Source organism: Manihot esculenta, chromosome 14 (genome assembly GCF_001659605.2).
Source record: "Manihot esculenta cultivar AM560-2 chromosome 14, M.esculenta_v8, whole genome shotgun sequence".
NCBI classification, from domain to species: domain Eukaryota; kingdom Viridiplantae; phylum Streptophyta; class Magnoliopsida; order Malpighiales; family Euphorbiaceae; genus Manihot; species Manihot esculenta.
In genome coordinates, this window is record NC_035174.2 from 9,025,277 (window position 1) to 9,095,757 (window position 70,481).

At 33.0% G+C, this 70,481-nt stretch overlaps 6 protein-coding genes and 1 long non-coding RNA gene across 17 annotated transcripts; all 7 read left to right on the plus strand.

Moving 5' to 3' along the window:
• The first annotated feature begins 3,065 nt into the window (after positions 1-3,065).
• LOC110630685 (lipid phosphate phosphatase 2) lies at positions 3,066-6,744 on the plus strand. Of its 4 annotated transcripts, none has more exons than XM_043950760.1 (9): positions 3,066-3,473; positions 3,973-4,059; positions 4,222-5,167; positions 5,265-5,352; positions 5,465-5,574; positions 5,660-5,750; positions 5,841-6,029; positions 6,115-6,174; positions 6,296-6,744. In XM_043950760.1, exons 3-9 carry the CDS (start codon positions 4,952-4,954, stop codon positions 6,472-6,474), a joined length of 933 nt encoding a protein of 310 aa, XP_043806695.1. In that variant the 5' UTR covers positions 3,066-3,473; positions 3,973-4,059; positions 4,222-4,951; the 3' UTR covers positions 6,475-6,744. The 4 variants fall into 4 exon arrangements, with proteins under 4 accessions (XP_043806695.1, XP_021633920.1, XP_021633919.1 ...); XM_021778228.2 differs by having other exon boundaries at positions 3,067-3,473; positions 4,940-5,167; XM_021778227.2 differs by lacking the exon at positions 3,066-3,473 and adding an exon at positions 3,507-3,796 and having other exon boundaries at positions 4,940-5,167.
• Positions 6,745-7,892: 1,148 nt separating this feature from the next.
• On the plus strand, positions 7,893-12,733 carry LOC110600109 (lipid phosphate phosphatase 2). Of its 5 annotated transcripts, none has more exons than XM_021736846.2 (8): positions 7,893-8,019; positions 9,567-9,794; positions 9,910-9,997; positions 10,084-10,193; positions 10,301-10,394; positions 11,294-11,482; positions 11,569-11,628; positions 12,343-12,733. In XM_021736846.2, the coding sequence occupies exons 2-8, from the start codon at positions 9,579-9,581 to the stop codon at positions 12,534-12,536; spliced, it is 951 nt and encodes a 316-aa protein (XP_021592538.1). In that variant the 5' UTR covers positions 7,893-8,019; positions 9,567-9,578; the 3' UTR covers positions 12,537-12,733. The 5 variants fall into 5 exon arrangements, 4 of the variants coding, with proteins under 4 accessions (XP_021592538.1, XP_021592537.1, XP_021592536.1 ...); XM_021736845.2 differs by having other exon boundaries at positions 7,906-9,403; XM_021736844.2 differs by having other exon boundaries at positions 7,906-9,132.
• Positions 12,734-14,202: 1,469 nt separating this feature from the next.
• LOC110630948 (sucrose synthase 7) lies at positions 14,203-18,852 on the plus strand. The gene is made up of 15 exons (XM_021778608.2): positions 14,203-14,610; positions 14,698-14,830; positions 14,917-15,071; positions 15,168-15,360; positions 15,449-15,567; positions 15,631-15,847; positions 15,926-16,021; positions 16,115-16,288; positions 16,394-16,510; positions 16,596-16,762; positions 16,852-17,076; positions 17,156-17,722; positions 17,810-17,948; positions 18,168-18,358; positions 18,500-18,852. Exons 1-15 carry the CDS (start codon positions 14,510-14,512, stop codon positions 18,642-18,644), a joined length of 2,739 nt encoding a protein of 912 aa, XP_021634300.1. The 5' UTR covers positions 14,203-14,509; the 3' UTR covers positions 18,645-18,852.
• Positions 18,853-22,230: 3,378 nt separating this feature from the next.
• Positions 22,231-34,444, plus strand: LOC110600199 (amino-acid permease BAT1). 2 transcript variants are annotated; one of them, XM_021736993.2, is made up of 9 exons: positions 22,696-22,877; positions 28,811-28,895; positions 29,028-29,288; positions 30,265-30,283; positions 30,381-30,600; positions 30,690-30,871; positions 32,761-33,050; positions 33,153-33,282; positions 33,891-34,444. In XM_021736993.2, exons 1-9 carry the CDS (start codon positions 22,841-22,843, stop codon positions 34,236-34,238), a joined length of 1,572 nt encoding a protein of 523 aa, XP_021592685.1. In that variant the 5' UTR covers positions 22,696-22,840; the 3' UTR covers positions 34,239-34,444. The 2 variants fall into 2 exon arrangements, with proteins under 2 accessions (XP_021592684.1, XP_021592685.1); XM_021736992.2 differs by lacking the exons at positions 28,811-28,895; positions 29,028-29,288 and adding an exon at positions 22,231-22,405 and having other exon boundaries at positions 22,617-22,877.
• A 10,544-nt stretch (positions 34,445-44,988) lies between these two features.
• LOC110630905 (putative zinc finger protein At1g68190) lies at positions 44,989-52,185 on the plus strand. 3 transcript variants are annotated; one of them, XR_002490439.2, is made up of 7 exons: positions 44,990-45,236; positions 46,074-46,682; positions 47,076-47,432; positions 48,463-48,693; positions 49,765-50,081; positions 51,790-51,967; positions 52,102-52,185. XR_002490439.2 is itself a non-coding variant. In XM_021778547.2 (6 exons), the coding sequence occupies exons 2-6, from the start codon at positions 46,221-46,223 to the stop codon at positions 51,914-51,916; spliced, it is 1,494 nt and encodes a 497-aa protein (XP_021634239.1). In that variant the 5' UTR covers positions 44,989-45,236; positions 46,056-46,220; the 3' UTR covers positions 51,917-52,185. The 3 variants fall into 3 exon arrangements, 2 of the variants coding, with proteins under 2 accessions (XP_021634239.1, XP_021634238.1); XM_021778547.2 differs by having other exon boundaries at positions 44,989-45,236; positions 46,056-46,682; positions 51,790-52,185; XM_021778546.2 differs by having other exon boundaries at positions 51,790-52,185.
• Positions 52,186-54,118: 1,933 nt separating this feature from the next.
• On the plus strand, positions 54,119-57,170 carry LOC110631331 (zinc finger CCCH domain-containing protein 15). The gene is made up of 3 exons (XM_021779112.2): positions 54,119-54,286; positions 54,463-55,088; positions 56,317-57,170. The coding sequence occupies exons 2-3, from the start codon at positions 54,495-54,497 to the stop codon at positions 56,641-56,643; spliced, it is 921 nt and encodes a 306-aa protein (XP_021634804.1). The 5' UTR covers positions 54,119-54,286; positions 54,463-54,494; the 3' UTR covers positions 56,644-57,170.
• A 2,141-nt stretch (positions 57,171-59,311) lies between these two features.
• On the plus strand, positions 59,312-59,980 carry LOC110600294. The gene is made up of 2 exons (XR_002485678.2): positions 59,312-59,617; positions 59,766-59,980. It is a non-coding gene; the product is annotated as an uncharacterized LOC110600294 (long non-coding RNA).
• The last annotated feature ends 10,501 nt before the right edge of the window (positions 59,981-70,481 follow it).

Sequence of the window (70,481 nt, forward strand, 5' to 3'; positions counted from 1 at the left end):
CACAAACTTTCTTTGTTTCTTTCATTTTCATCCATTTTGGTCTCTAAATTTCTATTTTCAGATCAATACTGGTCCCTGCTAGTACAATCAATTATGTACACAGTGCTCTTCAATTATTATCTCCACGTCTCTGTGCCCATGGAATCTTTTATTATTATTATTATTAATACTAGATAAAATTACGTCTTTTAAATCTAATATAAAATTAATAATTCAACTAATTCCTAGCCAAGTTCACCTGAGAATGAGCCTTTAAATATTGGGCTTGGACCACCACCCCTAAATATTGAACTGGAGAAGGCACCTCTTCTCAGCAAAATTCTATGGTGGCCTTTAGTTTGGATTCCTAATAATAGGTACGGGCCTCAATGGGTCTCTTGGCCCTTGTCTAATATATCATTTAAAAAAAAAATTACTATTTAATTTTTATAGTATAAAAAATTTATAAATTAATTTTTTAATTTTAAAAAAATATTAGATATTTTTAAAATATTAAAAAATATACTAATTAGTCTTACTATTTAATTTTTATAATATAAGAAAACTCATTAATTAATTTTTCAATTTTATAAAAATATATATTAATTAATTCTTAAAATTTTTTCACAATACTTAATAATTAAAATTAATAAAATAATTAATTATTAAATTTTTAAAAATTTTATAAAAAATTTTAATTTATTTTTTAAAATTAAGAAATTAGTTAATGAATTTTTTATATTATAAAAACTAATTTTTTTATTTAATATATTTTATTTTATAAGAAAAATAATTTAAATAAATTATTATAATATTATTCAAATACGTGGATTCATTTTGTTATTTTATCTTTTCATTAGACACATTTTTACATTTCTTTATTGATGTTTGATGATCTGAAATTCAGAAATAATAGAATTTTACAGAGATTTTTGAAATATTGAAAAACTTGAGGCTTAGGGGAGGGTTATTATCCTTTTATCTGTTTTTATCGTCTGCCAGTAACGTGTAACGGCCTGATTATTATTGGACCATCTGTCTCTGCCATATTGATACGATTGTACGAGAATATCCGGTACCTGTCTCATGCGTAACGGCCTCTGATTCCCTTCATGCGTGTGTGGATGGGTCTACAAGGCTGAAGGTGGGGCCTTCTTCCCAATTCCGGGTTGGGCCGGGAGATAGAAATAATACTGAGTCCAAGGAGGATCAGCCTGAGAAGCAGTGAGGGCTGGACCGGCCTGGTTATATGGACCTTGTATCAAGGTTCGAACGGGTTGAACTTGTTTGTACTGGGTCGTGTGGGCCTCCGAACGATAGGTCGTGATCGAGGGCTTGACCTCTGACCGGGGTAGAGAAATCCAGCGGTCATCAATGTTATTTTAAAAATTTAAATTAAAAAAGAATATATGATGTGCTATCACTAATGTTAAAATTATCACTAATGTTAAAATTAGAAGATAGAGGTAGTGGAAATAATAAGCCAACTAATCATAGAAATGAAGAAGAGAAAAAAGTGGATAATTATGAGATGATGAATTCACATCTTACCTAATATTTCAATAATTTGTCATTATTGGTAGATATTAGCTTTAATTCCAACTCAATATACATTTGTCAACAGTCTGTACATGGCTAAAATCCACATGCTCATGCCTAACAATTTCCATTTTCATACTCCTCTTTGTTCAAGTTTTATTCTTTTTTTATAATTTATATTTTTATTTGAATATTTTTAAATTATTTTAATTCTTAAATCGTGAACAGTGCATGAATTTTCTTTATATGCAATGCATTTCATTTTCTTTGTTTTAAAAATGGCAAATAATTATGTGTATGGACTTGGTTTACTCACAGATCAAGTATGAGATAAGAGAGTAGATATTGAACAATTCCCAAAATATGCATTTTGCCTTATTGGACTCTTATAATACAATTATGTTTAATTAAAAAGAAATAAATTGTTATAAATTATTAAAACTAAACGATTAAAATGAAATTTGAAAATTTACATTATTATAATTTAATAATAAATTTTAACAAAAAGAATAATGAAATCTCATAAATTAAATTATTTATTATTAAAATGGCAGAAATTAAGTTGTGTGTTTCATTAAATCTTAACAATTATATTATAAATTATTTAAAATTAAACAATACTCAATTTTTTTTATCTTATAATTATTGAAGATTATTATTATTCATTAAATATATAAATAAATTAAATTATTCAGAGTCTTGATTTAATAAAAATTTAATTTCACTCAATCCAATTTAAATAAGCATTAGATCTTGATTCGTTTGTTAAATGAATCAAATCTAAATTTATCAATATTTGATTTAAATTTGTAATAAGTAAAATTTAAATTAAAAAAAAATTAATGAACTAAATTTATAACGGCCTAATTTCGTATGAATCTCTTTTTAAATTCATTTGTTCTGTATAATTTTTTGATAATTCTTTATTTATAGGTCCATTAGATTTGTATAATTTTTTTAACTCAATCTCTAACTCTGCAGAGTGACTATCTCAAATTATTTAATAATATTAAGTTAAGAGTTATATATTATAAATTTAATTGATGATTTATAAATTTGCACATAAATAACAGCTGAATATCATAAAATTTAACTTTTTTAAAAATTAATTTGATTTAGTCATTTAACACCCTAATCTAAATAACCTTAACCTATAATCCCTAAGTGAGTTTATCCTCTCCCACATACCTTGAAGAAATATAATCATGAATTTTGCAATTAGCGATATTTTTTGTGTGAAAAGATAAACTCACACAAATCATAATCATTGAATCTAACCTAAAGACATAATAATTTTTAAAAAATTCCTTAATAATATATAAATCTACATATATTTATATATAATCGATATAAAATTATGAAAGAGCAGTTTATATCCCAAAAATATCAAGTCTAAGAGAAGTCTTATCAAAACAACTCACATTGAAACTCCTACCACACAATCGTTGGCCCCACCTTTTAGAGCAACCGAAAATGGGATGAAGCTCAGAAGTTAAAATGCTAAATTATTAAAATTCGTATTGTATTTTTGAGGATATTGCCTGGAACATGTGAAAGACTAGGACTTGTAATTCTTCATAGAGGCTTCTGGAAACGAACGCGAAAAGGCTGACCAGCGAAAATCCTATAAATCAGAAAACGTAGCGGACAAATTGATCCTGCTGCCGCTGCATCATCTCTCACATAGGTTCCACCTACACTATTAACGAACGTTCGTTTATAATCGTCTGGCTTTTAGACTTTTCACACGCTGCAAACGTCGCGCTTATTGATTCTCTTCTCTATCCTCCGAAACTACGTCGTTCATACTATATTTTTATCTAGAAGTTGCCGTTTTTTCTTTAGTCGTCCTAGATTTCCTCGCGCTGGCTCCTAATCAATCAGAAATGGTCAAGCAATCCGAGGGCTGAGATCGATGTTCCCCCAGACCGGTCCTCGCTATTGGCCGTTAAAAGGTACGTCAAGTACAGCGTGAGACTTCAAGTCTTCAACAGAGCCGTTGTAAAGTAGTCCAAATATTTTACGATTCATGTTTTTCTATAAAATCTAAGTGTCCGGCGCCAAAAATCATCTCATTTCGTTTCAGTCCAAAAACTGCTTTTCTTTGTCTCCCTCTCTCTCTCTCTCTCTCTCTCTCTCTAATTCAAATCCTGCACAGCCGCCGGAAGCCTATGCTCTGTGGAAAACTCAGATAATTAACTTGTTATTGGGTCATTTTTCCTTCTTAATTTCAAATTTCAAATCCAGATTTCTCCTTGAAGAAAATCTTAATTTTGAGGTACCTGATAAATAAGCATCTCTTGCTTTTATACTTTGGTAATTCATATAATTGTCTTGTTTATCACTCTTTTACTTTTCCTTTCTTCGCTGTTGCAGATAAAGATTCTGCTTCTTTTCTTGTGAGTAAGAGTGATACACATGAAGAACTATAACATTTTTTTTTTTCTGTTGTAGAGAATATATCGCTGTGTTTGTTCATCAATGGCGTGGAGGAATTTGGTATCATGGTTTTCTCTTCAGAATCTCCGTGGCTGGTTTCAGGTTAGTAGGGTATTTTTTTAAATATAATATACTGTAATAAATGATTTGTCATGTCATCCACTGAATTGTAAAAGCCAGTTTTTGTCAATTTCAAATTATTAAGTTTCTGGGTCTGCCTAATTCATTCATTATCCCTTATAATGGCATCTCTGAGACGTGCAGTGAGAAGGAAAAAAAACAGTGTCAGGTATTTGTATGATATGAGCAAGAGGATCGGAGTGAAGTTTGAAGTTTGATTTGGTGGGATTTTTTTGGCTTTGTACATCACCAATAACTATCAGTGTCGGCAAATATTGAAAAAGTGGTTTTAATGCTTCAAACAGGAAACTAATTGATGGCTCACCTAAGCCTAATAATTTGGGCTCAACAGTTAGTGAAGATATAAATATCTAATATCTCCATCAGCTTTTGCTCATCAGTTGGTTGATTTGTTCAGCATAATGGACAAAATTAAAGGTGGAAGAACGCGATTGAGAATTTGACTTGGAGTTTCTCATTACTTATTATATCGTACCGATGTGGGGCTTAATCAACCAACTTAGAGATAATTCTAATTAAATGTAGATTTTTTATAGAATCCGCGTATTTGTATCTTGGGTCTATGGTGTTCCTTATATACGAATTGCAAAGTGACCCTTGACATGTCCTCGTGTGGTTGCAAACTCAAGAGTTTATTGGGAAAATTATCCTAATACTTTCTTAGTACAACATAGGTAGTGCTTTTTCCATGAGAAAATGTTCATATTGCGGTAAGTGGAAGAGAGAGCAATGTGTACAGATAAAAACAGCTGTTTGTTGGATGTTTAAATATTATAAATAAAGGCTAATTAGGTGTCTTTGCAACTTCACTGGCCTGAGTTGGTTGATCGTTTGAATTCAGCAAGAGGGCAGAATGAGGGAGGTGGATCTCGGAGCACACACCATTAGATCTCATGGAGCAAGAGTTGCAAGGAACCACAAGCACGACTGGCTTATATTAGTTCTCCTTGGAGTGATAGTGATAGTTCTAAACATTATCCACCCATTTTACCGTTTCGTAGGAAAGGATATGATGGACGACCTTAAATATCCTTTCAAAGACAACACGGTGCCTACCTGGTCTGTGCCGGTAAGTTCAAGATTTCTTCATAGTTCAGATAGCTTTCCCTTTTTTTCTTCACTGCTGTGATTAGTATTAATGTTATTGTTTTATCTTTGATGATCAGTTGTACGCAGTTTTGTTGCCCATTGCTATTTTTGTTTTTGTTTACATTCGAAGGAGAGATGTTTATGATTTACACCACAGCATTTTAGGTGAATTCTATATACATTGATTCTTGTATCTGAATTCTGAAAGCAAATGTTATATTATGATGAAGATTTTAATTGATGATTTTGTATCTATTTTGCTAATTTTGAAGAGCAGGCCTGTTGTTTTCTGTTTTGATTACTGCTGTCATCACGGATGCAATAAAAAATGCAGTTGGTCGCCCCCGGCCTGATTTCTTCTGGCGTTGCTTTCCTGATGGAAAGGACGTAAGTTCCCTTCCTTTTCAATTTTTTCAAGTGTGTACAATTTTTATTATTTATTTATTTATTTTCTATATTTTCGCTTGTTTAGTTCTATAATCAGTGGGGAGATGTAATATGTCATGGTAAGGATAGTGATATAAAGGAAGGACACAAAAGTTTCCCAAGTGGTCACACTTCATGTAAGCAACTCAAAACGAAAATCTGTGAAATTAGAAGCTTGAAAATTTCCCTTATCAAATGATCTGATTCAATTGAGAAATGCTCAACAGGGTCCTTCGCTGGATTAGGATTTCTATCACTGTACTTATCAGGCAAAATCAAAGTATTTGATCGGAGAGGGCATGTGGCAAAATTATGCATCATTATTTTGCCGCTACTTGCTGCAGCACTTGTTGGCATATCTCGGGTAGATGACTACTGGCATCATTGGCAGGATGTGTTTGCTGGAGCTCTTATAGGTCAGTGTTTGTGTGTGATCACTTGCTAGCTTGATGCATCTCAAAATCTCACATCAGTAGGATATACATAAATTTTTGGTCGCAGGGCTAGTTGTTTCAGCCTTTTGCTATTTGCAGTTTTTCCCAGCTCCATATTGTGATGAAGGTACTTTAATTTGTTACTTTTCGAGAGTTGGATCTTTATATATAGAGTAAATAATTGTTGGAGTAGACTTATCCGTTGTGAATAAGATTCCTAAGATGTGGTTATTTTGTGTATACTTCAGGATGGGGGCCTTACGCATATTTTCAGGCGCTGGAGGAGTCACGATCTAATGCAACTGCAGGGCAGACTACAAATGTACTTAATATGCAGGCCATGGATGTAGAAGCAGTGAGTTTACAACTCCGAGAAAACGGCAATGCATTTACGTCGTTGGATGAGTTGGAATCTGGTAGAAGGTAAACTTGTGTGTATCTTGTGCGTTGCACATAGGTGATGTACATTTGCGTTAGGAAGTTCCTCTGCAAATATTAATTTTAATTAATATTTAGCTAAAATTATACGAAAGCGGTGTTCATATTTGGAAGCTTGTCATCATAGTTGATGATATAAGCCCAACAATAAAAATTGCATTATGTTATTAGGAGTCTTGACCAATCTTATATACGAAGCAAATTAATGAGTATTAGTCAAGCAACATAATTTATTAATATATTTTTTTTTCAATCACTACTTCCACTTCTCCATCATAATCCATAGCAAAATAATTGTAATTGATATTCATTAACGCTTCTCTTGAGAGTCATAGCGATCGATTGTACTCATACTCTTTGACTCCTTTAGCTCTTGAAATAGTGGGCAACTATCAAGAATATCAATAACGTCTCGAAAAGCTTCGCGCTATAGAAAATGTAAATCCATTGTTTCTATACATGACAGCTCTCGGCCACAACAAAAAAAAAAATATAAAAAAAAAGCCGAGAGGCCCAATTGAACCTCGAACGGGCGCCGACGATGACCATTTGGTGGTTTGGTTTACCAACTTCTTTAATTTATAATCCGGAGAGCAATTGCTGCCGCCACACCCTTTTTCTTAAAGTCTTTGAAAGAGGAAAAGAACACCTGTCTTTTATATCCTGACAAGCAAGGAATAACGCGGGACCAGAAACCCAGCCCAGTGTTGACTTTTTTATTTTATTTTTTCATAAGGTATTATCTCCCTTATTTGTTTTATGTAGCTGTACTCGCAATAGCTTTTTTTTTTTCCTCTTAAAATTATAATAAATTTTTTTATTATATTAAATACTTCTTGATCCATGAATTATTTAGATATATATGTATAAATTTAATAGTATAAAAATTTGAAATTACAAATTATAAATTTTAATTTTAATTAAAAATATATTAAATTATAAAATTAAAGTTATTTACTCTATTCCATTCTTAATGTATATGTTCCGTCAGTTTTAAGAATAATAAAAAGAAATTTAATTAAATGGATAAAAAAATTTCAACTTTTTTATATACTACTTTTTTTTTCAACCGATGTTTTCTATGAATTTAAATAACGTATTAATAAATAAATAAATTATTATTTAAAATAATATATAATTTAAAATATTTTTTTTTGCGCGAGAAATGGAGTGATGTAAAACGGGTCCCGAACTTAGAAGTAAAAAGTCTAGACTCGATCAGCGTAGCCTAATGGATAATAATAACAAATTAATAAAATTAACTTTATAATTACATACAATTGTTTTTATTTTCATGTGTTTTGTATTGTTTTTTTTTTTTTTTTAAAAGTTGGCTGAAGTTAATTATTGATGTAAAACAAAAAGAGTAATAGGACGAGGAATTGTTTGTATACGGTCACGACCACGTGAAACAATAAGCTGGATTCTTGGAAAGCGACAGCAAAGATAAAACGCGCATTGTTCATTTGCTTTAAAAATAAAAACTCTCCACTTTTCCTTCTCCCAAATTCCAAGTTACTCCTCTTCAGCTCAGGTCAGTTCATCTTCCATGTCTTCAGTCCTCTGCTTGCTTCTTTCTAGATTTTTTTTTATTGGAATACTGTTTGTTTACTGAGAAATCGGAGGATGTGAATGAGAAAGAAATGAATAATTGATTGGCTTTTGTTGCCTTTGTTGTAAAATGTTGAAAGATGCTAAACTTTAGTAGCCTTCGATTTTAAGGTCTGTCATAGAAGACGAGTCTTACCTCCCAATATTTTTCTTTGCTGCTTTAATATTCTGGAAAATTTCTCAACAACGAAACGGATCGTTCATATGAGAAAACCTGCTTGAAGAAGCTTAAGGTCGCTAGATATCGGTAAACTGAAGATAAATGTTTACATCTGCTTCAGATTCATTTTTTTTATTTTATTTTATATCGGTAAACTGGAGCTTGAATTACTGTTTGATGCATGGGCTGATCACACTTGTTGAGGAATTTTGCTTCAGTCTTTCACTAATACATATTCAACCAAAAAATAATTGTCTCTGTCTCTATCTTTTTTAGTGTCAAATAAACGTTTCACTTAGTATGGTGCACTTTATGTTTGATGCCTTCTTCCTATTCTTCTTCTCCTTCTTGGAAATGAACTGATATGTCTAAAATACGTGTTTGTTTTACACATTGCCAATATATTAAAGGGAATAATATGTGGAACCTTTCTTCCCTCTTTCTTGTATTGCCCCAACCCAACAATTAACCCAAATGGAATTCAGCATATAATAAAAGGTTTCGTATCAAACTCCCTTGTTGAAGATCCTCATCCTTTGGTTTTGAGGCTTTTCTTTTCATTTGGTTAAGCCAAGCATGACCATGATTTGGACTGCAAATTAAGCCCTGATTGCTTGTGAATGTGCTATGCCTATTCTGTTTAAAAACCTGTGCTTTATAAATGCTTTACTGTGTTTGGTACAATTACTTGGCCAACATAGTTGGGCTACATTTTTGTTCATTACTGAAGAAGGTCAATTCATTGTTTCTCTGTGTCTTTTTCATGACCCCTAAGGGATGCCTTTTCATGGAGACTACACTGCCTAGTAGTCAAGGGAAAATTATGCTTGTGTTGGAACTTTTAATGGGATGAAGAGTGAACACTTGATCTATCTGGTATACCACAGGGGATGATGAGTAAACACTTGATCTATCAGTTACATGCATGCTTACTTAAACATTTCCTCACTAAACATTTCACATTCTCATTTGGTAAATGATTTATTCTAATTTTTCTTAACAAATTCGGATTTCAGAATTCAATGGATTGTGTTCTGGCATTTGGAAGTCACTTTATTTTGTTATGTCAATGTTGCTGACTATCATGTTCTGACCAGTAATCTTTGCCACTACTAGTTTTCGTCATCTTTTTATCAACTAATGAATGGTACATATTTTTTGTTTGCTTTCTTTCTTCAGAGTTACAAAAATTTAGTGCGTTTTGCATGCCTAAATGGACTGTTTACCTTTTACTCAGTATGATTTTTGAGTGCCACAGGCCTTCCAAATTTGGCATTATTTTCATCAGCTGTTTTCCAATTTGAATTCAGGTCAGTGACACAATGCCTGAGATTCAGTTGGGCGCTCACACCGTAAGATCCCATGGAGTCAAAGTTGCCAGGACACATATGCATGACTGGCTAATTCTTTTGCTTCTTGTGGTGATGGATGTCGTTTTGAATGTTATTGAACCATTTCACCGATTTGTTGGGAGAGATATGATGACAGACTTGTCATACCCAATGAAAGATAATACCATTCCCTTTTGGGCTGTTCCAGTATGTTTCAACTTTAAGAAATAATATGTTATGTTGGAAATTTTCTTTTGATAAAAAAGAAAGTTGCCAGATTTGTTGTTTTTGTTTCTAAAGAAGTCCCTGTCTCTCCCAATAGATTATTGCAATATTGCTGCCTTTTGTCATCATTATTGTCTATTACTTCATCAGAAGGGATGTCTATGATCTGCACCATGCTATTCTGGGTAGTTCTCTGTCTTTTTTCTAATTCCTGCCAATTGCATGTGTTGTTTGTATCAATGTGGTCACGTACAAAATATGATGGATACAGGCCTTCTGTTTTCTGTGCTTATCACTGGAGTTATAACTGATGCAATTAAAGATGCAGTTGGTCGTCCTAGACCTGACTTCTTTTGGCGTTGTTTCCCAGATGGCAAGGGGGTAAGTTCCCTAATTAATTAACTGCCCATTTGAAACATTGTTTGGATCAGAGTTTTTGTGATCAAAGTATCTTGTGCTCATACTTTTACTTGGGTTAACACATATAGGCGTATAATAATGTCACAACTGATGTTATGTGCACCGGAATAAAGAGTGTCATCAAGGAAGGACACAAAAGTTTTCCTAGTGGACACACTTCTTGTAAGTGGCCCAATTAATAATTAGTACCTTATGCTTGTATGAGATATATGAGATTTCTACTTTATTTGTTGTAGTTTGCCGTTTTACTTCGTGGTATATTTTCTGAGAAGTTGCTCTCTGCATATATTTTCTTAGCCTCTGCCTATAATTATATATAGTTAAGCACCAGTCTTGGTTGTTATGAAATATCATAGTGCTGCCTAGCATTTTTGGTCTTCTGTTACACCAGCATTGCTTTTTTTTTTCCTTGATTAAAGTTCCAGGCTTTCCCGCAGATAAAAGGAAAATTGAATAGTCTTCTTGATGTGTAATGGAGTGTGCTTAAATCTAGTTGGTGATAATATTTTTCTGTAAACAAATCTATTGAGTCTTTTGTGATATTTCCTTAATTTATTGCTTCTTCTCCCAATAATTAAAAATAATGAAGATTGACTTCGGGAAATTCTGTTAATGGAACCCTTTTTGTTTGTTGTCAGATTGCGATGACTCAATAGTGCATGCTTGTTCTCATACGGTTTAGCCTAGTCCAACAGATGTACCCCCACCTAGCAAAAGAAAAAAAAAAAAGGAAAGGTCCAGAGCTGTCGTTTGGCACCTTTAAATTAAGTGCAATAGAATTTTATTAACCAATATAGATCTCGTTTTGATAGACATAGTCTCTTAATTAGATAAAGTAGGAAGCTATTGCAAATTTTCTATATATTATATTTTATTTTAGGAAGTGTTTCTCATTTCAACAAGTTCTATCTTTCTTGAGAAAAAAAAAAAAATCAATTTTGTCTTCACTGCTTTGGCCATTCAGGACATGTGTGCTAAATATTCCTTGTCTGCAGGAACTACTCTTGATTCTGTTGCATCCGTAGTGAGATGTTAGCTAAGAACTGCTTGTTGATATGCAGGGTCCTTTGCAGGTCTTGGTTTTCTATCATGGTACCTATCTGGGAAAATCAGGGCTTTTGACCAAAGGGGCCATGTTGCAAAGCTTTGTATTATTTTCCTACCATTACTTGTTGCTGCTCTTGTAGGAATTTCTCGAGTCGATGACTACTGGCATCACTGGCAGGATGTATTCACTGGGGGTCTTATAGGTCTATTTTTCAGAGATTCACTTTTCTGCATTGACTACTTGTTACAAATGAAACTCTTGTCATTATATTGTTAACTTTGTGTGCAGGGCTCACAGTTGCTTCATTTTGTTACTTGCAATTCTTCCCACCCCCGTATGATATAGACGGTATATTCTTCCTTATTTCCATCTCCATCTTACTTATTGATTTGACTATTTATACATTGATGTCCAAAATTTATAAATGGAGATGCTAAGAACTTTTGGCAAAGTTTATATATGCATTTACTTTCTACTGGGGAAAAATGGAATTACAAGGCTGGTGTAGAATTCTTAGATGTTTGTTTCATTATGTCTGTCAGTTTTGTATTAAAATATTAAGGTTTTTGGTTTTTCTTTTTGGCGATTCCTTTCATATAATGAAGTTATTTAGGTACTTGTTACCTGATATGCAGAAATTGCATGGTGAAGATTTTTCTGTTTGACAAAATGAGGATGTGAACATGTAACCACCTTTCAGACATCACTTCCAATATATAGTTCAGTAGGTCTCTTAAGCTGTCTATCTCCTTTTTTCTTGAATTTTAAGTGTTTGATTCATGGAGTTCAATGAGAAACTCTGATGAAGTTAATTTGTTATGAAAAATATAATGTTAATTTTGTTTCAAAAGTCTATGCACATGTATTAAAAGTGATGATTTTGCTGGTGTCAGGATTGTAGATTTTGCTTTTGTCCAACTAGCTTAGCGAAAGTCTATCATCTCACAATGAAGTTTCATGGCTTAGGCAAAATTAGATTCAATCAAGATTTTTCGCCAAATCATGTGATGGTGCATTAGTTGTGTAATTTGAATTTCTTAATTTGCAAAATGTGATTTGCAGGCTGGGGACCTCATGCATACTTCCAGATGTTGGCAGAATCTCGGAATGGTACTCAGCCTTCTAATAACACAAGTTGTCTTAACGTGCGTCAATCAGAGCTTCAGAATGTATATATTGATTCGCAACATCAGAATGTCACTACACGTGACACAAGCCCCATTCTGGAGGGAACAGAGGGTGAGAGGAGACGCTGACTTCAGGTTTTTGACAACAAAATAAGAAGAACAAATGGAAAGAAAAAATAAGAAGGGATACCTCGTGAAATTACCATACCGTTTAAACTCAACAGCATGTTTTCCTTTACATCAGCAGACATCTATACTTGAAATGTTCGGTTGGTTCACCCCTGAACCTGCTCCTTTTAGTTTAATTCATTGATTCCATTTAAGCATTTGGCTGTTCATAGTTTATGCTTGCTAACAGTTGGCCTTTTTTACCTGACTTGTACTCGTAGCTGTAATTTTTTTTTTCTTTTTTACTTTAATAGCTTGAGTCATGAACAATGAAGGGAAAAAAAAAATCTAAATTTGTACTGTTTTTCTAATAAATTATCATAATACTTCATAGAGGGAGAAGAACCCAAATCATTAGAGCCTGATGTAGAAGCAGACACTCGTGCAAGTGTATGAAGTGAAACACGGGTCTCGAAAATAATATGTGAAAAATGATTATTAAATTAAAATTGCTGTTGAAGTCGTACTAAAAAAAATGCTATTGAAGTTATCGTTAGTTCGTTACAAAATAAAACACTGTTCTTTTAAATATCTTAGTTAAATATTAAAAAATAATTTAAACCTAAATTAATTAATTTTAATTTAGAAAATAAAATAAACAAAATAACATTTTTTAAAATTATTTTTTACAGTGGTTTTTTTCCTTGAAAAACAATTTTACCTCCCCCAAACTATGAATGCTAAACTTACGTACAACTCGATTTGGTGATGGAGAGAAAATCTAAAGATGGGATCAGAAGGGAGGCATTCCCTTACTTAGAGAGGCAGATGAAGGCCGCTCTAAAATATTAAAGGAGTATTTTTTTTAAACACGAGATACTGTATAATCCAATAATAGATTTTCTAAACCACAATTTATGATTTGGTGCTTTGTCAATTAAGAGATAAAAACCAAATTTATCAAGCTAAACTACAAGGTGCATTTATAAGATTATTTCATCTTTTTATGAAGTCTTGATTTGAAATTTAATTAATACTTCATATGGTCTAGCCGGATGATAATAACCATATGGGCAAATTCATATTTATCTGAATTTTATAATTTTTATAATTTTATATGGGCAATTAATTTTATAATTTTTCTCAATTTTCAAATTTTTGAATTTTATATAATATTTTGATGGCAATATCTATTAAATAATAAAAAATTATATTATCAAAATATATAATTATCAAAATTATAAATTCGTAATACTTACTAAAAAATAGTAATATTTATATTTATTATAGTTATTTTATTATAATTTTTAATCAATATAATTTTATAGTATGATATTTTATATTCTTTTCTTCTATTTTATATTTATATGATATATTAATTTTCTAGTTCCACCCTAGTGAAATTCATCTTTATATTTAGAGAATTATTTGTAGATAATGTGATTTTTTTTTTCAATCAAACATGCCATGGAAATACCAATGAAGGTGAAAAGAACAATAGAAGTAGAAGCACTAACCTCTTCTTTCTTTTTTTTTGTTGAGATAAAGAAGAGGTAACTTGATATTTACCCAAAGAATATATGTATATATAAGAGTAGTCAGCAGAAAATCTCAAAATTCTGCAGCAGTAAAAAGTAGAGGCATGACAGCTTCTAATCTGTCATGCTGATATAGCAGAAGAAGGAAAGCATATTTCCATTTCTAAGAACCTTAAAGAATTCTTTTCCCTCGTCTTTTAAGATCTTATACTCAAAAAATAAGACAATCTAAATTTGCTTCTATCAATTTACATATTCTTTTCTTTCTTTCAATTTCTCTTTCCCACAAATAATTCTAAGGAATCTTCTTCTCCTACTCTCCTACACAAAGCCTTGCTATTTCTCCATTATCAACTTCCTATAAATAGATTAATCCACCAATTGAAACCCAGAACTACATTGTTGAATCCGAAATCTTTCTCTTCTTGAAAGCGTCTTGAGTTGTATTTTTTTAAAATGGCTTCCGGACCAGTCCTCAAGCGTTCTGAAACGATTGCAGAAACTATGCCTGATGCATTGAGGCAGAGCCGCTATTACATGAAGATATGTTTTTCCAGGTAGTTTGTTTTCTTACATGCTGTTCTTCTTTGTGTTCTTTCATTCAAATAATCATTGTCATTTTCTTTCTTGGGTTGATTGCAAAGCTTTATTGCAACTGGGAAAAAACTTCTGAAACGCCAACATATAATGGATGAAGTGGAGAAATCTATACAAGACAAGGTTGAAAGAAAAAGGGTCATGGAAGGATTACTGGGTTACATCCTGAGTTCCACTCAGGTATTCGTCCTCAATAGACAAATTCAGACACAAAGTATGTAGATTTAAAGGGCTAAAATGGTTTTTTATTATATTAAAATTTGCAGGAAGCAGCTGTTGTTCCACCTTATGTTTCTTTTGCTGTAAGGCCAAATCCTGGATTCTGGGAATACGTTAAAGTGCATGCTGATGATCTGAGTGTAGATGGCATCTCTGCTTCAGAATACTTGCGGTTCAAAGAAATGATCTTTGATGAAAGCTGGTAACTTTCCTGCAGCCATTGCACCACATAAAGCTTTCTTCCATCTTAATTAGTTCTTAACAAAGGAAAGATGGATATGGGTATTTTTGTGAGCAGGGCCAGGGATGAGAATGCTCTGGAGATAGATTTTGGAGCCATGGATTTTTCAACTCCTCGCTTGACTCTTTCTTCTTCTATTGGAAATGGGATGGACTTTATCTCAAAATGCATGTCATCAAAGCTTAGTGGGAGCTCTGGCAATGCAAAGCCTCTGCTCGACTATTTACTAGCCCTTGATTATCAGGGAGAGGTACCTAATTTTTACAAGAAATTTTCTGAATGACTGATAACACTTTCAAAATGATGGAAACTAAGGTGAATGCTGTTTTGAAAAGCAGAAGCTTATGATCAATGAAAAGCTGGATACAGTTGCCAAGCTTCAGGTAGCTCTCCTTGGTGCCGAAGATGTTCTCTCAGGATTTCCAAAAGAGGCACCGTGTCAGGATTTTCAACAGAGGTAAATTTTTCTGTCTGCTAATTTCAATTTGGTGACTGGGTCCATAATCTGGAAATTCTTCAGGCTGAAAGAGTTAGGATTTGAGAAGGGATGGGGGAATACTGCAGAAAGAGTTAAAGAGACAATGATAATGCTTTCCGAATCACTTCAAGCTCCAGACCCAGCAAGATTAGAATTGTTCTTTGGCAGGCTTCCTAACATGTTCAACATTGTAATTTTCTCTCCACATGGATACTTTGGCCAGGCAGATGTCCTTGGATTGCCGGACACCGGCGGCCAGGTGCGTAAACCATCCCAAAATATATAAAGAAATAATTCCTACAATGCTTCCTGACAAATATAACGTTGCAATGCATAGGTTGTTTACATTCTTGATCAAGTAAGAGCATTTGAGGAAGAGCTTCTGCTCAGAATCAAGCAGCAAGGCCTTAATATAAAGCCTCAGATTCTTGTGGTAAGCAGCATACATACAAACTCAAAGAATGAAAGAAAGATTTCAATCTGGGCTAATTCCTTTCTCCTCTCTACCATCTTCACATGAATCCAGATAACACGACTTATACCAGAAGCTCGAGGAACCAAGTGCAACCAAGAAGTGGAGCCCATCATTGGCACAAAGCATTCCAACATTCTTAGAGTCCCATTCAAGACAGAGAAAGGGATTCTTCCTCAATGGGTCTCTCGTTTCGATGTCTATCCTTATCTTGAGAAATTTGCTCAGGCAAGTCTCTCCTCTTCCTTCAATTATGTTCATTTAATTTCACTTCTTTTATTTTCATCAACGGTGCATTAATCTTTCCTTCTCTCTTTCTCTTTCTCTCAATAGGATGCTGCTGATAAAGTTCTTGATCACATGGAATGTAAACCAGATCTCATTATTGGGAATTACAGTGATGGAAACTTGGTGGCTTCTCTGATGGCCAGCAGACTTGGCATAACTCTGGTTTAAGCCTAGCTCAATTAGTTTTAATAAACTTGTAAGTAATCACTTGGCTTGTTTTCTAAATTTTGGCCTGCTATAAATCCAGGGAACTATAGCTCATGCTCTAGAGAAAACCAAGTATGAAGATTCAGATGCCAAATGGAAGCAATTAGATCCCAAGTACCACTTCTCCTGTCAATTCACAGCTGACATGATTGCAATGAACACAGCTGATTTTATCATAACCAGCACATACCAAGAAATTGCAGGAAGGTAACCCTATTATCTAAAACACATATTACTAAACATTCTAAGCAATTGATTTTAATCCAATGGCTGACTTAAAAAGTCGATTTTCTCAGCAAAGACAGGACTGGACAGTATGAAAGCCATGGGGCATTTACTATGCCAGGGCTTTGCCGAGTCGTCTCAGGCGTCAATGTCTTTGATCCGAAGTTCAACATTGCTGCCCCTGGGGCTGATCAATCTGTCTACTTCCCTTATACAGAGAAACGAAGGCGGTTAACTTCTTTTCATCCTGCCATTGAAGAACTAATCTATAGCAAGCAGGATAATGATGAGCACATGTAAGTTTCTGAAGGCTTTCTCATTATCTAGAAAGAAGCCAATTGTTTTGTCTTAAAAACTGAAATATGCCTGGAACAGTGGATTTCTTGCAGACAGGAAGAAACCAATTATATTCTCCATGGCAAGACTTGATACAGTGAAAAACATTACAGGATTAACTGAGTGGTATGGAAAGAATAAGAGGCTAAGAAACTTGGTAAATCTTGTCGTTGTAGCCGGATTCTTTGATCCATCTAAATCAAAAGATAGAGAAGAAATTGCAGAGATAAACAAGATGCATGCTTTGATAGAGAAATATCAACTTAAGGGTCAGATCAGATGGATAGCAGCTCAAACTGATAGATACCGCAATGGAGAGCTCTACCGGTGCATCGCAGATACTAAGGGAGCTTTTGTGCAGCCTGCATTGTATGAGGCTTTTGGTCTAACAGTCATCGAGGCAATGAACTGTGGATTACCCACATTTGCAACTAATCAAGGAGGTCCAGCAGAAATTATTGTTGATGGTGTCTCTGGATTCCACGTTGATCCCAACAATGGAGATGAATCTAGCAACAAGATTGCTGATTTCTTTGAGAAATGCAAGACAGATCCTCAATATTGGAACAAGATTTCAACAACAGGCCTGCAACGTATATACGAATGGTAATTGCATGACATGAACTAAATCATCACAAATCTCACCATATAAAATTTCCCATTATCACTGGACAATGCTTCATTATCTTGCAGCTATACATGGAAGATTTATGCAAATAAGGTGTTGAACATGGGATCCATTTATGGGTTTTGGAGTAAGCTAAACAAGGAACAGAAGCTTGCCAAGCAAAGATACATTGGAACATTTTACAATCTTCAGTTCAGGAATTTGGTAAGTTTCTTACTTATTGTCAGGATTTTGTTCAAATCAAATGCAACTTGCCCTACTACATTTTAGGGTTTATGCAATAGAAAAATAAGTAAAAGTCTATCCTACGCTGCAATGTATCTACAGTGTCAGTTTAAGCACATAAAGACAACAATTTTGGGCCATTGTCTTACACCCATTCTTGTAGTAGTGTCGATTTGACTAAGCTACTGTATTTTGCAGGTGAAGGACGTTCCTATTGCAAGTGTTGAACCCCGAACACAGCCTTCCTCATCGTCGTCAGCTGCAACTAGAGAACCTCAAGAACGAGCACCTAGTGCTACAATTAAACCTCAAAAATCAAAACCCACTCAGAAAGCTAAAGCCAAAGAAGAAGCTCCGATGGAGATTCCTAAACCTCAGACAACACCTAGGCATGTGACTAACTCTGCCCAAATCAAATTTAATCATGAACACATCATATAAAGAATTTTCTGCGAATTTCAGGGTACTCGGTTGATTCTTGAAAAAGATTATAGCTTCTACGTTAACCCACAAAGAAATTTTCTTTGCAGGCAAGAAGAAACTGAGAAGAAGCAACTTGTTCCGACACAAAGCAATAGAGTATGGATATCTTGGAGTTGGTGGTTCCTGATGAGTACTTCTCTTTTTGCTGTCTGGTACGTGCTAATGAAGTTGTATGGCTTATTCAGACAATGAGAAGGTCTTGTTAGAACAGAATCATCAGCACTGCAATTAAATCAAGCAAAGATGCAATTACAATAATTGGCTCAGACATTTCAAGGCCATGATTGTTTCTTGGGATAGAAATACAATGTAATAAATTATCTTCCTCCGCTAGTCGCTTCTTGTATATTTTCACAACCAACAGGAAAACAGTATGGATAAAATGCATTCTTTTCTACAATTGTACACGGTTCACCTTTTTTTTTGTCAATTATCTTTTTTATTAGGAGATGGGGCGGTGGGACTTGAATTTGAATTGAGTTACACATGCCATTATCCCTGGAGCCAATCCAGGCTTACACGGTCTCTTTTCTGAAAACTTTTATAGAAGAACTTTTGACTGATTCTAGACCCACCCAGTCAAACTAATGCTGAAAAAGTCACCCTAAGTATGATTTTCTATTAAAAAATAAAAAAAAAAAAGAAAGAAAGACAAATGTAAAGTTAAATTATTCCGAAGAATGGTCTGTTCCAGGCGTTGCCCTTTCATTTAAAATCTACTGAATTTGAGAATTAGAAAAAAAAAAAAGAAAAAGAAATTGAGAATAAGACAAGTCCCAGAATTCTGCGCTGGTTTAGCTGCTCAGTTTCCTTTAGCTTTACAAATCATCCAACAATCAGCATTTTTCTTTCTTAATTATGTGGAAGCTTAAACTGATTTAAGATTATTTTTAATCATAAGTATTAATTCTTATTTAAAAAAAAAATTATTTCATTTAAATTAATTTATTTTCAAGAAAATTTAATTTTTGAAAAATACACTTTCAGGGAAATTATTAATAATTATTAAAAAAAAAGGAAAAAGAAAAAAGAGAATTCTAATTAATAAGGTCAAAGTAATTATGTGGGAAAGAAGACTCTAAAAGGAAGAGCATCGATGAAAGCCAATGCAAAAGCATCTGTATATTTAAAAAGGCTAAGTGAGAATGTTACTTTGATCCATCTTTACCAGGTCAGATGTCCTAATCTGAGTATAAAGCAACATATTTACTTGTCTTGCTCATGCCACTAGCTCAGCTCTAGCTATATAAACACACCCATTTCTGACCTTGCATGCATCACAATTCTCTCTCGCTATCACAAACAATCAAACACATGGAGAGCATTTCTAGTGCATGCTACGACAGCATCAAGAGGTACTGGAGGAGGAGGAGATACCAAAGACTTGGAGGAGGAAACAACAACAGAAGGAAGCTGAAGACCATAAGGCTTGGAGGAGCTTCTACTCGGCGGCTATGGAAAATAAAAACAACTCCGAAATTGAAGTGGAAACTTGTCTCGCCCTACAGGCTTTTGATCAATTTTCATGAAGCTTATGCGGAGATGATGATTCGAGTAGCAAACGGCATTGGGAAATTGAACAACAAGGGATGGTTAGGAGGAAACAAGAAGGTTGCGAAAGAGAAAGATTCGATGGTGTGGTGTGGAGAAGAAGTAATAGATACTAGGTTAGTTGTGGGAATCTATAAGAGATTGGAAGCTTCTGGTAAGCTGAGAGGCTACTGATCAGTATAAATATATATCTTTAATTTTATGTTGTACGAATTATCTTATGAAAAGAAAAGGTTATGAGAAAAATCTCTCCCTGCAAAAAATTGGGAGAAAAGAAGACATGTGAACTAAATTAGCTTGAAAATCCCTCTATAGAAAATATGCATCAATGATTTTGTTTCTTATTTATTGCTATAACATTTAAATTTTAATTTTACTAACTTGAAATTTTATTAGTCTACCATCCAATTATACATATAATTACACAAAATAATCACTTAAAATTTCATGAAAAGATTTATAAATTTACAATTTAATTACAAATATAAAATGCCAATAACCAATAAAAAAATTTCAACGTTTTCCATCTATATATACAAATTATCAAAGCTTAATAAAATCTTATGAATGAAATTTTTAATTTTAATTATGCAATAGAATGCAAAAAAAAAAAAAAGAGAATAGTTATAGAGAAGTTAAACGATGATAAAGAAAATCTGAGCAACAACGAAGTTCTGTTTAAATTATTGACTCAATTTATTCAAAAATCTTTATTTAATATTGATATAATATCTATCAGATAGAATCAATCTCTTTAATACTCGATTTTTCATTAAAATTCACTTTATTTTTAAAAAGATAAGACTTTGCGAGAAATTATCATCAAATAACACAATTGAGTAGATTTTCATTACATTTATAATTATAAGATCTTTTATTTACTAACCATTACTAGTCAAATTTCTAAATAACTAACTCAATCTTACAGTATAAAAGCTGATAAATATATAGATTAATATATACAGTTTTACACAATTACTATTGAATTCAAAATATTTTATTGCATTCGCTTTTTTTTAATTTATTGATTTAAACGTAAAAATAACTGCGATAGGCATTAATTATCTCATATTCTCTTATTTGCAAATTGATCGATCACAATACAATTACATTTCAATCGAATCAAATATCATATTTATTGTAAAAAAAAATAAAACTTCTTAAAAGTTAAATATTCATTTTATAAAAATTATTGAATAATCTTAGTTATTTTTATATTACCATTTTAATTATAATAATAAAATATAGTATTAAAACCATTTCAAAAAAAAATTATAGTAATAAAATTAATCTTAAATTACTGATAATTATAAATATAAAATTTGTGTTTATATATATATTTATGCTATTTTATTAATTTAATTGAAATAAAATTATAAATATTTTTGTTTTCACAAATTAAATAAGCTGCTTACATAAATAAATAGAATAAAAAGTATTCGTTTCCCTGTAAATTATATAATTACAATTAACTTTTTCTTTTCAAATAATAATTTATTTATTAATTTTATAATGTGCTCTTATTATTATGTATTGAAAAATAAAATTTATTAATTTTAAAAAATAATTTAATAATTAGGGAATATTCAAGAAAAAAATGTAAAACTAATTGATTTATTATATTATTATATATAAATAACTTCATGTTATTTTTGTAGGATGAAATATTAAAATTGATTTGATTTAGTGTTTTATTTTATTCAAATTTCTTGTTTTATAGGATATTAATTTCAAGAAAATAATTTACTTCCATAAGTAACTTAGTAACTTACGATGAGAAAGGGAAGTGAATAGTTTTTTGAAGTTCAAATAAAATGATTAAATATTTTCTTAATATATTTTGTATTTACCGAAAAATTTAAATTTAAATTTTAAATAAAAATATATAAAAATTTATAAATATTATTATAAAATATATATTTTATATTAAATTAATTATTTATAAGAATAATAAATATTCTATATATAAAATTCTAATATGTTACATGTATTAATTTTTAAATTAAACACGCACGATTATATAATATTTTAATTCGCATTATTAAAATTTGATGGATTTAAATACCCGAAAATACTCTTTTTAGTCGTCGTAGCCACAACATCAAACAAGTGGCTAGATATTGACCTTCTGTTAGAAAAAAAGAGTAGCTGTTGATCGTTAGATTAGAACTGCTTTTTGCCAAAGTAACGCCCACTTTACAAAAAGGCTAAAATATCCGAACCCATGAACTTGGAGAATTAAAATATCAGTAAATGGAAAGAGGGCTCGGAAACCTGCAACTAGAAGAAGTAGCAGCCGCTACAGCCCCTTACCTCCCTCTCGGAGATGGCGACGCCATTGATTCCGACAATATTCGATTGGAACAGCTCGGTTACAAGCAAGAACTCAGCCGTACTCTCTCGTGCGTATACAAATCCTCACCCTAAAGTCTAAACGCTCATCAAGTTCTTTTCCCGCAACGTTTCTATTCTTCGGTCATATCGAAATTTAATTGAGCAATTGCAGATTTTGTTAAATTTCCATTGCGTTTTCATCTGGCATCTAATTAAGAATCAGAGAGGAAATATCTCAACAGCCATTGAGTTTGTTTGCTGTGATGTTGTGATGTGCAGGGCAATCGCAAACTTCTCGGTGACATTTTCCATCATATCAGTGATGACAGGTCTCACCACGCTGTACAGTACTGGTCTAACTTTTGGTGGGCCACTTACTATGATATACGGGTGGCCAATTGTGGGGTTGCTCACCTTGATCGTTGGTCTATCAATGGCGGAGATTTGCTCTGCTTATCCTACTTCTGGTGGTCTCTACTTTTGGAGTGCCAGGCTCTGCGGCGATGAGTGGGGGCCTTTTGCTTCCTGGCTCACTGGCTGGTACGCCTCTTCTTTTATCTCTTTGTTCTTTTATTATTACATCGTTATGGCAGTATTTGTTTTGTTCCAAGCATACTTTTATCTCTAATTTTTATTTTAAAAAAATAAATTGCACCATAATTTTTTTAATTATTAGGTAAAATTAAGTGTACATTTCAATCATAATTAGCATCAACAAATTAAAAAAAAATCAACTAAATGAGAGTGGTATTAAATTAGTGATTTGATTTATATATCCAACCTTTTAAAAAGTATATAAAAAATATTTATATGTTTAAAAATTAATTTTATTATTTTTTAATAATAATTAAATTAAAAAATTATTGCATAAATTAAATTTATTTAATTAATTTTGATATTTATAGTGTAATAAAACTTTATGTAGTCTGAGAATAAGCCACTTAAAGAAATATTTTTTTATTAAATTGACATAATTTATAGGAATTTAATTTATTTAATTACGTGTTTTATGAAAAATTTAAACATTTTTTCTTTAAAATATATTTTTAAAATAAGAGTAGATTAAAAAATAAAATATTCAATTTATTCATCACTTATTTTCAAAGAATAAAATAAATGTTTATTTTAATATTTATTTGTAATACATAATTTTTTTATTGAATTATTTAAATTAATTTTGAATTTATTATTCCACACAGGCCAGTAAAATTAACAATTTTCCTACGCATTCAATTTTCTCCTCTTATTTTGAATTTTTCACAGAAAATCTTTTTAAATAAAAAAATAAACAAATGGAAAGTGGGATTTTAATGCCTTGTCCTAACAAGGACTTGTCAGTCTTACACCGTTACAGGCCCAATCATGGGCCTCAACTCTCTGAGGCCCTAACACTGTACTCGGGACATAGCAGCGATACTTAAAAAAGATAATACTTGGGCTTTATTTGTTTTATACTTTTCCCATTTTCAATATTTTTTTAAAAATAATTAATCACAAATATTCCTGGTTAAAAGAAAATTTATATCATTTTAAAGGAAAATGGATTTAAAAAAAATAGCATTTTTTAATTTTACAAATCTTATTAAATTTATTTACTTTTTAACATTATACGCAAATAATGAGAAAAAATTGTTTTTTAAAAATATTTTTTACGAAAAAATACGGTAAATATATTTCATATATAAGATATTTCTTAAACTAAACAAAGCGCTGAGAAGTTTATTTCAAAAAATTTTAATTTTTATCTTTTTTGCATTTTTAGTATTTGAGCACCTTAAAAGAATTGATTAAGGAAAAATATTTTTGTCAAAATAATATTAATCATTCTCAAAACAACGACGTTTTAAAATTATTAATCAGTTATTATATTTTAAAGATTCATTAACCTACCTGTAGGTTTTAGTTATTTATTTATTTTATTTTTATTAATTTAATATATTATGTAGACAATTCTGGATGGTAATAGAGCTCTACCATATAATTTCTCCATGAAATCACAATTGCTACCACTATGATCCATATGAAAATTTAAACCACCAAATGCCAATATCATACAAGCAGGTTCCATTTTGATTAAAAAAAATTTTACCCGTAATTGAAGATTCCAAGTCTCAAATTAGAAGGAGTAAAAGATACATTTTTTATTCTAAATTACTAATAAGTCCATATACGTGCTGTAATAAAAATAAAACAAAACATTGCTGAGAGAAAAAAAAAACAAAATCTAGTTTGATTTGGTCCAGTGAATAAAGTCATAACTCACTTGAAAATCCTAGTTAAATTTCCACTCTTCCATCCTCTATTCAAATAGAAAAAAAAAAAAAAAAAAAAAGATGGTAGTAATGGGAGTGACCTCAGTACTGCAGATAGAATCTCAACAACATTTCTAATGGTACAAATTCGAGGAGATAAATGCATATTTATTTCAAATGGAAGTATATGTAGGAGTTTATTTAAAAAATATGAGAAGAAAAAAACTACTTTAAGGGTAGCTACAATGAGAAATTCACCAATAACCGTTCAAAGAGGATAAATAAATAAAGAAAGGATGGAGGATATAGAAAAGTGATAAATGGAGATGAGAAAGATGAAAAGGGCAGAGAAGTCATAGCCTTCTCTAAATTAAATTATTGAGAAAATAAGAGATTCTTTCCGTAATCCGGAAAATTTTTACTTGATTTGGAATATTTATATATTCAGTTAATTTTTTTTTTGAAATGGATATATTCAGTTAATTAAAAGTCACCAATATATTTTTATTAATGAAATCTATAAAAAAAAAATCAACATAAACTATAATATAAATATATAAAATTTTATATGAGTTTCCCTCTTATTTAATACTATAATCCATATGAATTTGGTTTAAATAATAATTTCTCAAAATTAGAACTTAATATGAACAATAATTTTCCGAAAATTATTAGTATATATATATATATATATTTTATTAGCCGGTTAAGTTTTTTCAAGATATATTTGCAATTGCTTTAACAATTCCCACCCAGAAAAGTCAAAACACTCAATTTGCTAAAAAACTAATAAAAGAAATTATTTACTGATTTTTTCCCATCTAAAGAATTTGCCTGTGAAATGAAATGTTAACATTTATCAGAGTCTAATTCCCTTTTAAGGTCACATTTTTATCCATTTAAAAAAAAAGGTCACATTTTTATAGAAATGATAATTAGTATAAAAAAGTTTACTATAATTGCACATGTTCTCTTTTCATCCCATATTTATTTTTCTTTGGCATGTGAGTGGTTCATGATTGATACTGCTTCCTATTACAGCTATATATATGTGTATTTAACTATCTACAGCTGTTAGATTTACTTTTATAGAGATCTGAATTTTATTGATATAATATTAATAAAAGATTCTATATAAAATGTTTTTATTTGGAAATAAATTTTGTCAACATTATCTTCTAGAGAATAATGAAATTTAAATTATTAAAGTCATTTAATTTGATTCAGATCTTGATTAATTGAGAATAACTCAACTAAATATTAAAATGATGGTGACTAAGTTGCTCTAGTTAGTTGATTGCTTGAATGAATTATGTATCGTTACTGATCCAAGTTGCTTTAGTTATTTGAATTCTTAAAAAAAAAAAAACTACTAAATGATTCATCTTACGATGATTTCTGTGAAAAAAAAAGTAAGAAAAATTGTTTCTTGTTACTCATGCGGGAAGCATTTCTTGCTATTAACATAATTAATATTCTTTCATTGTATAAAAAATTTAATGATATGTGGAAAATTTTGATAATTGGAACAAAGTGGAGGGAGATGTATTTGGTGATATCTAGTTTAGTTTATTTGTAATTTTTTATTTAAATTATTTTAAAATTTAAGCCTTCATTTATTTGGTGAAAAAATATTGTTTTAATATTTTTGAAGTTTTTAAAAAATTAAAAAATTATAAAAAAATAACTTATTATTTTCAAAGTGGAAACCATCTTCTAAATATTGAACACCTTATTAACAACACTATATAAATTTATTTGTTATTATTTTTCATTTTTTAAGTTACAATCAAATAAAAATAAAAATTATTTGTTTTAAAAAATATTTTCCATAAAAAATATTTTATAATATAAAAACATATATGAAAAATATTTTCAAAAAAAATGGAGCATAAATTTAAGTCTGACTTAACTTAAAATCTCTTTTTTTTAAAAAAAAATAAATAGAAAAGCATAAGCGCATAACCGTCTACTAAGCCTTCAATAACCATCAGAAGAAGCATCCTACGTGATCTTTGAATGGCACGTGAGGGGTGGTGGGACTACGCCATGATATTTGAATGGATTTAATCATAATGATATGATTGGTCTATTTGGCCTATAAATTGTCACCTCCAAAACTTCAAGTTGCTATTCCTCATTATTGCATCCTGAAAAGGACTTTGTCTAACAGTTCAGCTCTTCACCAGGACGGCCTCTCTCTCTCTCTCTCTCTCATATGAAAATACTCTCTCTATAATTATTTAATCTGTGATTGCGATTATTTTTGCGAGTTTAGGAGTATTTAGTTTAAAAATCACTCATAACTTTTCTAATCACAAATGTTTTTTTTTTAATTTTTTAATATTAAAACTTTCATATGTGCTTTATATATATATATATATATTATAATAATTATATAGTATTTTAAGTATTTATTTAGTTGTGAAATATTATATTAAAAGTTTATTACAAATATTTTTTTGGTTAAAAACTGAAATTCTATTAGCCTCAGTTCCCTATTTAAAAAACTGATGTATGTAAATAAGAAATTTTATGTTGAAGTTTCTTATAAAAGTTGTTTTAAAAAATTATTTCAATTTTCATTAGTCAACGTATCCTTGATAATGCCGCAAATGTTTGAAATTTGTAATTATAATTATTCTTTTCGTTTTTTGAACAAATAAACAATTCTTTTATATTATATTATTCTGAGTAAGGTCAATGGAGTATCTCGAGCTTTATATTAATAAATAAATAATTAGAATTGCATATAAAATTATAGAAATCAGATGACGCAAACACTTTCAGCAATGCCTTGCATTTATTAAAATATATTTTAATATTTAATAAAATTTAATACATTTAAAATGAATATAATGAAAAATTAATTAAAAAATTATATTTTTAATATATATATATATAAATAAAATAAATAAAAATTATAGAAAAAAAAATCTCATAACAAAAAAATATCTTAAAATATATTGAATTTTCCATTGCAAGCACACAAATTGTTGTATATCTCAACTCAAACCCATTAAGAGGCCACCAACTTCACTATGGAAAAACTTTAATAATTAAATAATAATTATTATTCTATCCATCTAATAAAAATACTTTTTTAGTATTTTCTTAAATTACGAGCTATTTTTATTTTTGAAATAATAATTATTTATTAAATATAAATTTATTTAATATGTATTAAAAAGTAAAATCTATTAGTTTGGTGCATGCATGCCTTATTAACATCTATTGACATTATTAGGTTTTTTAAATTTTTATTTATAATCTATAGCATCAATGTTTTATCAAGGCTGCTTAAATTTAAAAAAAAAAATAAAGGAGTAGAAGAAGAAGGAAAAGTAAGCCAACATGGCAAATAAGAATCTGAATGTATTGCTGAGATTCTATTTATTATCACTATTTCGTTTTAAATAGTTATTTTGTTTCCCGATAATAAATTTACTTATCTTTTATAGAATCTTTAAAAAAATTAATATATAATTTATTTATTTTTGTAACGTATTTGGTTTATTAAAAATTAGATGTTTTATATTAATAAATTAATATTAAAACTCGTGATTTTATTTTTTCAATATGTTTATTAATAATTATAAATGTATTGATTTATAATTTAAAATAAATAGGAAAGTTATTTTATATAACGAATGAAGGGTTTTAATTATATTTCAAACACAAATGAAAATAGTAATATAAAGCGCATGATATTTAATTGATTACATATTGAAATTATTATAATTATTTTTAAAATTGAGAGATCACGGATTTGAAACACGGCACACGAAAAAGCGGTAACGGAATCTTAAATTTAGGTGGGAAAGAAGCTCCACGTATAGGCAACGTTTCCCATCTGTCAAATTCCATGACTTCGGCGGCTCTGTACTTTGACCAATAAGCTCCATACCAAAATGAGTTACTGCTGTCTGCTGCAACCTGCAAATACAATATTAGCAAGATTTTATTATATGATTAAATAAACACCCCAAAATACCAAAGATTCAAGCAAAGAAAGCAGAGAAGAAGGGTGAACTCTAGAGGAGAACCCAAGAAAGAAGGGGGCAGAGAGCTAGAGATTGGTCTCTTTTGGTTGCAAAAACCAGACTGTATCTCTCTCTCTCTTCCTCGTTCTTTCCCTGAAATCTCTCTTTATCTTTTTCCTTTGTTATTTCCAAGATTGTGTTTTAGACAGTGAAAAAATGAGTCTCCCATCTCATACAGATCAAAATGGCAAGGTTGGCCTTGATTCAGGGGCTGCCCGTCTCAAGGAGCTAGGCTACAAACAAGAACTCAAGCGTGATCTCTCGTAAATTTCTCAACAACCCATTTGCTTGTTTCTTTCTTTTGTTTGATTGAAATTTGTGGTTTTTGATACCCAGTTCATTGTTGATAATGAAATGGATCAAAATATGGGCATGTTTTGTTCCAAAATTTGCAGGGTGTTTTCCAATTTTGCCTTTTCGTTTTCGATCATATCTGTGCTGACGGGCATAACCACGTTATATAACACCGGCCTCAGTTTTGGTGGACCAGTTTCGTTGCAGTATGGTTGGTTTATTGCTGGTGGGTTCACCATGGCTGTTGGGTTAGCAATGGCTGAGATTTGCTCCTCTTTCCCAACTTCTGGGGGTCTCTACTATTGGAGTGCAAAGCTTGCTGGTCCTCAATGGGCACCGTTTGCTTCTTGGTTAACTGGCTGGTAATATATTGGTACCGGAAAATTCCATCGCGTCCTTATGCTGCTTTAGTTTTATAGTTTTACATTTTGTTTGCAGTTATCATTTGGTTTCTGACAGTCTGATTCTTTCACTCCTGATCTTCCTGTTCTCTTCCCCCATTAAGTTAGGCTTGGAATTTGAAGGTTATAAGCATACTTCATTTTTAACTAGAATTCATAGGATTTCTTCAAAAGCTTCCTTCGGCCATGGCCTAGCCTGTTATGTGTTTGATGTGTTCGCTTCCTTTTTCCATTAGCTCACAGCTGCTATTTGCGCCTTATCGACTGTTAGAAGATTCAGATCTTTTTGTGTGTTTCAAGTGTTTCATTTATTCTTTGGATTGATTTAGTCAATCACAGTAATGGCAGAGAATAATGATTTGATATGTCTCTGCTAATCACATCACTGCATTATCTTCTGAATGCAATTCATTTGGACCATTTAAAGCTGGGTCTTTCATATAGTCACGTAAATTCCATCCTCATTTTCTTTTCAGAAAACAACAATGTTTCCTCATAATTTTAAATCAGTTTTGTCATTTTTTATGGATTGATTAGGTTTATGCATTGTATACTTCAAATATATTCATACATGTGTGGCAAAAAAATGATTTGGGCCTGACATTATTGCCGATTGTTATCTGTATGATGCTCGGCAAACTTTTCTAACACAGGAAGATCAGGGTATGCTTTACTTTTTCTGTTTAAATTTTGAGTGTTAAAGTAGGAAACTACAAAATCTTGGGACCAAATTACTTGTTTATGTATGACCATTATAATCAGACTATCTCCTCAAATTTAACAAAAAGGAGGTGAAATAGTGATCATAACTTGAACATTTTTATCTCAGATAATACTAAGTGTACACCAAAAATGATGCTTTCCAAACTTAATGTGATTGAAGTACCAGGAAATAATGCACGTCCTGATGCCAAGTGAATTGTTTATTTTCTTGCAGGTTCAACATTGTTGGTCAGGTACACCAGAGAGTCCATGCTAGAGTTTGCAGCCAAGCTCGTTTAAGATGTAAATGACCTGTTATGCTAACAATTTCATATACATTTTTATTTGCAGTGGGCTGTTACAACCAGTGTAGATTTCTCACTTGCACAGTTGATTCAGGTGATAATTCTCCTTAGCACGGGTGGAAAAAATGGTGGAGGGTATGAGGCATCAAAATACATAGTTATTGGTATGCATGGAGGAATTTTATTCCTGCATGCTATACTTAATAGTCTTCCTATCTCGGTACTATCTTTCTTTGGACAACTGGCTGCTGTCTGGAATCTTGTAGGTAAGAATTCATGGCTCTATTTTCTTATTTTCCCCTTCATTGAGCCAATTTATCTCTTATATTTCTGTTGTATTTTGGATTTTTTTTAGGTGTTATAGTTCTTACAATTCTCATACCCTGTGTTGCAACGGAGAGGGCTAGTGCCAAGTTTGTTTTCACATACTACAACACAAATAATGGAGACGGAATCAGTAGTAAACCCTACATTTTTGTCCTGGGACTTCTGATGAGTCAGTACACCCTTACTGGCTATGATGCATCTGCGCATATGGTATGTTTTCTTTTTTCTTTTTGTTGATTCCTTGCAATGGCGAATCTAGAAATTTTTTTCTAGGATCAACATATAAAAAGTGTGCATATCAAAAATGAAGTTTTTGATTGATTTTCAAGTATTAAGAGTTCAACCTCTAAAAGTTTTGTTAGATTAAATCAAGCCAATCTAACCAAACTTTTCATGTGAAAAGAAGAGAATGAACTACTATATTCAAGAAATTCATATGAATAAGCAACCTATTCTCTGTTTATTGAAAAGAGAACTTCTGTTATGTACTCTTTATACTCTTAATACTTTGCAATCACAAGAATCTCGTGTTTTAGAATACTTGTGCTCTATTATTTTTATATGTCAATCTCCCAGGATTTTTCAAGCTAAAGGGTTGAAACTGGAAATTGTTTCATTTTTATACAAGCTTCAGAACATGCTGAGCTTTCAACTATGCAACTGAATCCTTACAACTAGTCTAACTAATTTGCGGACTAGACTAAGCGGTCAATCAACTTTGCTATTGTAATTAATGCATCTCCTCAAGTGTGGGTTGAAACAAATTCAAAACCCCTAGTTTGATGGTTAATGTTGTTTTCTTTTTCAAGTGCTTTTGTAAGTATATCTGCTAGCTATTCTTGTGAGTATATATAAGCTGAAACGATGCTTCCTTCTTGTGACTATCATATGTTTATTCCTTCGTTGAAAACTGGATTTTTGGCCATATGAAGTGTTGTCACAAAACATCTTTGCTGGAGCATTACATTAAATTCCCATTTCAAGCAGAAGCCTCTTTAACTAGATTATCTTACTTGTCTAATCAGCCATGGGTTTGTACTTGACTTCTGCTGAGGAACTTGAGATAGTATTTTGCCTTTTACTTTTCCAAGATACCAAACAGTTCCCAATTTTCACACAATAATCCATTATTGATCTAAATGATGATTGACAACCTGTCCAATTGGAACCATAATACCCTTTCAGTTGTAGCACCCGATGCTCAAACACCTTGCTTAATGGAAGCTTTTAGATATCTCAAGACTCTATATGCTGATTCAAGATGCAATTCCTTTGGAGATGCATGTATTGACTCCAATATTGAGCGACAAAACTAATATCTGGTCTGGTTATAATGAGATAAATTAGCCTACCAATCAACATCTGAGAACTTAGAACATGACAACAAATCTCCCTCATCATTTCTTAATTTCAAATTTTGCTCGAGGTGTGTCTGCTGGTTAACAACCAGTTACAGCAGCATCCTTCAAATCCAATGTATTTTTCTTCTCGAAGATACATGTACCTTTTTGATGATTGTGCAACATCAAGTCCCACAGAAAAGTACTTGAATGGCCCCAAGTCTTTAATCAGAGATCAAGTATTCAAATAATCTTTCAAATTGGTAACACTAGTGACATAATTCTTGCAGGTGATAATAATGATGAAATTCAATGCTTGAAAGATTTTTGAGTACTAAATTTCAGATTAAAGACTTGGGGCCATTGACGAGAAGGTTCAAAAGCTTTGTAAAAGATAACCATCACTATTTACGACTAATCGTTTTTATCTCTGGTACCATTTCAAGCTCAATGGTTGAACCTGAAAAATGATTCATTGATCCTGGAACTTGTCTTGTTACATTTTGATATGCAAGCTCCACAACTAACATTGCTTACCGCCAACTGTCTATCTGAATTTGTTTAAACTTGTGTAACTAATTTGCTGACTAGACTACCTGATCAATTAACCAATCTATTATAATTAACAGCATTTACATCTTCTCAAGAATTTTACTTGCATAATAACTGGTTTATCAGGGTATTTCTCATTCCCCCATTTTTTGGCTTGATGATGAAGTCGACTGAAATTAATCAACTACTGTAAACTGTTATCTACAGACAGAGGAAACCAAGAGTGCCGATAAGAATGGACCTAGAGGAATAATCAGCGCCATTGGGATATCTGTTATATTTGGATGGTTTTACATTCTTGGTATCACATTTGCAGTTACCAACATTCCTTACCTCTTGAGTGAAGATAATGACGCTGGTGGTTATGCCATTGCTGAAATATTTTACCAAGCATTCAAGAATAGATATGGAAGTGGAGCTGGGGGAATTGTTTGCTTAGGAGTAGTTGCAATTGCCATATTTTTTTGTGGGATGAGTTCAGTAACTAGCAACTCCAGGTAAAATATGTGTAGTTCATGTTTTGATATCTCATATTTGAATCACTTCAGGAGTCTAATGATCCTTGTTAGCTATTGACAATGCTGCATATTTATTCTCAGAATGGCATACGCATTTTCTAGAGATGGAGCTATGCCATTCTCATCACTATGGCATAAAGTTAACAAGCAGGAGGTTCCTATAAATGCTGTTTGGCTTGGTGCTTTTATATCATTTTGCATGGCATTAACGGTAATCCCCATTCCTTTTGTTTTCTTTTCAGTTCAAATTATTATGTTTGCTATATATAGAACAAAACCCTCTGGAGTTGATTTCTGCTAGTTATCAATTGCCAGTAAATACCTTTCTATTATATATCTCTGCAAATGCAAGAAACTTGGATTTCCTAGCATGTATAGGAGTCCATGGGGCTGTGAAAAAATTTTCAAGTACAAGCTTTTTTTTCTCTGAAGACATTCCTTATTGGCTGCCTTCTTTGGCCATTTTTGTTTTACTCTGGATGTGAATTGTTATTTATGTGGCTTGAATTTGGGTATTTTTTTCATGGGTCGAATTGTGACACTGCTGTTCAAATTGGATAAAAAAGAATGTACGAAGGTTATAAATAATTATATATATATATTTTTCTATAAAGATTTTGGGATACACACCGAGTCAGGATTTTGAAACTTTTAAGAGAATATAATACTTTTTTTTTTCGAGTGAGATTTTATTTCTATTTTACGCGTGGATGTAGATTTTACGGTCGAACCACGACTAAATTTTTTATGTCCTAATTTTTGTGCTGATTGTCATAACAAAATTGATGCTTACCATTTATTTCTTCTGAATCTCTGTAGTATCTTGGAAGCACAGTAGCATTTCAGGCCATGGTATCCATAGCAACTATTGGCCTGTATATTGCTTATGCCCTGCCAATCTTCTTCAGGGTGACCTTGGCAAGCAAGTCATTCACCCCAGGACCATTCAATTTGGGTCGCTACGGTGTCCTGGTAGGTTGGATTGCAGTCCTTTGGGTATTAACCATCTCAATCCTCTTCTCATTGCCTGTAGCCTACCCCATTACCAATGAGACCCTCAACTACACTCCTGTTGCTGTTGGTGGCTTGCTCTTCCTCACTGTTTCTTCTTGGATCTTCAGTGCTAGGCACTGGTTCAAAGGTCCTATAACAAATGTGGATAGCTGAAGTAGACAAATGAACAATTTCATTTCTTAGGAACTTTGTAATTTTTTAGTCATTTTCTTGCAATTTATTCAGGTTTTCTATCTGTGCTACGAAGCCTGTTCTCTGGCAAGATGCAGCATAGGATGTTAATGTAACAGGCTGCCATTAGAAAAATCAATGTTTTTATTGTAAGAAACAAACCTGTATCACAATCAGCTCCACTTCAATTGTCTTTCCTGATAATAACTCAGTACAGAAGAAGAAAAAAAAGAGAAGAATTAGGGTTTGGAAAAAAAAGTATTAGAAATAAGAAAGATCTAAGGATTCATGGATCAAATGTCAAGTATCTGATACATGCATGTGAATTGATCGAATGTAATTCAATTATGAAGTATTATATTTCTGCGGTGGATTAATTTTGTTTATTTTTCATTATGGTTTTGATATAAATATAAATTATAATAATATATTAATTCCTATAATTATGCCTTAGAATCCAAATTAATTGGGAATGTACAAATTTTACAAATGTACACAGTTGACATTCCATCATTCCCGATTTACTACTGCTGCTAATAATAATCCAGAAAAAAAGATTGATGAAACAATATGGTGTAATGCAATAATGAGTGGAAGTAGACAGACTGATTACTGCGAAAACAAAGTTTACGTTTGAGTTTGCCTGTGAATCTGGCATGAGAAAATACAGAGCCAAGTAGAGCCAAGGATGCTTGCCACGAAAATCCTCTACGTTCAAACAAACGATAGGCATACATATATGCGCGGCAAGTCATCCTTGGCTCAACCCCACGCTCTCTATCTCTCCATGCAAGACTCTTAGACAAGAAGTCTACTGCATTATTCTTCTTCTTCATCATCAACTACTATCTTCTTAGTTCTTGTGAAAGCTTGCAGGATTCTTCTCATATATTTATAGGCGAGTATGGCAATTATTTAATAAATGATAATGTGGGATGCAAGTAGATTATAAATCTTATGGTGAACTACTTATTTGAACGCTGATCGTTAATATGCAAACAGCTTTAGGTGAATGGGTATGGGACAGAACATGGATGGTAAGGAAAGTGAGTGTGGTCCTATGCATTCTGTTAATGGAGTAAAAGAGAGAAAGAATTGCTTGGTCTTATTTAGAATAGAATCATAATATTTTTGGAGGCACACTTGGCAATGGCACGCATGTCAACCAGAATATGTTCTTTCTTGCTTTAAAGGCTAAGTTATTAAAAATATAAAATGGTGAGTCCATCATTTGACTGTCATATTTTTTTAATTATATTTTTTAATAATTTAAGTATATTATATAATTTTTTTTAAAGTTTAAAATAGTACAAAATTTATTTCGATAAATTTAGAAATGCAATATGTATTTATTTTAATAATAATTGAGTCTTGTCTTTTTTTTTTTTTTGAAATAGGGGTTGGTGGAATTGAACCTCAGACCTCTCAAGACTACAAGGATGCATTTTCTACCAGGCTAAGCCTCGGAGTGCAATTGAGTCTCGTCTTTAAATTTATATATACATATATTCTAATCTTTTGAAAAAAAATAAAAAAAATAAAAAGAGACTGATGTACGTGCAAGTGATGGTCATAATTTTGACAATTTTATCCTCAGAATCCCTGTATGATTATGTTCTGATGTTTAAAAAGAAAAAAGAAAAAAACTGGTGTAATTGACCCAGTGCTGCAGACATATATGATCCCTAGCATCAATTCCAGAGAACAGTGACACCAAGTTGTTCTTATCTTTTCATATGGACCAAATAGGAGAAAGTGAGGAATTTTCTTTGAAATTCCACCATTACCTACATTCTTCCTTTGTTCAAAGAAATCGTTGGGAGCCCAAAGGTAAACCAACCAAGATTTTATTCCATGCACTTTCTTTTCTCAAATTAGTATATATATATTTTTTATAGTCATAATATTTCTAATCTAATTAAATTAAATTCTCTTCACATCACGTGAATTCATTTAATAGAAACTAATATATTATATATATATAAAACAAGCCAATTAGATAATTATTTTTTTTAACATTAATGTTTAATTCTATAGTTATTTAATCTATATAAATGTAACTTAATATTTAATTCTTAATTTTTAGAAAAATATAATTACTTAAGATGTCAATTATATAAGCTCTTGCTTTTCTTTATACTCTTATAAATAATGTAAGATAACTATTGTTTAAAATAAGTAATAACCTGTCATTATAAGATAAGATTACGTGACAAGAATTTAATAAATCGATACACGGTTCATCCGTAAAGAGAAAGACCTGAACACTATAATATTCAATTATTCATCAAGACTTGTCCTCCCTTTAAAATGATGAGTTTTCATATAAAGTTACCATTAGTAGATACAATTTAACAAATTCTCCTTATGCCTATAGTCATGGGATTTCTGATTTGTGGGATCTCTTATCAATTAATCGGCACATAGCGAATTTTCAAAAAATGCTATAATTAACTCCATATTCTTACAATATAAAAATTAATTATCACAAAGACAAAGGTACACAATTTCTACACAACTACTCATAAATTCTAAACAATTTCTTATATTCGCGCTTTTCCTAAGTTTATTGATTTGAGTATCGAAGTGGTTGTTGTAGGCGCCAACTATCTGATATTATCTTTCTTACAGATTGACCAATCGTAACATAGTTTCGTTTCGACCACATCATTTGGTTCCATTGCCGGAAAATTCATTGTATTCTTTATTCATTTCGATTAAAACTGGTCTCTTATTCCCTTTCTCTTAAAAAAAAATCTTTCTTTTCTTTCTTTCTCGAAATGATTGATAATTCACGAGCTGTTGAGCCTGCTGCCAACGAGGGCGCTATTATTTCTTCCACTCTTGATAGTGGACAAAACACACCCTCAATAGACAAATTTCAGAAGTATGTGAGGTTGATGATGGAGTCCAAACTTTGAGAAATGGTAAGAGGATGAGTAAAAAACTAAACTCAAAAGCCAAAAAGGCAAATATATGAAAAAGACCATAGGAACTATCTAGTGTCCCCTGGAAGGGGTAATCAAAGTAAGTATAGTAATTACACTTCACTGAATAACTCACGGACACATATTTTAATGTGGATCAGGAAAAATGACAAGAAAGTCAGATGACCTCCCAAGTTTAACCTTGAGAGAGCCGAAAGGTGAGATATGATCAAGTACTGCTGCTTTCATGAAGACCACGGACATACAACGAAGGAGCACTGACAACTGAAAGAAGAGATCCAGAGGTTAATAAGGGATGATACACTTTGAAAATTCGCGAAAAAGAGTAGGGAAGAGAGGAGACCTGAATTTGAGGTAACAACTCATGAAATCACCCCTGATAGTGAACCTGTAAAGGTTATTCATGTAATTGCATGTGGACCTGGCTATAGTAAGAAAAAAGATAAACGAGTCGTCGAAGATGTTTTGAATGTTCAACAGTAGAGTCATATCACATGTCTTTAATAGGAGACTTAGCCCTTAAAAGAACAGATGTAATAAGCGATAATGTTGGGTCTGGTAAGTTGGGCTAGAACTGGAAGAGACCATTTAGGGTCTCAAAGGTTATTCACCAGGGTCTTATAGGCCGGCCAAGTTAGATGGCCTAGTCATTCCCTACTCTTGGAATATTTATAATCTGAGAAAATTTTATAATAACGGTTAACGATTTATTTTATCATGTGTTGTATCATTTAGTGATAAGGAACGATGGGGTTGTCGTCTTCAAAAAAGATTAAAGAGCACTCATCAAAGGTTACAAAATAATTTTCGCCAGGCCATAATCCGGGTGTTAGTCTCAATAAATAAGGCATCTTATACCAAGCCACAAGGCGAGTTTTGCCAGACTATAATTTGGGTGTTAGTCCTAATAAATAAGACATCTTATGCCAGGCTACAAGCCGGATTCTGCCGGTCTATAATTCGGGTGTTAGTCCCGATAAACAAGACATCTTATGCCAGGCCACAAGGCGTGTTCCACTAGGCCATAATCCGGGAGTTAGTCCTGCTAAATAAGGCATCTTATGTAGGCCACAAGGTGGATTCCGCTAGGCCATTAGTCCCTATAAATAAGGCTTTTATGACAAGTCATAAGGCGGGTTTTGTCAGGCCATAATCCGGATATTAGTCCCTCTAAACAAGGCACCTTATGCAAGACCACAAAGTGGATTTTGCCAGGCCATGATCCGAAGGTTAGTCCAGATAAACAAGGCATCTTATGCCACGCCATAAGGCGGGTTTCGCTAGGCCATAATTCTGGTGTTAGTCCCACTAAATAAGGCATCTTATGCCAAGCTATAAGGCGAGTGTTAGCCAGGCTACATGACTAGGTGTTAGTCCCGCCTCACAAGAAGTCTCTAAGCCATTTTATGCTAAGACCACAAGGTCGGTATCCACCATGCCACATGACTGAGCATTATACCCAATTCATAAGAAATTTCTAAGGCATTTTATGCCAAGGTCACAAGGCAAGTATCCACCAATCTCAACAACCGAATGTTAGTCCCGCTAACTAAGGCACTTTATACCATAGCCACAAAGTGGGTATATGCTAGGCCCATATCCGGATATTAGTTTCATATTTATAAAAATTAACTAAGGCATTTTATGCTAGGCTACAAGACAGGCATCCACCAAGCCACGCAACTAGGTATTAACCCCCACTTTATAAAAAGTTTCTAAGGCATCTTATGCTCAGGTCATAAGGCGAGTATTAGCCAAGCCACACGCCCAAGCCATAATGCTAGTGTTAGCCAGACCACGGATCGGGTGTTAGTTCTGTTTCACAAAAAAGCTTCTACAACATTTTTATGCCTAGACTGTAAGGTGGGTATCTGGATATTAATCCAATTCTGCAAAATTTTTTAAATTATTTATTTTATGACCACTAGTTAGGCTAATGACTGGTGTCATATCCGGTTAGCAAGCCTACTTTAATGATTTGTTAGTAGAGGTAATGTTTAGTAGGTCCTTTGATTGGGTGTTAACCCTTTAGCTCATTTTTTAATGATAATGTAAGTTTTTTTAGGAAGAGGGTTACAGATGAGTACTCATTATACAAGCACTTGATAAAAATAATGGCAAGACACGAAATGAGATACTTTTATGACATCTCAAAAGATCACATGGGAGAAGGGATATCTTCAGTTTCCTTCTCTCGTGTCTCTATTAAATTTATATTCTCTACGTTTATTACATTTTCTGTAGAGGCTCGGTCGGTGTCTTCAATCCTCTCTCCTCTTGCTCATCCTCGCCCTCCTCCTCTAGGAAGATTTCATCTATCTAGGCAAAGTTCTTAGAAGAAAATCGCTTCACCAGCTCTTTCTTAACCAAGTCTTGGTCCTCGACAAACATCTCCCCTCCCCGGGCCACCGTCTCTTAAAGTTCTGCTTCTAGTTCAGTGATCCTAGTAGAGGCAGCCCGATTCTCCTCAACCTGAGATTGCAGCTCTTGGATTTGGTGCTGAAGCATGGCCACTTGATCCTCAACTATCTTTGCCCGATTCTCGAGCACTCTTCTTGTAGGAGACCTTTGTCTATCTCTTGAGCCTTAAGTTCCCGCCTCAGAGCGTTGTTCCGCTCCTTGGCCATATATGCACAAAAGACACTCTTTATGGCAGAGTGTATGATATTGTCAAAGAGGTTTTCTGTCTCGATCGCATTCAAGTGGTGATGATCCCTAGGCTTCAAAGCATTCTTGGCTATGAGAACTGATAAGTGAGGTTCCTCAAGAAGAGAGATCATCCGAGTCAGCGCCAGGTGTTGAATGCTACGAGGCCACTGGGATTCGACTCCAGCATTCTCGACTAACGACTCAACAGAGACAGAGACTGCTGCAGAGTTACCTCTTGTAGAAGACTCGGTATAAATAGGGGCCAATTCTTCTGTTATAAGAAGGGTTAGAGGAGGAGAAAGCATGATTATCTCCTTGGTATGATGAGCTCGTTTAGTAGGAGGACTGGTCGTTCCAACAACTACTTTATCCTTCTGAGCGGCGCATGCTTCCTCGATAAACTTATTCCTTGATTTGGCCTTATATGCATAAAATAAAAAGTGAGCAAGACAGTCAGTTTCAAAAACAAATGGGGCAGAAAGAAAATACCCTGTACGCTAACATGAGATGTGCTTTCTCAAATGCTTAGAAGGCTGGGCAAGTGAAAAGCCTGAGCCTGGTCAACCTGAGTATGGCTTTGCTAAGACAAAAGAGCGTTCCTCAACGCGACGGTGATATCGATCCTCTGTATCGAGGCCATCCTCTGCAAGAAGTCTAAAGACTCCTCCTCATCCCATTATGGCTAGACTCCATCCTTCCGAAGCTCCACATACACATTTCAGTCAGTTTGGAGCAGCCCAAAGCCCACAGGTACTCGGTGACGTAGGATGAAAAACTTATTTTCTAGCGTTTGAGGGATGAGGGTATCCGATCGAAAAGAGTTTGACATTTTCTCCTGCTGAAGTACCAGAACTCTTTATTTTTTCGGGTTTCTAGCTGGTACAACTGGGAGAATAAAGCAACACTCGGCTCGATGTTGTTGTTGAAGCAGAGAAAGTGAAAAGCCACCAAGATCCTCTAATTGTTAAGGTGCAGTTGGGCGATTGCCAGCTTATGGAAACGAAGGACTTCAACAAAGAACGGGTCCATCGAAAATCAAAGACCCACCTTCAACTGCTCCTCATAGACCATAATAGTATCCTTTGTGAAAATTTGATCGTCCACACGAACGCTTGGAGATAGAGCAAAGACACAGAAGATTTCTCGAGAGATGTGGTATTGAACGTGTAGGCGATCTACGTCCTTCTTAGAAGCAAAAGAAGAAGTATTGTCATTCATTATTGTGAAACTAAAAGCGAATAGGAGTTACCTTAAGTGTACAAATAAGAGAAATGGTCGAGACTTTTTTACAGTACAAAAGTCAGTTGTAAGAGAAAGTGGTATCTAAAGGAAAAGTAGGGTTTTTATATGACGGTTTTGACGATAGGTTTTGAATGTGGCTCGAAGAACAATACAATCATCATTTATAGGTAGGAGCAGGTAAAGCAACGTGAGCAGAAAAATGCCAATCTAAATAAGCCACGTGCCCTTGATCGAGAAGATAACTGCCACCTTCGAATATGAAGAATTGAAGACAGCGGAGGACCTCTAATGTGACACAACAATCGCTCAAAATAAGTAATGAGTTGTCATTGTAAGATAGGGTCATGTGACAAGAGTCTGATAAGTTGATATGCGGTTCCACCCTAGAGAGGAAGATCCTGACACCATAGCATCAGGTTCTTTATCAAGAATCACTCTCTCTTGAAGAGGATGAGTATTCACATAAAATTATCATTATTAGGCACAATCCAGCAGATTCCTATAACGCCTATAATCATGGGATCTCCGATTAATTAGTCAATGTGATTCTTTATCAATTAGCCGACACAAGACGAATTTTTAGAAAATACTATAATTAACTTTATTTTCATTACAGTAATAAAGGTATGCAATTCCTACACAACCGCTCTTAAATTTTAAATAATTATTTACATTCGTATTTTTTCTCGATTTATTGACTTGAGCATTGGAGCGACTACCGTAAGTGCCAACCATCTCACATTTTTTTTTTTACAGATTGACTAATCGTAACACAATTTCATTTCAATCACATCAATAAAGTTGAATTGTAATAGTTATACTTTTTCATAAATTTAATAATTATATTTTACAAAAGTTAGAAAGCTTGTTTCTTTTTTTTGAAAATGTATAAAATCTAGTTTTCCATAATATAGAAGATAATTAATTTTTTATTTTAATAAGGAGCACTATTTTTTTATTTTTTAATATATTTCCCTTATGTTTTCAAAATCAATTAATTTTCTGAACACAAACGCTTTCTAATTTTAAGTACAAAATTATATTCCTTTCCAAATCCTAAACTAATTGTAGAAAATCTTGATGAGGTGATCTTAGTGAAATTAAGATATTCAAAGAAATTTTAAGCTATTTATTTTCCATTTCAATCATGTAATCATAAAATCCCATGAATGATTAACTAATCAAATTGCCTTTTTTTATTGTAATTTAGTAATTCAGCTGATATATTTTTAGCTATAAATTTTAGTGTGTAAAAAAAAATAGTAGTGAAAATTTATCTGTAGCTGTCAATCAAGCTTCCGTAATTTAATAAATTTTCATGGCTTTACTACCATTTTAGTTTATGTGTTTATGGGTCTTGGACTTTCTTTCTCTGCCTTGTATTTGGACCTAAACCCTATTCCATGCAATGAAATCCTTTACTTTCTATTAAAAATATATATATATATTAATATCTAAATTTTAATATAATTAATAGAATAATTCCATTATTTTTAAAATTAAACTTTTAAATTCTTAAATTTTATTAAAAAATAAAATAAATTTTAATTTCAAAAACACTCCTATCATCTATAATTTAAACTCTTCCCTATCACACACGAATTCAAGTTTACTATTCAAATAGACACACAACTCTTCATGTTTGATTCCTTCAACTCCCCACCAATTGATGAAATAAAAAAAAATTCTCTTCAACTCCTTATCTGGGGAGATGTCACTTGCTTAGATTGAAATGAGAGCGCAAAGCTCGACAGTCCCTTGGCTGAATTAGGATTGAATAAGCAGGACCCAAGGTACATGACCACCATGTGTAGTGCTAAAGGTGGTGGTATAGTGCAGAGATTTTGATTTGCACTGATAATAAGGGCTTGATTTGGGACCTCTTCACCATGAGCTAGCATGTTGAGGGTGAATGGAACCCATTTTGGCTTACACAGTTGGGATTGAAATTGAGCAATTGTTGTAGTCTTCTTCTCTATTAAGTTGCAAATTCTATGATTTTAAGTTGTTGCGTCTGTTGGTTCCAATTTAAAAGTGATTTTTATAGGCTTTTATCGAGAATGATGGTGGATTGTTGGTTCTAGTTTTATTATGGGTTTTAAAATATAGTGATGGTTGGAGATGTGGGGATTCCATGGGTGGTGCTGCTAATTGAAGAGTATTGTAATTCCAGGTATTTAAAGTTTTATTATTATTAAAGATTAAAATATATTAATAAATCATCATGACAGGATAAAAATGTTTAAAATTTATTAAATGTTAAATTATAATTTTATATTTAATTTTATAATTTCACAATTATATGAATATCACTTAAAATAAATATTTTTATATTATTTAAACAATATTTATATATATATATATATATATATATATATATATATAAAGATTATTTATTGAATATATTAAATATAAAAAATTTAAATATTTAATTTTAAAAGTAAATGTACGGATCGGTTAATTATGATAAAATATATCTATTAATTTTTTTTTTTATTTTAGATTGAATTAATCTGGTTTTAAATGGATATGTATAGAGGTCCATTTGATAAGAAACGAAATCCAATTAACTGCAAGCATGTCCATTCTACTAATTAAATTAAATAAAAAAAGGAAAAAAGAAAACAAAAAAGGCAAAGATTTTACATGGTCTAGCTGTGTGACAGATCAGGACCAGTGAGGATTCCAGCGATTAATTATCCAATGATTGGCTGCCAAATTAATTTATAGCTTTAAGTTTATGTAATTCTGGAATTTAAAAAGAAAAGGAAAAGGAAAAATGTAGAATACAGTTAATCTATTCTGTTTGCTAATAAATGAAATATTTCACTCGATAAAATTTGTCAAATTCAATTATTTATTACTAACTTTATATTAATATAATATTTTTATTTAATATAATATAATTGCACATTTTTTATATAAACTTAATTAAAAATAAATATATTTAATAAAATTAATAAATACTGCTATATATTCATTAAAAAATTAAAATTATATTACTTTTTTTTTGTCTCTTAAAACAACACCTTTTTATCTGTCTCAAAGTATGTAACACCTTTTTTTGTAATCATATATTATTTAATAATTCTTAACATTATTTGTCCATGTACATGAAATAAAACAAGTTAAAGAATGATTAAATAACATAAATTAATATAATCTTTAAAAGTAATATATTAAAAAAGATTACATGAAATTATTAATTAATTAAATATATTTTTAATTTTATGTAAAACTGATAGCAAAGCAGGTGGAGATAGTATTACTTTTGGATAATGTGTAATCTAGTTTCAGATTTAATAAAATTCATAATTTAATTTTTTTTATTTTAATGAGAATAATTTAGTTTTTGAGATTTTATTCTATTAATCAGATATTTTTTTAAAAAAATTTACTATTAAATTATAAAAATTTAATTTTTTAAATTTAATTTTTATAATTTTTATAATATTAATATTTATAATAATTTAATTTTATCAATTTATCGTTAGTTTAAATTTAATAAAAATATATTTTATTAATAAAATAAAAATTTAAAACTAAATTCTTAGTCTTCAAAAATGGAAACTAAGTTACGAGTTTTAATAAACTTCAGTAATTATGCTGTAAATTAATTTTAGTTTTTGGCATTCGTTTAATCCGAAAACACGAATCAGTATGGGTGGGCGGCATATGCAATGCACGTGTAAAATAGAAGAAGATGGGGTTGTTCCAGTTGGTTGCAGCCTCGTGATAAGCGCCGCGTGGACTCCACCGCCCTTCAAGAAAGCTCTTGGCCGTCATCCACTAAAATGCTCTGAGTACGTGGAGAGACGTGATTGGTCAGAGCAGGTAAACTTGTGGATCACATGACGATTGATGGATCACACCACCAGTTAGTTCTTTCTGTGCTGAGCTGAGTTTCACATGCACATGGATAACGTCCAGTGGGACCCACGCACAGCCACGTGTTCTCTTCCATGTCAGAAAAGTTCAGTCTCCGAGCTCACACGTCAGCCAAAAAGGTAAAGATAGATAGACACTTCATAGACAGAGAAGCACATAAGAAGAAGAAGTGAAGAAAAGGGCATTTTATTTTAGTTCCAGAGCTGACAATTTCCGATTCTCTCTCCCTCGTTAGGCTTGATCATAATCACAGGTAATTTTCTTCGCTTGGAGTCTTAATCTTTGGAATTAGATCTCTGACTTTTAATTCATTCATGAATAAAGATTGCGAAAAATGAACTTAATTTTAGGTGCTTGTGTGATTCTTGAGTAGGAATGCATTTTTGTGTGCTTCAGGCTACTGGATTTTGCTTCTTTTTTTTTTGGCTTAGTTTTTGGTGCTTCTGAAATTATCTGCGAAAACCACGGCTGGTTCCTTTTTTCTTTAAATGTTTATTTTCAGTGTAAATTGTTATATTTTCTAAATTTTGTAGTCTCTGATGTGTTTGGAAATAGAAAGTTGAATGTTATTATATGTGGTTGAATGAACTGAGAGCAATATAATCCAAATTAGAAAATAATTGTCCTTTTTTTATCTTTCAACTTTGATAATAGGAAGGAATTTCTACAGTTAACATCTTCTCCCATTTCCTACAGCCTTGTAACTGATAATAAATTTTATTCTTTAATTTCACAGTTGAAAGAAAAATTACAGAAGAAGCACACCTCTGCTCAATTGAATGCATCTCTACCCAAAATTTCCAACAATATTAAATTGGAGTTTGTTAGTGACTTAACTGTTTATCTATTTTAATTGATTCTACAAGGGAGCAAACTTGAAGGAAGATCTCTATCATTTTTCTTTTTCCGATGTTTTGTTCAAGCCCTTATATTGTCAACTTGAGATTTTGTTGGTTGAATTTAAAGTTTTAAACATCATAAGTTGGAACAAAGTGTGAGCATAGAAGAAGCACCCAAATTTGTTATTATGAATGATTTCCTTTCTTTCTTCAATGGAAATAACTTATTTCAGATTTGGAAATTGCTGCAGGAAAATTTTGGTTTAGAAGTGATGTCTGTATTTTTCGAGGATTAAGTTGGTATGATCGGTGGAGTTATTCAAATTTCAATTTGGAAGTTGTTGAAACCTTATGAAGCCTGGGAAGTGCGGGCTTATTGATGATCTGGAAATAATAAAATGGAGAAAATTTGTGAATTCTGCACGGCATTTCAGCCAGTAGTTTATTGCAAGGCTGATGGAGCATATCTTTGCCTTTCCTGTGATGCAAAGGTGCATTCAGCTAATGCGCTCTCCAATCGACATCTGCGTACCCTTCTATGTGACTCGTGCAGAAATCACCCAGCTTATGCTAGGTGTTTGGATCACCGGATGTTTGTATGTCGTATCTGTGACCAGAACATACATGGAGTCTCTTCCCAGCATCAGAAGAGGACTGTCAGCAGCTACTTGGGATGCCCATCTGCCAAAGATTTTGCAGCATTATGGGGTTTTGAATTGGATGAGCTGGATAAAAGTGCTATTCAGGACCATTTATTTACTGCTTCATGTGCTTCTGTGCAGCCTAGTGCAGCAGTCTTTGAAATCCCTAGACCCAGAGAGTCATGCCAAACAATTGGAAGCTCTTCGAGGACATCTAAGGTTAATATTTCATATTTGGCCTTTGGCACACAATCTGAAGTGGGATTGAGCAGTAAACAAACTGAGGGGGACAGAATTTAGAGAATTTAAAATGTTTATAATTGCATGAAATTTTGGTGTTTGATTTAATTGGTATTATTTATAATTATCCTTACTAACTTTCTTGGCAATAGCAACTTGTCAGACATTCTATCTTCCTTGACCATGTGTGGGGCCAGCTGATATTTGTTGGATTGCAATGGAGAAGCAGAATGTCTTTACATGCATTTACAAGTCATATGATTCATTTGGATATGCTACTGAGAGATTTTTTTTCCAAAAAGAAGTACTTTAATGTTCTTAAAAGACTTGACCTTTTTATGGGTGTTCTTAATGTTGTATTTCATCTTTCAGATGTCAGGCAAAGATCAACAACAGCAAAATAATGGCTTTATTCTGCAACAGATCCTTGATTTGAAAAGGCTTCAGCTGACTGAGATGGGTAACAGTTCACCTGTGGTTCGTGGTCGAGAAGAAATGGATGTATCTTCTTCAATATTTGAAAGCTTGGATAAGTTGGATGACAGTGTTGATCATTTTCAGCATCCTCAAGTTACTGGTAATAGTGAGTATCCACTTCAGGAAATAAAGGTGGACTCTTTGCCTTTGTCATTTTCTGAACCAGAAATTTTGCCCTTGCCTTCAACTGCTGCAAATCCTTTGCTTGGAGAGTCCTTTTGGCAATGCAAAAGCCCATTTCAAAGCAGCCAGGTGTGTCAAAAGCACTGCACTGCAGTTCATAACTGGGATAATCAATAATAGTGCCTGTTAATTTCTGCTTGTGCAAAATTTTTCTTTCAGTCTGACAAGGAATATAGATAAATTGAGTCCTTTTCTTCTTAGTGAATGACGTATACAAATAATTTTAACTCTTATCATCTATGTATTTTAATTATATTTTAGGAAAAATTTAAGAATGGTATTTTAGGAAAAATTTAAGAATGGTATCTACACTATTTCATTTGAATTTTTAGTCAATATTCCTTTCTCAGTATACTGCATTCTTATAAATTTCCAAGCCACAATAAATTTTTTCAGGTGCAACTGTCCGAGCACAAATTCATGGAAGATTTATTTACCAAACCCTTCATCCTGTCATCAATTTGCTAGATATTTTCTTAACATTTTGGTGCACTATAACATTTTTTTTATTCTTAAACTTTGTTTGTTTGTGGAAAATAACTTACATCTGGAAAATATTTTCCAAGTAGATAAGTTATTTTCCATTATTTAGTTGTGATGTTAAAAAATAAAAGATATTAATAAATTTTTTACATAATGTTATTGATAAGATCCCTAAAATCCTGAAAATAATTTCCTATTTTTCAAAAATTTCCTTTTAACCAGGAAGATATTTTCCCTTGATCAAATTTTCTAACTACCCCAAACGTCTAAACATGAATAAAATATTTTCTGTAAAACAAATGGAGTCCTGGTAATTACCTTGACATTTTAATTACTACTGTTTATTAAAATGCTAAAATTAAAGGTCGTTCTTACAATAGGACTAGAAATTGAAATGGAAAAATATGAAAAGGAGGATTTCTTTTCTAAAAAGAGAGAAGTATTATTCTGAACGTTTATGATGTAGTTTGCGTTGATTTACTATCCAAGAAAATCCCCTGCATGCTAATCTGCTACTAGTCATGTTGGAAGGATGTGTACATGTAAGTTTCGAAAGTGATCCTGAACTCGTTCATTGAAATTAACCTGTATCCCTTTTTTTAATGTACATCTGCAGTTGTGGTCTCAAAATATGCAGGACCTTGGGGTCTGTGAAGACATTGTTTCTCATGATGATTTTAACATACCTGATGTCGACATAACATTTCGCAACTTTGAGGAACTGTTTGGAACTGAGAAAGATCCAGATCCAATCAAGGCACTGCTTGATGATAGAGATGCATCATGCTCCTCCATGGATGACATGTCCCTTGATACACTACATGACAGAAATGCAAGAATAAAGGAGGTGATGTTCATGTCATTTTGTCTTTCTTAAATTTATGAATATATCATTTCATTTATTGTTTACAAAAACTTACGAATATATATGCTTTCCTCATATCATGTTGAACTCTAATAAATGTAGATTAGCACTTCTGTTCAGCTTTTATCTTAATATGATAAAATGATTAAAACTGATGATTGAACATTCAAACTCCCTAATCTAGTACATTTTTGTCGTTAACTTTTAATTGAGAGAACTCTCTAACTGAAAAATAGAGAAGCACTGAACTATTTATTTTCTGCTGTTTCTGAGGCTAAATATATGTCTAGATCATTGATAAACGTTGACAAAACAAAGTGAGAATTAATAAACAGAAAGCTTTAATCTTCCGACTATGTTCCATTTTCTGTAATAATTCTTCTCCTCCTTGGTAGTGTGTTGGAGGGTTGCTGAGAGCGAAATCTGTCACACAAATGGCAACCTTTATTCATGTGATAACTTCTTAGGCTGTTTGTTGCTTGGTCATACTTCAATTTGCATGGTTTCAAGCAAACTCTTCCCACAAATACTGTTGCATTATCTTTTAAGTCAATCATCTAAGTCACTACATGGTACAAGCCAATCCTATGGCATAGGGAAAAGGCCTGCTCTCTTGTCTGACTGTCCAAATAACAATCAAGTGGAGCTTTACTGCTTTACTTTATTTTATACTATAAAGCTTTTTATACTCGAAATTACCTAAGCCATATGTGAATACAAAATTAATCATGTAAATTGCAAGTGGTATGGTGCAGATAGATGTAAGAAAAATATTAAATGACTTGCAAACTCTATATTCGAAGGATTAAGTTGAAAAAAACTTTCAACTTAGGGATGTTATGAGACCTACAAAATCTTGTTGGAGTGCAGTCAACTGTGAATGACATAGTGTGAAAATGCATATAGTTGCAGCCCCCCTAATTTAAGCTGATCCTCTTCTTTCAATAATTTTTATATAGATATTCATCTTCCCTACTTACTGATGCTCTTTCTCATTTCTTTTCCCTTTTTTTCTTCTATTTGTTCTTCTGTTCTAATTTTGTGTCACAACAGGACACTTCTATTGCATCTTCTGTTTACACTAGTCATCCTGATCGCGTAGCCAAAGACAAGGTTTCTTCTAACCAGATTTGTGAGTTACCGGGAAGTCTGCTGTTTTCTCGGACAATACGGCCATCTTATTCAGCAATGTCATTCTCTCTTTCAAGGTTTGGCACTGAAAGAAGTGACACTGAATATCTTGATAGTGGACTTTCACCACATGTCACAGGGGCTCAATTTTCATGTCATTCACCTGATAATGAGGGTGCACATTCAGACATCCAAGAAAATGCAATGGCAAGGTACAAAGTGAAGCAGAAGACTCGAGTGTAAGTATTGGCAGTAACTCCTGTCAGGTGTTCATCTGAATCTTGAATTTTATTTCTATTGTTTTAGTGAAACTTATTGTTTCTGGTGTTAAAGAGCCACCCAACCTCAGAGCTAAGTTTTAGATATGGCCTACGGGCTTGAGTATGGTATTTATTACATGTCTTTTTAAGTAAAATCCTTTGGGGATGAAATTCATGGGCGAGCATATGCCTGACATTTACCTTTCTGCTGAAACTGAATTACAATAAATGAGGTTACCTTGGATTTGTTGCTAGATCTTAATGGGGATAGGTTTCATATTCCAATACCATAGTAAAGAAAACTAGAAGTTCAAACTGAAGTTTGTTAGGAGGGCCCAAATTATTCATTTTTGTGCTTAATACTTGGCTTATTAAATATATGTTCTCTGCAATTGGACATTGCTTAACTTTTCAGCAACTATATCATGTTGATATTGTGCTCAGAATTCCCATCCTCTGGAGCTGGACTTGCAGCGCTTGTGCCAAATTAGTGCCAAGCAGAATTATGTATGGGAAACTCTTGGATAATTTGAAACAACTATGACCTTTTGACTCTTTTTAGTACATTTACACCTTCCTAAATTGCTTACTGTAACAATGCAACTACCCAACTTTCTCCCTTTGAAGTAGGTAGAGATCCTGAAGTAGGTAGAGAGATTCTGAAGGCATACATGCATGTTTAACCTGTATCCCTTTTGAATCAGGTAGAGATTCTGAAGTAGGTAGAGATTCTGAAATTATGTGCTCTATGCATGTTTATCTTTTAGATTTAGCTAGTCAGAATCTCTACCTACTTCAACAAAAAGCTAAAATATAAGTTCAGATTTAACTTTGTACATTTTTGCATGGATTTTCAAGATGAAACTGAGTGAACCTCAACTATGTGAAACAAAGAGAGATTTATACTATTATACCTCTAAACAGAAATAAGATCCACTTTTGTATGTGTGGGGTTCTTTGAGTAATTACAGTGAGGCAGTGCTTCTGAAGGAAGATTTAGAGAGAGCATGAGAAGATGAGCAGGTAGTCTTATGGTCTTAGATAGTACAGATCAGGTGAAGAACAAAAATAGAAAATTTTCTTGGCATTTGTTTTTATGTTATGTCCACAGGTTTTGGAGACCATTGTTTGACATTAGTTTTGGATCTCTAATTTGAGATGGAGCATGCACACAGAGAGAAATCCTTCTAATTCTCTAATAGATCTAGACGTTATTTTCTTTAAATCTAGTGCACAATGACAGTTTCTTTATTTATGCATTTTTTATACAAATGCTTACTATAAAAGTAAACTCCCTTGAAAAATGCAGTCCATGGCCTATAATATTTACCGTCTTCCCTAAGCAACTAATAAAACACCAGAAAAACTTTTAGACCAGCTGCACTTATTTACTGATGTAACATAAAATTTGGATCCAAAATACTTGGAGTACTCAATAAGGTAATATTGTTGCATTAGGTTGTCTGTATGCTCACAGAACACGCAGTGGTTGTGTTCAAAGTCCAAACTTTATAGTTTTGTTGAAACCAAAGACAACTTTTTATTCCATTTCATTAACAAAAATAAATAAATATGCAACAAACTTGTTTCTGGTATTGTCCTTGAACATTTTCTTGTGGGTATGAAGATGCAGGCTAGGATCAAGACTCACAGTAAAATGGAGATCTAACAACTTATCCTTTTGCAGGCAAGAAAACAAAATTCGACATGGACAGAAGAAAGCAAGAAGTGATGTACAGAAGCGAGTAAAAGGCCGAATAATGAAGACAGAAGACTACGACTCTGATACTATTGATGTAACAAGAAGTGTTTAATTGGATGTACTGTGCAATGGCTATGTACATAAAACTAAAGCGGTTCAGCCGGTATGTTATTGTCATACTTATATTTCAATTCAACCGATTCTTTTATGTCTGTATATTTGAAGCCTGCTGCATTGAATGTTCTAAGCAGATTGGTGAACTATTTGTAGGAAAATCTTAAAATTTTCTTGTTACAGGCATCAGGTGTTGTACTAGTGTACATAAACTAGTTGACCAAGTATTTGGTTTTTCGGAAATAAATTTCATTTTCAAGTTGGTTATTGGAGAAGGAATTAGAAGAACGGACGTCAAAGTCTTACACCATATAAACAACTTTGGATGAAAAGAGGACCTGTTACCTGTGACTTAAACAGAAACGCCTTAGCTTCTCATCTCTTGTTCATCAATGTTGTTTGGATGATTAGTTTGAATGACCAAACAAGAAAATAAGCTGGCCTTTTGCTATGATGATACTGAGCAACAGCTGCATGTTGAATCAAGAAAAGTAGCATCACCAAACTTGAACAAAAGTGAAAGAGAAACCTATATGTACTCTTTTTTTTTCTCTCCTTTAAATTTTTTTTTAAAAAAAGAAAAAGAAAAAGAAAAAGAACATCACACTCTAGCCGTGTTAAGGCCAAGTTTTTTTGGTAAACACATAAATGAATAATGTTAATCCATTAAGATAAAAGGATTTTTTTGGGTTATACTGTAATTTTATACATTGGTATTAAGTCTACTTTCCGTGCAATCTTAAGAGCTCATTTTTTCATATTGGATTTAAATGCTAGTCGGTAAAGTAGGGCGCTGCCATGCTTATCGATTACGTGCAAAATTTATCTAAATTGAATTTATCAATTACAAAAAAAAATTTATCTAAATTAAATTTATATAGATGTAAAATGATATTGAGACACGTGTAAAATTTTATATATTTATGCTATGAATGATATAAATTTAGTTTAAATAAAATTATTTTGAATAATAAAAGATAAAAATTTAGTGGTTGAGATTGTAAAATATTCAATTTTTCAAAAGAATTTTAAAAGAAAAAAAGAAAGTATGCTAAAAAAAGAGAGGCTAACTTAACAACTCGGAAAGAATGTGGGATCAGTTTGGTCATTAATGATATATGTATTCACCAACCGTGGAATTATTAGAGTAAAGCAAATAAGATTTTGATGGAGAAACAAATGGAGAAAAATGAGGTAGTTATAGTTGTGAGAAAGAAGCAAACTCATCTAACAAGAAGAAACATGATGAGGTTTTGTTTCCAATCTTCATCTTCATGTAATGGCATATGTCTTAATCCATGTTCATGACTTGAAAATTGGAACCCTCAATGCCCTAACTTCACCATTACCACTCCTCTTCAATTAACTTCAAAACAAAGCGATTGTATAATCAAATGTTTCTCTAACCGCAACGGTACCTGCCAATACTCTTAGCTGTTTCACCTTTTATTATATTGTAATCAACCTCAAGCTCTCAACCCAAAAATATATATATATATATATATATATATATATATATTTTATCAGTAATCTCTGATTTTTATTTTGATATTTATGCAACTCTTTCTTGGACCAAGAATACTATCTAATCTCTCAATGCTGGTTTAGTTGCGCATTTAAAATTCAGTAGTTTGAGATTGAACATCCTGCACCATTTAAAGTATGTTTTTGGTGAAAAATAAAATAAAATCATTTTTGTAGATCGGACCAAAATCCAAGTATACTTTGCGTAAATTAGTTACAATTCCACGTTCTGTTACTAGCTGTTACTGATGCATGAAGTAGTAACAAGATCAGCAGTCTCTCTCTCTCTCTCTCTCTCTCTCTCTCTCTCTCTCTCTCTCTCTCTCTCTCCAGTTCATCTCTCTACGATGATTACAAAGGACGTGTAGAAAACTAAAAATCTAAGCTGTATTATGGGACCCAACACCCAAAGAAGAAACCCCTACTTGCTCCGTCCCAATGGCTTGCAATCAGAATCAACGTCCCAGATTAAACTAGACGGGTAGGGCCCTAATGTAAAAAACATTGAAATCACTGAAATACCCCTAAAATAATGCAAAAAGAAGGCTTTGTTGTCAAGGGCATAGTGGTAAAAGAGTAGCATTAGAATGAATGTATCACCGGAGAGAAGTGAAAATTCTGTTAGAAATTGTTCTCGTATTGAAAACGGTTTTAGATTTCCGTTCCTCAATGTCACCTGGCAGTGGCACCAAACATGCTTCTTCTATTTCCCTCCAATTTTTTTCTCTCCCTATAAAATCCTTCGGTTTTCTTTTATCTCTCCCTCTGCTACAAAATATCAGAGAGGAGAGGAGAAGAGAAGAGAAGAGAAGAATCCTTCTCGGTTCTCTACTTACTGGTTCTGGTGTGCATTAGAACTATGCCTCAAAGATCACATTTCTTGATTTTTTTTTTAATTAAATTTAAGAGTTATTTTGTGGGTTCTTTCTGATTTTATTTCTCTGAAATCTATATTTTGAAGCTTTAGATCTATGGCGGTTATCTTCGTTATTTGATCAAATATGTTTATGTTATTTTCAGCCAGAAAAGATAATACTAGCTATCGAGCAGAAATGCAGAACGACGCCGCCTCCACCACCGCTAACGACGATCTCATCGTTGCTACCAAATCCAGAGACTTTCTCCCAAACGAAGTCGACTTCACTTCCATATTCTGTCCAGAATCGCCTCACACTCTCACGCCTTACGTGGACACTCGCTTTGTGACTCAACAGCAGGACCTGATAAACCGCAATGCTCTTTGTATCACGCGCCTTCGCGAGGCCGCCATGGAAGTAGAGTCCCTACGCCAGGAGAATGCTGCTCTCCGATCTGTCAACCGCGAGCTCAACAACCACCTGAGCTTCCTCATCCAAGCCTCGGTCCAGAAACACTGTCTCTCCTCTGATTACAACACCACTTCATTCGAGATCTTGAATGGCTTCCGTAATTTGTGCATCACTGGAGGTGATGGAGGAGAAGAGATGTGCGAACATGAAAGTCCTACGAGCGTGATGGAGGTGCAGACCGTGGACGCGACGGAGAGAATATCGTTGCCTAAGAGCATTTCTGTGAGGTCCAATGGATACTTGAAGACGAGCCAGGCTGGTGTGAGCAAGACTAGGGGCGTAACTCGGCCTAAAACCGCAAGTCCAATCAAAGCAGTGGTAAATTTCTCTATCTTTTCCTAATTTATTTTCTATAGTCCGCTTTCTTTAATTATAATTATGTCGTTATTTTTTCAATACAAAAGTAGCTCTTTCTTTTTCGAGAATGGAAATTAGTTCTTTCTTGATTCGAGGAAAAGATCTAAAAACATTTTTTTAGCTAAAACAGAAAGCACCTGGTAAAGGACGATAACCATTAGTAGTTTACCATAACGAGAACGTCTGAGTTGAACGAGTAATCACTCCCTTGATAGGAAAGTCAGGCTGATCGGCGGTCGTGGTTCTGGCCATATCCTTTTCGTTTCTTCAAGATTTTGAATTGAAATGAACAATTAATTCTACGAGGAATGGAGGAAATACTAGGTAGTTAGAAATTAGACCTGAATGCAAGGAGTGGAAGGTCCATAGGAGTGAGGCAGGAAAAACTATGGAGATACGGAGAAGGAGATGTCGATGTTAAAGTTTTACACTCTGAGTGTAAAAAGAAGAATAATAAGTTTTTCAATTAAGATATTTTTGATGTTATTAGAATTTTAATTTTTTTTAATTTGAGAAAAAATATATATTTAAAAATTTTAAAAAGAAAATATTATTGATTTCAAGAAAATATTATTGATTTCAAGAAAATATATTATTCACTCATCCGTTAATCAAATGCCTAAATATTTGTTTAAAAATTACAAATTGTCCCAAACACATACATAAAATTTTTAAAATTTTATAAAACCTACCCTTACTATATTAAATTTTCTCTAAAGAGAGACATGAGATAATATCTCCACTCTCTTCACACCCCCAGGGATATTACATCAGTTTTTGCATGATAAACGTTGTACGATGTTTAAATTGACTTGTAGACCCAAGTATGTACAAGAATTTTTGAGATAGCTATCTATTTTTGATAATGAATGTGAAGGTCAGATAATCTTCAGAATATATATGTGCTTAGACGTGTAGAATAGGTGCATTTCCCTTGCGTAAATTAGAGAGAACTGTGTACAATCTATTCATTCATTTGCTACTTTTAATCAGCAAAGTATCCAAGCCTCGACCACCATGGAGACGGGGGAGGAAATAAACATGTGTGCGCATATGACGCATCATTTTTGCTTAGAAACGCTTATTTGTCAACGTGCTGGAACTAAATGGATGAAATGGGACTTCCTGCATCTACGTGCTGCCTTAATTTCTTGATAGTGTGTTGACTTGATGATGATGTTGTATGCAGCAAAAGGTTTACGTGCGTGGAGGGAAGACGGAGGAGGAGCCCCTTGAACTTGAGGTCTACAACCAAGGAATGTTCAAGACTGAATTGTGCAACAAATGGCAGGAGACAGGGACATGCCCATACGGTGACCACTGCCAGTTTGCTCATGGCATTGAAGAGCTCCGCCCAGTTATCCGTCACCCTCGCTACAAGACCGAGGTATGCAGAATGGTCCTTGCTGGTGATATCTGTCCATACGGCCACCGCTGCCACTTCCGCCATGTCCTTACTGAAGAGGAAAGATTTATGGGCCAACTCAAGCCGAGGGCAATCAAGCTTGAGAGGTAAAATAAGAACTAATGTTGATCAGAGAAACTGCGAATCTGAGACTGGGGCTAATGTAGGAAATGTTTATAATGCTCAAAGAGAATGGTAAAGAATAATACTCTTTAATCTAGTATATAAAAGATAAATATGAATGGTGGACATATACATAATTAGTAAATATAATGACGTAAAAAAAAGAATTGGAAGATTTAATGGACAAGGTGGAGATTGGATAAGGGTATTTTGAGCTCTTCAGATTATTTTGTGTACTTCCACTTTTATTTCATTTATACATTGCACATGAGACATCACTTATATCGGTAGTGTTTGGTGATTTGAATTGAAACCAAGCAACAAAAAGAAACTCTCTTTAATGATGTTATTTGATTTGGCAAAGCAAGCAATTTCTGATTGGGGTTATAATTCAAAGTTACTCCTTTCACTTGCCCATTGCCTCATCATTCTCTTCTTGAGTAGTGGCCACTGGAAATTTTGATTCGTTTAATGTACCATATACATATATATAAATATTAATTTACCGTTTCATAGCTTCTATTCGTGATGATATGTGGTTTTCTGGGTGAAAGAGTTATATGTGTTTAATTGAATTTTATGAGAAAATGACAAAAAGAACTGTTTTTACAGTTCTTATGTATGGTCCATTTCTATGATCGTAAAATCCTTACCTTTTGTTTGATATTAAGATTTTTACAAAATTTTAGTTCAATTCATTTTTTTAATAAATTTTTTTATTTAGAATGAAAAAATAATTTTTTTTAATTTAAAAATTTTTCATTTTAAAGTAAATTTTATATAATTTTATAAGAATTCATTTAAATTTTTTATTATGAAATTAATTAATTATATATAAATTTATTTAAATCTTTTTATTATAAAATAAATTATATTAAATGAAGGGTTTGTGTAGAAATATATTTAATATCTCACATTTTCTCATAAATTTATAAATATAAATTAGTATCTTTTAATATCCACAAATAATCAGTGACATTAATACGAATATATATATGCCGACGATAGAGTATAGACTATAAAAAAGATATAAATGTCAGAAAAAATATATAATGGTTGTTAAAATAGTGTAAAGAATATAAATGTTAAAAAAAATATAATGGTTGCCAAACACTTAAAGTTAAAAGACTCACTAATTCAATTATTAAATATTATTACAAAAAAATAATTATCAAACAATAAATAATAAAAATTAATATTTTAATTTAATCTAATTATTAAACACTACCAATTAACACGGTTTCCGAACCGGATCTAAAACTTAATCTCTTTCAAGTTAATTGAAGCATTCACAAACATCAGTGTTCTTCCAATTAAACTCAACAATAAAAGTAAAATAAAATAAATATTATAATAAATAACTATTTTTTAATGAATAATAGTTTTATTAAGGTAATATAATTTTATTATATTAATTTATAAAAATATATTTTGTATAGTTAAATTTTTTTTTTAATTTAACATATTTATTGTAAAATAATTCCTTTACAAAAATCATTATTATTTTACATAAATTTATGATATAAATTATAATATTTGTAAAGTTTAACCTAGTATTCCGTATCAAAATAATTTTACTTTATTTTATATTATATTTTATTTAGTTCAAATGGAATGTTACTTTCTTAGAAGTTAACTTAATTATAATTTATTTTTTTAACATTAAAGTGAGAAATGATTTCCTAATAAATTTTTTAAATAAAAATCAATCAAACAAATAATATTTTAATATTTTTTAAAAAATTGCATTTTAGACTTAGTCTAATAAGTTTAATGGTAAATGCATTTAAATAATTTGAGAGGTCTAGATTCTGCTTTTCCAATCCACAATTCCCAATTTCCATTTTTTTTAAAAAAAACTTCCTAAAAAAGTAAAATTACTTGATTGAATTAACCCACTAAACAAGGACTAACTAACCATCAAATCTCCCCTTTTCTATAATCTCATCCCATTAGAAAGAAGTAATGCCATTACTACTACTTTAAAAAAGGGGAAAAAGCAAGCTAGTGGAACATTTTGATCTGTTTCTTTTGTTTAATAAAATTGAATTTTCTTAGAAATTTAGCGAAAATTCCACTATGATGGCGAAAATTAGTAGAAGTAATGCCATATTAGTAATTTGGTATTTTTAGAAAACTAGTGTGGAAGGTCATTTTAAAGAAGTGTTCAGCTCGCAGAGCAGAGTTGGAGTGGTGGAGAGAAGTTGGTTTACCAGAAAAGCAGTAGGGAAATTAAGAAACAACGGTCATTGTAGAGTTGGTTGTTGCCAAGTCTTTGTTTATGGTAATCTTATATTCTCTAATCTCAATCCCTTATCAAGAGAAATTTTGCAATGTTATCGCATTACGTATCGTTAATTGTAGTGAATTTTATATAAATTTATTACTTCCACTTATAAAAAAATTTATTTTTTCTTATATTAAATGATAGGTTCATTTCTCATGAGTAAGGAAATGTAATAAACTTTAAATAATTTATCGTAAACTTTTTGTCTGATTTAATTTAGCAGCTAAAACACATTTAAAAATTTAGATTGGAATAAAAAAAATTAACATATACATAATATATTGATTATAAAATTAAGAAAGAAAAACTATTAAAAGATTGTGGAGGCTAGTGCCATGGAAAACGCGTATTTGAAACATTGACCAATTGCATGTATAAATAAAAATAAAAATTTAATTAGGCATCAATTGATGTACTAATTTGGGTTGGTGTGATAGGGAAAAGGAAGATGGAGGGCATGAAATTTCTGGTAGTGGGCGGCTTGGTGAAGGTAATTTCTCTGATTTTCTTACCAACTCCGCCCATTCCGGTGATTTCCTGCGTTTCCCCCCTTTCCCTTCTCTCCTCTTCTCCAACTACTATCCAATCCACGGCTGCGATTTGAGTTTTTCTGGACAGAATCAGTTTTCATCTCTGAGGAGTTCTTTCCGAGTCCTGACACCTCAAATTCCAAAGGTTTGCGTCTCCTTCTCCCTTTCCCCCTTTGATTCTTCATTTCGGCTATGTTTCTTCTTTCCTTTTTTAGGGTTTTTGTATATACTTGCAAATGATTTCCATCTCTTTATGGGTTTCGTTAACACATGGTTATCGATGATGAGATCAGATCAAAAGATGCTTATTGGTGACCTTGATTTGTATACGAAAACCATAGTGAAGTTGGAGAGGAATCTTCAATCTTGTGATGGAGGCTGGTCAAGATTTTCATTTCTCGATACAAACACATGTATAATAACTCTGTTTTCTTTTTTCTCTTTAATTTTCATTCATTTTCCATGAACACTCACCGTTTAACTCTTCAAAGTTTTTTTTTTTTTTTTTTTGAAAATGAAAGAAATATTATTAACTCAAAGCGATCAAGGAAACTATATGAGGAGGAGGAGGGACATGAACCCAAACTCCTTGACCTGACTGACCTGACTCAGAATGAGTCGATGTTGCTAGAACATGAGCGACATCATTCGCAGACCTATGAATAAAAGCACATCTTGCTTCCTCATAACTGGATAGAAACAATTTACAATCTTGAACCAAAAGACCAAAAGGTGATAAATCATCTAATGAAGCATTGTTAATGGACACAATAAGAACCTGAGCATCCGATTCGAAAAGAACTCGATCCCATCCGCACTCTTTAATCCATCTCAATGTCTCTCGAAAAGCCACTGCCTCAGCACACTTAACCTCCATCTGACTGCAAAAACAGCCTGCTTTAGCCGCTATAAAGCTACCATTAGCATCTCGGACTACACAGCCAAAGCCTAGCGAACTTCGTTGCGAGTTTAAAGAGACGTCAATATTAACCTTAATCCAACCCAGCGATGGAGGAGACCAAACAGTCAAAGCCGATACAACATTGGTGCAGCTGGTAGAATCAGAACAGGCCTCCCTCCATTGCTGTAAAAAATTCAGTGCTATGAAGAACACACCACTCGCAGTTCGACCCTGAGCTTTCCAAACAACATTATTTCTGTTATGCCACAAAGCCCAACATATCATTAGAATAAGGGAAGCATTCTCCGCAGAAGCAGTGAGGAAGGCTGAAGAGAACCACTCCCAAAGAGAGGCAGCGGAGAATGCAGGCCAACCCAAAGGCGAACTCAACCAGCAACTGCGGGCAAAAGGACACTGAACAAGAATATGTAGGATAGTCTCAGGAGCCTCATGACACAACGAACACATCGAATCAACCGGAACTCTCCTGGACTGAAGCAAAGAGAGGCAAGGAACTACATTAACTAAAGCACGCCAGCAGAAATTAAGCACTTTAGGAGGCAGCTTCGTCTTCCAAAAACGACTCCATATCTCACTACCTTCCCTATGTCGAAACCCAGCAATCAGAAATCTGTAAGCACTCTTAACAGAATAGTGACCCTTGGATGCAAACTTCCAGCACCACGCATCTGGATGCGAAGAAAGACTTAGAGGGATGTTCAAAATACAACTCCTGTCTCTATCATTGAACAACTGAGCTATTAAACTCTCATTCCATCTATAGCCGATCATAAGATCTGCAACAACAGAAAGAGTACAGTTCGGAGGAGGGGGTGTAGAAACCAATAAGTCGGGCGCCTCTTTCAACCAAGGGTGAGTCCAAATAGAAACTAACTTGCCATTCTCAATTCTCCAATAAGCACCAGCTTTAACCAAACTCTGAGTCGCCCATATACTACGCCACAAAAAGCTAGGATTGTGGCCCAAAGATGCTTCCAAAAAAGATGTTGTTGGAAAATAACGAGCCTTAAGAACGCGGGCCACTAAAGAATGAGGCCTGTTAATAATGTTCCAACCCTGCTTACCAAGCATGGCTAAGTTAAAATCATGGAGCGATTTAAAACCTAACCCGCCGTCAAGTCTGTGCTTCGCCATTCTATGCCAACCCAGCCAGTGAATACCGCGATTTTGATCAGCACCCTTACTCCACCAATACCGAGTCATCATACGCTGCAAATCAGCACATAAAGTCCGAGGCAGTAAAAACAAACTCATAACATAGTTTGGCATAGCTTGGAGGACTGTTTTCAAGAGGACCTCCTTACCTGCTTGGGACAGCGCACGATGCTTCCATGAATTCAGCCGCTTCCACAAACGATCCTTAACAAAACTGAACACTTCCCTCTTGTTACTACCAACATGAGAAGGGAGTCCCAAATAATTACCCAAATTCGGCTTCTCCTCAATCTGGAGCACTGAACAGATAGAAACCCGAAGAGCCACAGGAGTATACTTGCTGAAAGAAAGAGATGATTTTTGAAAGTTATCTAATTGTCCAGATGCGTTCTCATAGATACGAAGAATACGCTTGAGCTCCAACGCCTCTTGAACATTTGCTCTGAAGAAAATCAAGCTGTCATCCGCGAAAAAAAGGTGGGAGATCTGCGGGCCACCCCGTGATATCCTGAACCCATGAAGACTGCCACGGTTTATACTGTCTTGTAAAAGGCGGGATAGCCCCTCAGCACAAAGAATGAATAAATAAGGCGACAAGGGATCTCCTTGCCTCAGTCCCCTCGTTGGTAAGATAGGGCCGATTTCCCTGCCATCATGTAGAATCCAATAACGAACAGTAGAGATACAAGAAAACACCAAAGTAACCCATCGTTGCGCAAACCCCATGCGGATGAGCATGTCACGAATGAAAGCCCACTCTAGTCTATCATAGGCTTTGCTGATGTCCATTTTAAGGGCCCCAGATAACTCTTTCTTTCGATGAAATATATTAAATCCATGCATAGCCTCAAAAGCTAAGATTATATTGTCCTGAATGCTACGTCCAGAAATAAAAGCGCTCTGGCTTTCGGAGACAATAGACGGCAAGATTGACTTAAGCCGGTTAACTATCATCTTAGTCATGATCTTATAAACCACGTTACAGAGGGCAATAGGACGCAAATCACTCATTCGCTCAGGGACACACTTCTTAGGTATCAAAACTAAAGCAGTCTCATTCAACTTCGGCGGGAGAGACCCTGAATGCAAGCAATCAATACAAAAACGAGACACATCCTCACTAATAATATCCCAATAATGCTGGAAAAAACCAAGATTGAAACCATCTAACCCAGGAGATTTATCAATTTTCATAGAAAAAGCTGCAGATTTTACCTCGTCACAACTGTAAGGAGCTAAAAGAGATGCATTATGATCATGTGACACTAATAATGGAACACACTGCAAAACTGGTTCAGAATTACAATCATGAGAAGTAAAGAGAGACATAAAATATCCAGACATCACCTCCTCCAGACCCGAATTCTTATCATGCCATACGTTCGAATCATCCAGCAATTTAACAATTGTATTTTTCCTTTTCCGAGCAGAAGCAGCATTGTGGAAAAACCGAGTATTAGCATCACCCTCTTTAAGCCAAAATTGCTTGGCACGTTGCTTCCAGAAGATCTCACGGAGATTTAAAAGATGAAAGAAACGGGATTTGGCTCGTAAAAACTCATCCATATGCACCTGTAGCCGAGAGCCGCGTAAACGGGCCATAATAGCAAGACTCTCGTCCATCTCAGCTTTATGCAGAAGTCTAAGATTCATGCCCCACGATTTCAAAGCAGTACGACAGGCCACAAGCTTACCCTCAACGTCCATATCTGGAGAAAGTTGCCAAATATCTGAAATTAAGGTCCGACACCCTGCCTCACGGAGCCACGTATTCTCAAACCGGAAACGATGAGTATGGCGTTGATCCACAAAGCATCTGACAGCAAGAAGAATAGGCAGATGGTCCGAAGTAGAGAAACCCAACACTTCAGCAGTAGAATTAGAAAACCTGGTACACCATTGAGCATTAGTAAAAACACGGTCCAACCTAGATTCCACCCAGCCATCACTATTTCTTCCATGCTCCCATGTAAAAGGATATCCCGTCATGGGGAATTCAATAAGACCAGAATCAGAAAGCGCATCCCGAAAGCCATTAATCAAACGTGAAGGTTGAGGACGACCACCTCGCTTCTCAGAAGGTGATAGAATATCATTGAAATCGCCTAAACACACCCAGGGTGCTTCATGATGAGATGCCAACATACGCAACCGTTGCCAAGATAAATGACGAAAGTTCCGATCAGCCTCGCCATAATAGCCTGTCAAGCGCCAATTACCAACCCCTTCAATAAAAACTTCAGTGTCAATATGGTGTTGCGATGAGCTAAGAAGAGTAATAGAAGAAACCGATCTCCACAATAAAGCCAGACCCCACTACGACCCAAGCAATCCACACTGAAGAAACCATCATAAGCCAACAAATCTTTTATTTCATTCACCCGAGCAGAACAACATAAAGTTTCGATTAAGAAAAGAAAATTTGGCCTCTTAACTCTAACCATCTCTTTCAGGACCTGAACTGCTTGTGGGTTGCCAAGCCCACGATAGTTCCAACTAATACAACTCATTGATCTTCCTGGCCGATTACACCATCATCAACCCCGAAAACTAGGCCGTCAGCATCATCCACCTCGCCGTCAACAGATAAACCCGCCATCTCCACTGAGATCGCATTCTCGTCAGTTGCCATGAAGAAATTCTAAAGAAAACAACAAATCATAGGAAATCTTATCATAGAAGACAAAACAAAAACTCCCAAACAGGGAAGACTTTTCAACTCCCAAACAGGGAAGACAAGCTCTCTCTTCAAAGTTTATTAGTTACAATGTTTAGGTAAATTTAACTTTTGAATTTCTTAACAAAATTTTTATGATAGTTATATTGAAAAATATAATAAAATAATAAAATCTGGATGTTTTGGACACTCTTCAACATGATTAAGGATCTTAGAATTTAATTTTCAAAGTCGGGAGAAATTGAATTTTTAAAATTAAGGATGATAAAAATTTATTTTTAATTTATAACTCCATAAAAATTAGAGAAAATAAAAATAGCATAAATTATTTATAATGAAAAAATATAAACCGTTATAAAAATTTTGAAATAATATAATTAAATTTATATAAAATTATAATAATTAAATTTAATATTAATAAAATAGAAAAAATAAAAATATTTTTTTAAAATGTAAATTATTTAAAATAAAAAATATAAATCGGTATAAAAATTTTGAGATAATACAATTAAATTTGTATAAAATTATAATAATTAAATTTAATATTAAATTTAAATATTAAATCTGCAATCACAAAAATTCTTATAAATAAAATTTTTAATCATCTTATAATCTTATAAATGAAATAATTATATTTGAGATTAAATATTTGTAAATAATTATATTTGAGATTAAAAATATTTAAAAAGTTAAAAATGAATATTTATTGGTAAGTATAAATCTTTTAAAATTAAATCTCCACATATTTTAAAATATTTTTCATTCCTAGATTTAAGACTTAAGTATATATTGTTCGAATATGGTGTTTTTTAACTATAAACAACCTATATTAATAAAATTTAACATATAGATTAATTGATGAAAAAAAGTTTATATAGATGATATTTATATTTCCTATGGGTGATATATAAATTGTAGGATGGGATAGCCTATTAAAAAAAAAAACTTTTGACTCATACTCTCATTAATACAATCTAGTAGATCTTATACCATAAAAATGGATAAAGTGAAATAGTATTAGCAGAATTAACATAAAAAGGGACAAAGTTAAATAGTATTAGCAGAACTAACAAATGACTTGTTATTTATCTATATAAATCTTTTTATGAGATCTCCAATCACAAATGTTGAGTTTTAATTGCTCAAATCCCCTTCCCTAATGTTTCATTTTTGTCTAACTCACTTCCTTTTTCTTTTTGAGTTTTGGAAATATCTCCATTCATAGGTCCGAAATTTATATCTATAAATTAAAAAGTTCGAATAATCAACCCTCCAATAAGGTAGAATCAATAAGTTTTCAAATCATTCATTTGAAAAAATTGAAACCCTTATTATTATTGGATGATCATAATACTTTTTAAAAATTAAAAATTTTTATTAATAGAGAAACAATATTACTATTTTTGTTCAATAAAATACTAAAGTGGATGATTGACTCGTTACCTATCAAATATTTGCAGGAAATCTTTTGATAATATAAATTTCTATTTCTCAATGATATCTATGATCAAGACAATTGGTTGAATCCCGTGAACCCATAACTAAATTCACTTTTACTTCATATAATTAATAGATATAATTTCATTTCTCAGCAGCTATTTAACTGTATCACATCTTACACGAATATATCTATTTTTACTATTAAAAATTTTATTTTTTATAATAGTTATTATCGTTTAGCAATCACAATACACGGATGATATTGGTTTTGTTCTCATAATATTTGCTAAGAAATTTCTTAACTACTCAGATCTCATTGTCATCTAATTCTAGAGTAATAAACTCTGACTCTACGTTGACTTTTATAATAATAATTGATTTTCAAACACCATCATCTAGGTTAAATACATAATCGAATTTTACTTCATTTGAATATATATTCTAATTAATATTGTTGTAATAGAGTGGTACTATATAAAATATCGTCAAATAATTTTTAAGTTTAACTAAAGCAACCTAATGATGTCATTAGATTATGTATAAATCATTTCAATCTACATAGTATAAAGTATATTAAATATAAAAAATTTTATTAAATTCAACAATCTTCTAATAATATGTTCATATAAAAATTAAGCAATAATATCTAAATATAAATTTATTGAAATATCTAAATTTTTTTTTAAAAAAAATAATATTAATACTTTTGTGATATAATTATACTCTCATTTCAATTTTTAATACCTCAAATCACATTTGCTTTCTCTGTATATTTTATATTAAATTTATAAATAGAAAAACATTTTACTTTTACATACTATATTATAATTTATGTCAAATATAAATATATATTATTTACATATAAATAAATAATCACATGTTAATTATGTATAAATTTTGTAATATATATACTAGTTAAAACTTGACGAAATACCTTACATCAATGTTTAAGTGTTTATTTAAATCATATAAAAATTTAATTTAATTTTTTAAAAAAAGAACAAGGCAACTTTTATCTCACATAAATATATATATTTTTAATTTTTTTAAAAAATAAAAATTCATTTAGTGCACAAAATTTTACCTAATGAAATTAGAGTAACTAAATTTTAACTCTTTTTATTTAGGATCAATAAGTATATTTTTAGCAAAATATTTCGATGGAAGAGGATGATCAGAACAGCTGCAAGGATGAGATTTGTGATGATTCTGATTCTTCACCTGACCATCCGATGATAGAGACTGAGAATAATCCTGTGAACCTTGGTTTTGTTAATGGACCTTCTTTTAAGGATGTAGTGACGAATAAAAACGGTCCAGGACTGCCGGGAGCTCCTGGGAGTGACATGGCTCCTGAATACGATGAGTTTCATTTTGTTTCGGATGGTGAGGAGGATGATGAGGATGATCGTTGCCCTGTGATTAGACTTTCGAGTGTGGATAAACGTCGATTGTGTCAACCTTGGAAAAATTCCCTTATTGTGAAACTTTTTGGACATTCAATAGGCTATACATATTTGTGTAGACGATTGAAAGAACTCTGGAAACATTCTGCTCCAATGGATGTTATTGCTTTGGATAACAATTTCTTTTTGGTCCGTTTCGCTAATTCTGGGGACTTGGACTTTGCTAGATCGGAGGGACCCTGGATTATTGCTGACCATTACTTGACTATTCGTCAATGGTGCCCAGAGTTTGACCCTTTTCAGGATGTGTTAGAACGTTTAACTGTATGGGTTCGTTTCCCCTGCTTTCCTATTGAATATTATGATGAGGAACTTTTGTTACGCATTGCCCGTAAAATAGGTGAGCCTGTTAAAGTTGACTCTAATACTAGCCTTGTGACTTGAGGACATTTTGCCAGAGTTTGTGTGGAATTGGATTTGACTAAGCCCCTTCTATCTAAATTCAAGTTGCACCGTAGAGTTCGCCGGATTGAATATGAGGGTTTGCATATGGTGTGCTTTGAGCGTGGTAAGTATGGGCATATGAAGGAAACTTGTCCTAGTATTAAACCAACGCAGGTTAATCAGCCTAATTCTGTTAATCAGCAAGGTGCTATTGTTGGTCATGAGCTGAACCGTGAGACTTACAAAATGCCTGAGAGTTTGCCTGTCAATCCCGCTGCTACTGAGGATTTTGGGGATTGGATGTTGGTTCGGAGGGATCGACGTAGGGATAATCGTCAGAGTATCAGGCCTGGGCCTAAGAGAGTTGACAGAGATGAGGTTCGAAGGGTAGTTGCAGATGGGTCTACGGGAAATCGTTTTGACTCTTTACTTAATTTAGAGGATGAGGTCATACCAGAGGAGCATAATAATGGTAGTTTGGGCACTCAGGAGATTCACATGGCTGTCCATGTCGAGCGTCCTAGCAACCGGGCAAATAATATAGTATCTAGGAGAGGTGGAATCCAGAGAGGGAGTCGTGGTGGTAGAGGGCTGTTTCGTGGAGGACGAGGAGGTCAGGCTGTGGCTAATAATGCTAATATCGAGATAATTCCATCCTCTGCTACGACTTCTAGGGAAGTACGACCTAATACTAGAATTGGATTATCAAGGAAAGCAGCGGCAGAGGTTGAGCATACTGTAGTTATTGGTAATGGGAAGGAGAGGGTAGAATCTTGGGTTGTTTCTTCTGAAGATCAGGTGGGGTTGAGTGTCTTGAATCATGTGCCTCCAAATCCACCAGGTTTTCGTAACCCATCTTTCCCTCATCCGTCTAGCCCGAATATTGTCCCTGGTCAGAAGACAGTCAATGGGAGTGAGGATGATGTCACGTTGATTGTGGCTGAGACATTTTTGAATGAGTTGAATAAGGCGAATTCTGCTAGTTTGGTTGCTCCTTTGGAACACCAACAGCGTATGTGATAGCCTTGTGAGATTAATCTGATGATGCTCTTTTTAATATTTATTTTAATGATAATTATAACCTGGAATTGTCATGGTGCAGCATCATCTACTTTTCGCAACGCTTTTCAGGAATACAAGAGGCTATATCATCCTAACATCTTTTGTTTAGTGGAACCTCGTATTTTTGGAGAAGCGGCTGATGAAGTTTGTGGTTTGTTGGGGTATGAGAATTGGATCCGTGTTGAGGCAGTCGGGTTTAGTGGTGGTATTTGGTTGCTTTGGTCAGAAGATAGTTTTCGAATTGAATTAGTTGTTACCGATCCTCAATTCATTACGGTAGCAATTAAATTTTTCACTGGAGAGAAATGGTTGTTTAGTGTAGTTTATGCAAGCCCTGATATTTATTTAAGGAGGAAGCTTTGGCAATCTCTTTCTGGAGAAAATAATCTATCCATTTCTAAATGGATTGTCGCGGGTGATTTTAATTCTGTAGTGGACTCATCTGAACAAAGTGGATATTCTTCTTCTAATCCTCCAGGAGCTCAGGATTTTTCAGACTGGATTTTCAAGCACTCTCTTATTGATCTGGGGTTTGTTGGGAGTGGTTTTACATGGCAGAGAAGTGGCGAAAATGTCTCCTATCAAGCTGCTCGGTTAGATCGATGTTTTGTATCTACTGATTGGAGACTGGATTATGTTGATGCTATTGTTGAACATCCACCTAGATTGCATTCAGATCATGTTCCAATTGTGATTAAATGTCAAGGGGTTCTAGCTTTTGGAGTTCGTCCTTTTCGGTTTTTAACAGCTTGGACACTACATGCTCAGTTTGATCAAGTTGCATGCTCTTGGGACACAAATCGTTCCCTAATTCATAATCTGAGCACATTAAAAATTCAGCTTGGAGAGTGGAATAGGACTCAGTTCGGTAATATCTTTGATAACAAGAGAAGGCTTTTACGCAAGTTAGGTGGTGTTCAGAGAGATCTTGCTGAAAGCCGGTCAAGGAGCCTTGTAAAACTTGAATTTATATTGAAACGCAGATTGGAAGAGATTTTACGCCAAGAGGAGATGTACTGGTTTCAGAAATCAAAAGAGGAATGGATAGCGAACGGCGAACGGAATACTCATTTCTATCATCTAGCAGCTACTATCAAACGGAAAAAATTCTGTATTTCTGGTTTAAAGAATGATTTGGGGGAGGTTGTTATTGATCCGTCGGTTCTTAAAGGTATGGCCATCAATTTTTTCTGCAATTTGTATACTTCCGATTTGGGTGAGCTTTTGGATATTCCTTTCCAATATGCCTATCCTGTAACGACCCGAAAATCCGGACCGCTACCGGCGCTAGGATCCAGATCGGCATAAGGCCGCCGGGACCTGTAGCAAGCCTACTATACATCCTGTACAGCTGGTATAATCCCAAACATGATCCAACATTTTCATAAAACATTTAAAACTTTACCTTTAACCAGTTTGACCTGTGTATGCACTATGACTGAGCTCATAGAACCCCTAGGGTCAGCATACCCTACGTCAAACTCGGTCCATCACATGAACAACATAAAATAAAACTCATGTACAAAGGGATTATCCAACTCGGGCCAAGCACAATACTATAACTCTGAACATATAACATAAAGTCATATTACAATATAACTCTTTTTCATCCTTACATAACTTTACATTACATCATGTCCACTACTACTCTGTTACATATCAAGACCATAACCATATCTCGTCGTCTTCCTGAACTACCTCTGACCCTACAAACCTGGGGTTAGGGGAGAGGGGTGAGCTAAAAAGCCCAGTGAGCAGAAACCATAAAAGAAAACAGTTCATTTTAACGTATGCTATCATGGAATGCGTCACATCACAAATATATCACCTCAAGGATGAATCTGTCACCAATAGCCCTCTACATATCAATCTCGTACCATAACAAGTCAACAATACTCTATGC

What these genes read in the sequence shown, in the direction of transcription:
- LOC110630685 (XM_021778228.2), top strand. Translation starts at nt 4,000, where the DNA reads ATGGCGTGGAGGAATTTGGTATCATGGTTTTCTCTTCAGAATCTCCGT. An exon ending in ATCTCCGTGGCTGGTTTCAG is followed by an intron (nt 4,060 to 4,939) that starts GTTAGTAGGGTA and finishes GTTTGAATTCAG; the next exon opens with CAAGAGGGCAGAATGAGGGA. An exon ending in TTTACACCACAGCATTTTAG is followed by an intron (nt 5,353 to 5,464) that starts GTGAATTCTATA and finishes TTTGAAGAGCAG; the next exon opens with GCCTGTTGTTTTCTGTTTTG.
- LOC110600199 (XM_021736992.2), top strand. Translation starts at nt 22,257, where the DNA reads ATGGAAAGAGGGCTCGGAAACCTGCAACTAGAAGAAGTAGCAGCCGCT. An exon ending in ATGATGCATCTGCGCATATG is followed by an intron (nt 30,872 to 32,760) that starts GTATGTTTTCTT and finishes TGTTATCTACAG; the next exon opens with ACAGAGGAAACCAAGAGTGC. An exon ending in TCAGTAACTAGCAACTCCAG is followed by an intron (nt 33,051 to 33,152) that starts GTAAAATATGTG and finishes ATTTATTCTCAG; the next exon opens with AATGGCATACGCATTTTCTA.
- LOC110630948 (XM_021778608.2), top strand. Translation starts at nt 14,510, where the DNA reads ATGGCTTCCGGACCAGTCCTCAAGCGTTCTGAAACGATTGCAGAAACT. An exon ending in ATGATCTTTGATGAAAGCTG is followed by an intron (nt 15,072 to 15,167) that starts GTAACTTTCCTG and finishes TTTTGTGAGCAG; the next exon opens with GGCCAGGGATGAGAATGCTC. An exon ending in TACCAAGAAATTGCAGGAAG is followed by an intron (nt 16,763 to 16,851) that starts GTAACCCTATTA and finishes CGATTTTCTCAG; the next exon opens with CAAAGACAGGACTGGACAGT.
- LOC110631331 (XM_021779112.2), top strand. Translation starts at nt 54,495, where the DNA reads ATGCAGAACGACGCCGCCTCCACCACCGCTAACGACGATCTCATCGTT. An exon ending in CAAGTCCAATCAAAGCAGTG is followed by an intron (nt 55,089 to 56,316) that starts GTAAATTTCTCT and finishes TGTTGTATGCAG; the next exon opens with CAAAAGGTTTACGTGCGTGG.
- LOC110630905 (XM_021778547.2), top strand. Translation starts at nt 46,221, where the DNA reads ATGGAGAAAATTTGTGAATTCTGCACGGCATTTCAGCCAGTAGTTTAT. An exon ending in GCTCTTCGAGGACATCTAAG is followed by an intron (nt 46,683 to 47,075) that starts GTTAATATTTCA and finishes TTCATCTTTCAG; the next exon opens with ATGTCAGGCAAAGATCAACA. An exon ending in GTGAAGCAGAAGACTCGAGT is followed by an intron (nt 50,082 to 51,789) that starts GTAAGTATTGGC and finishes ATCCTTTTGCAG; the next exon opens with GCAAGAAAACAAAATTCGAC.
- LOC110600109 (XM_021736844.2), top strand. Translation starts at nt 9,106, where the DNA reads ATGAAGAGTGAACACTTGATCTATCTG. An exon ending in GTGAACACTTGATCTATCTG is followed by an intron (nt 9,133 to 9,566) that starts GTATACCACAGG and finishes ATTTGAATTCAG; the next exon opens with GTCAGTGACACAATGCCTGA. An exon ending in TTCCCTTTTGGGCTGTTCCA is followed by an intron (nt 9,795 to 9,909) that starts GTATGTTTCAAC and finishes CTCTCCCAATAG; the next exon opens with ATTATTGCAATATTGCTGCC.